Source organism: Sus scrofa, chromosome 14 (genome assembly GCF_054392235.1).
Source record: "Sus scrofa isolate SSC_HxYL_T2T_F1_AM1 chromosome 14, Sscrofa_HxYL_maternal_Yorkshire_Landrace_v2.0, whole genome shotgun sequence".
Classification (NCBI taxonomy): domain Eukaryota; kingdom Metazoa; phylum Chordata; class Mammalia; order Artiodactyla; family Suidae; genus Sus; species Sus scrofa.
In genome coordinates this window covers 112075185-112145890 of record NC_139396.1, presented here as the reverse complement: position 1 = coordinate 112145890, position 70706 = coordinate 112075185, and the positions used below count along the sequence as shown (strand labels likewise).

The 70706-nt window shown below is 49.5% G+C and overlaps 1 protein-coding gene and 1 long non-coding RNA gene across 6 annotated transcripts; one reads left to right on the top strand and one right to left on the bottom strand.

The window, feature by feature from the left end:
* Positions 1–16716: 16716 nt before the first annotated feature.
* On the bottom strand, positions 16717–44869 carry C14H10orf71 (chromosome 14 C10orf71 homolog). 5 transcript variants are annotated; one of them, XM_013983450.3, is made up of 4 exons: positions 42448–42729; positions 31193–31285; positions 25201–25303; positions 16717–21826 (listed from the first exon to the last, which is right to left on the bottom strand). In XM_013983450.3, exon 4 carries the CDS (start codon positions 21677–21679, stop codon positions 17393–17395), a length of 4287 nt encoding a protein of 1428 aa, XP_013838904.3. In that variant the 5' UTR covers positions 21680–21826; positions 25201–25303; positions 31193–31285; positions 42448–42729; the 3' UTR covers positions 16717–17392. The 5 variants fall into 5 exon arrangements, with proteins under 5 accessions (XP_013838904.3, XP_084852627.1, XP_084852628.1 ...); XM_084996501.1 differs by having other exon boundaries at positions 42666–42729; XM_084996502.1 differs by lacking the exons at positions 31193–31285; positions 42448–42729 and adding an exon at positions 44751–44869.
* On the top strand, positions 43080–45452 carry LOC110256648 (uncharacterized). The gene is made up of 2 exons (XR_002338483.2): positions 43080–43218; positions 45292–45452. It is a non-coding gene; the product is annotated as an uncharacterized LOC110256648 (long non-coding RNA).
* The last annotated feature ends 25254 nt before the right edge of the window (positions 45453–70706 follow it).

The following is a 70706-nucleotide window of genomic DNA, read 5'->3' as shown; positions in this document are numbered from 1 at the left end:
TTCTGCGCCATAGGAAAACTCCTATCTTATTTTTTACTGTGGTTAAGTGCATATAAAGTATATCATTTTAACTGTTTTTAAGTGTGAAGTTCAGGGGTGTTAAGTATATTCACATATTCTTAAAATATACTTATGCCAACAAGCTTCAGAAGTTTTTCACTTTGCACGACTGAAATTCTGTACTCATTCAGACAACTCCCCATTTCTCCCTCCACCCAGCCCCTAGCAACCACCATTTTACTTTCTGTTTCTGTGAGTTTGACTAACCTAAGTATCTCATAATTGTGGAATCATGCAGTATTTATCCTTTTGTGACTGGCTTATTTCCCTTGCATGATTTCTTCAAGCTGCATCCATGTTGTAGTGCATGTCAGAATTTCTTTCCTTTTTAAGGGAGAATACTATTCTGTTGTATGTATGTAGCACAGCTTCTTTATCCACTCACCCACGAATGGAGACTTGGGTTTCCTCCATTTTTTTTGTTTTTGTTTTTGTTTTTTGGTCTCTTGTCTTTCTAAGGCCGCCCATGCGGCATATGGAGGCTCCCAGGGTAGGTGCTGACGGAGCTGTAGCCACCGACCTACACCACAGCCACAGCAACTCCAGATCCAAGCCATGTCTGTGACTTACACCACAGCTCACTGCAATGCTGGATTCTTAACCCACTGATCAGGGTTAGTGATTGAACCCGAAACCTCATGGTTCCTAGTCGGTTTCGTTTCTGACTCCAGGTTTCCTCCATTTTTAGGCTATTGTGAATATTGCTGCTATCAACACAGGCATTCAAATGTCTCTTCAAGACCTTGCTTTTAATTCTTTTGAGTCCATACCCAGAAGTAGGGTTTTGGTCTCATGTGGTAGTTTTAGTTTTAATATTTTAAAGAGTCACTGAATTGTTTCCCACAGCAGCTGCACCATTTTACCTTTCCACCAACAGTGCACAGGGGTTCCAGTCTCTCCATATCCTCATCAACATTTGTTATTTTTTTAATTGATTGTGGCCACCCTAATGGGTGTGAGGTGGTTTTGAGTTACATCTCCCTGATGATTAGTGGTGTTGATCCTCTTTTCAGGTGCCTGATGGAGGAAATTATCTTCAATGTGAAAAAGGCTTGCTGATGGGGATTTTGGAAAGGATTGAGTCGGAGACTGTGCAGTTGACTTTGATGATGTCTTATTCACTTTTTGGGATAACTTGTTAAGAAGAGATGGAATGCCAGCTTGCTTGTCTTGGCCAGGGGATCTGTGGCAGGCTACAAGCAGAACATGTGGAGGCATGGATTTTCTCTGCATTTGGATCATTGTACTACAGCCTGCAATTACATGGCAAGAAAAAAAGGAAATGGGGTAAATTATATATTTTCCCCATTGCAGACCTTCTCTTCTCTCATTTCTTTCTGTAGCGATGCCCACGGCTATCCAGTTCTGCATATCCGTCCAGAGATATTCATAAGCACAAATCCCTCTTGTCATATAAATAGCGGCATATCATACACATTGTTTGGTCTTTGCTTTTTTCCCTTAAATACCTATTTTGGGGAGCATTCCATACTAGTTTGTATGGCTCTGCTTCTGGAATGTTCTTCTGAAGCTAATTCTCAAGCCATATGCCTGCATTCCCTCCACCGATGCACTGAGCCTCTGGAAGTTTCCCTCCATGTTTCCTCCCAGCATTTAGCCAGTGCTCTTCAACTGGTTTATTCCTGACACACTTGAACACTCAGACCCGGACTGGCCTAAGGAACGTCAGGGTGAAAGGAGAGCATTGTTGGTGGCAGTGTGCCTAATGATTTTAATTGTCTCCCGCTTTAATTCTACTTAGCAACTTGATTTCCTCATTACACTTAAAAAAAAAAGCCAATAGTCTGTATAACAAAACACTGCTGTATTGATAAGTATGCAGATACTAAACTGTTGACTATTTAGCTTAAACTGCCTGTTTATCAGCTGATGCCCCAAAGTCTCAGTGTGGGCACAAGAAATTTGATTTAGAGGTTGCAGTGTAATGGATGGAAATTCTGCCTATAGGGAAGTTGATGTGTCCATGTTAAGAATCAGTGTAGGAGAGATCCTGTCGTGGCTCAGTGGTTAAAGAACCTGACTAGGATCCATGAGGATGTGAGTTTGATCCCTGGGTTAAGGCTCAGGCATTGCTGGGAGCTGTGGTGCAGGTCACAGACATGGCTTGGATCACGTGTTGCTGTGGCTGTGGTGTAGGCCAGCAGCTGTAGCTCCGATTTGACCCCTGGCCTGGGAACCTCCATATGCCGCAGGTGTGGCCCTAAAAAGCAGACAAAACAAAACAAAAACAAAAAAACAAAAATAAACAGTCAATGTAGGAGTGCCCACTATGCCATCACGGCTCAATAGGTTAAGAACCCCACAAGGTGTCCATGAGGGTGTGGGTTCAATCCCTGGCCTCCATCAGTGGGTTAAGGATCTGGTGTTGCCACAAGCAGCAGCATAGGTTGAAGATGTGGCTTGAATCTTGTGTTGCTGTGGCTACAGCTCTGATTCAACCCCTAGCTCAGGAACTTCCATTTGCCACAGGTATAGCAAAAAGAAGAAAAATAAAATAAAAAAAAGTCAGTGCAGTCCTAAGTGAGAAGAGAAAAGCCAGGGAGGACTTTGGTGGAGGGAGAAGAGTGGGGAGCACAGGCTGGGGCAGGCGGGAGGGGCCTGGTGGGCCAGAGCAAGCTCTACCTGTCGGTGATGCCAGGCAGTATTGGAGTATGAAGGGTTGCTGGGGTGACCTTGTCTTTTCTTATGAAAATAATGATCATTTATGGACACTCTCCATGTACCAGGCATTCTGATGCTTTTCACATATTATTTCTGATGTTCACATACATTTACTATTTTTCCCCCTCAATTTACATCTGAAAAAGGTGAAGCTCAGAGGGCTTAAGTAACTTATGCGGAGTTGGATAGTGATGGACAGGGCCAGAATTTTCATTTGGGGTCATCTGACGGCAAAACCTTGGCTCTTTGCATTTTGCTGTACTCCCTTCCCTACTGTTGCTTATCTCCCAGGAGAGGTGTGTTCTCTGCTGAATGCCAGTGTTGGAGGGAGAAGAGCATCCTGCTGTGTCCTGCGACAAGGAGGTTGGATGGTGTGCCTTCCCTGGGCTTCCTAGCGGAGGCAGCCCTTCAGCCCCGCCCACTCCATGTCTCAGGGCTTGATTCCCTGTCTGCTGACATCGTGAGCCAAGCATCCCACTTCCCATCTCTCCAAGGCCCCTGCAGGGATCGTGCCCCTTCCTGTGAGCAGACTGGGTGTCCCAAGCAAGGAGCCACAGAGATCTCCTGGAATGTTCATTGCACACTGACCTCAGTCTGTTGAGGTGGCTGGACAGCTCTGCACAGCCACCAAATGTGCCTGGGTGGCTCAGCCAATGGTCACCAGCGCCTTCTTCCTTTTCTGTCTATGTATCACCCCAGCCCAATTTCCACCAGCTCCCAGATCCTGGCTAATTCCAGCCCATCTCCATCAGTCAGGGTCCAGCTGGCACCCTCCCATGGATGTTGGAGGAGAGCATACAAGAGGGACTGTTTTTAACAGGTGGGTAAAGGGAAGCCAACAAGAGGTGGTAAAACACCCGGGGTTGGCATCGTGGGCAGCCATTCCCACCCCTGGGCCTGATGGGAGGGCACTGGAGCTAGTGGGCCCTGTCCCTTGGAGAGGGCTGGACAAGAGTGCTGGTCCTAAGAAGAGGAATCCAGTCCACAGTTTTCCTGTGGGGGAGCCAGGGGAGTCAATATTCCTGCCTACCTCTTCCTACTTTGATTCCTTGTTGGTTCTCCAGTGTCTGAATGAAAGCCAGAGGGCAAGGGAGCCCATTGCTGCAGAGTGGCCTGGAACACCTGGAGAGGGATGCTGGAGGCCAGTTGGCTCTGCCCTTCCTTCACAGTTTTGGTGGTCTTCAATTAACCCATGGGAGTGGACAGTGTGTCTACCTTGTTGCTTTCAATAAGGTTCATATCTCCTCCAGATGTCTGTTCAGAGCTAGTTCCCCAGTGCTGGTCCTTCTGAGCGCCTTCCTCCCAAGAACCAGGCAGAGCCACTGTGAGAGGATGGGGCCCAGCGAGGTGGAACTTCGAGGGCAGAGGGGCCTCATTACCATCCACTTTGGGCTGGCCTGTTCCTAGCTGAAAAGATGGTCTGTTGCTGGGTTCCTGCTTCCCCGTGGGCCACCCCTTCCTGTGGGGCAGGGGTGGTGGGCATGGGCAGAGGAGCTATGGGAGAGAAGAGGGTGGGCTCCTGACAGCCAGGACAGGGCTGCTGACCCCACTGTCACTGCTCTCTCTTTCTCCAAGTATCTTCTGCACATTCCCTATTTTTCTATAGCTGCATCACCATGTTTATGGGGGAATTAAGGATTAGATGTGGGTCTGACACAAATCCCCCAATTCCTTGTCACTTTCTCAGCATTTTGTACTGCCTAAGGAAATGCACACACAGCTTGGGAGAAAATATTTCCTCTTAGAAATAAATTCCTCCCCTGCTTCCTTCCTCCTTCCCTCCTCCCCCCTCCTTCCCTTCCTTCCTCCCCTTTCCCTCTCTTTCACCTTCTTTGGCTCTGTTACTCTCTCTGAGCCAGCAGGCCCTCTTGCCTCTCAGCCCCACTCATCCACATGTAGTGGGTGTAGCAGGCAGCTTTGGAATGACCCCCGTGATCCCTGCCTCCTGTGTAATCCCCCTCCCTTGAGTGTGAACTGTATTTACTAACTCATTTCTAATGAACAGAAGAAGTTATGGGATGTGGCTTCCCAGATTAGGCTGTGAAAAGATGATGACTTCCATCCCGGTGGCGGGGGCGGGGGGGGGGCGGAGAGGAGGGGGCTGCTTACTCTGGGGCGGGGGGTTGCTTGTTACTGAATCATGAGCCCACCCTGTGAAGAGGACCATGTGATGAGGAACCAAGGAGGCTCAGACCAAGAGCTGAGAGGACCAGAGACCCACCTTGGAGGAGCTTGGAAGAACCCTTCCCCAGCAGTCATCAGATGAGACCACAGCCCAGGCCAAATTTTGACGGCAACCTTGACCACAAGCCAAGCCATGCCAATTCCTGACTCATGGAACTTCAAGGTAGGAAATGATTGCTGTTTGAAGCTGCTAGACTTTGGGATAATTTGCTATGTAACAATAGGAGGAGAGGATTATTTAAACATGGAATGGAGGGGGTGGACCCGGGCATAAGGTGGCAGTAGGAATCAAGGAGGTGCACTGTCTTTGGGGAGTGGGAGAAAGCGAGAGTGTGCCTTCCCCTGCATCCTCTGACAGCCCCTCCAGTTTCAGGGAGCTGATAGCAGTTTGAGCTCCATGCCAAGGTTGAGGGAGGGTGGGAGAGTTTATTGAGGTTGGGGAAACTAGGGTCCCCTTTTCTTTCATTAATTACTGAGCTCAATGTCTATTTTATTAATAATACATGCTCTGGTGGTGATGTCGGTGAATGAATGTTTGTCTCTCAAGTCTAATTGTTCTGTTGGGCAGCCCTCCTGTAGATTTATCATTCTGTCTCTTTTCTTTCTTTAGTAGTTTTATTACCAGTGATTAGTAATGGCATCAGTAATGGCATCAGAGGAGTCTCTCTTTATGGGGAAGATTCATCTCTGCTTGCAGTGGGATGAATTGGAATTAGGGGGTTTATGGGTGCAGGACTCTGTCCTCCCGCTGGCCTCCCTCACTCAGCAGCCTCGGTTTCCTGGTACCTCCACCACCTTGGGCTGCCTCCCCTCCTGGCTGGACCTTAGGCTCCCCTGCAGGCTAGGCTCTGCCTCGTCCTCCTCCATAGGGTCCTAGGGAAGGGAGCTGTGAACTACTTCGTGCTTCACTCTCCCCCTACGCCCACTTAGGGAAATTTAGAAGCATGTCACCCTCTAAGCATCCCTTCCCACTCTTCTCCCAGCACTATCTCCTAACCTCACACTCAGGAGACTTGAAGCTTGGAGGTGCCCTGTAGCAAACCTGGAGGTGAGGTCATTTGCTGCTGAAGCCAGAGTCTAAGATTACTCATTGCCCGACCTGGTATTGCTGCCCACCCAACCATGTCACAGGGATGGAGCTTTCCAACTTCGGGTGAATCTGACTTTCTGTTGCAGATAACAGCTCTGGCTCTGGGCATTGCCCAAATCCTACAGAACCCAAGGCTAAGGCCCAAGGTGGGAGGCTCTCATCCTCGGTATAACCTGCCTGGGCAAGGTGCATCTTTCCAGATGTACCTGTTCCCTGTGTGACTGCTAAGAGCTATGTGGGCCATAAAGTGAGTGCCTCCTGTTCTTATGAAGATGTGTGAGAGCTGCGGGGGGAGGCAGGTTAGCAACCAGGGGTTTGTAGGGAGAAGAGTATTTCTGCGGATGGATGGAGTTATGTCCACTTGTGGAGGAGGGAGTGGAGGAGCCAGGCACGGGTGCTCCAGGTTGGCTCCCATGCTGGCCTCAAGTGGTCTTTTCAGGACCTCCCCCCGGCCCCGCCCCACTGCCCCACACCTATGCAGGCTGCATGGCATGGCTGGGTCCTCCCTTGAGGATCCATGGTATGGCGAAGTAGCTCTTTGCAGTGGGCTTTGCAGGTGGATCCCAGCTCCCCTCCAAGTGTGCCCTGAGCTGTTTGGCCTCGGGTTTTCTTCAGCACAACAGAGATGACAATAGTGTACCTGAAAGGGGCTCTCCAGACTCCTAAAAATTGAGCCCAGCCCTTTGGAGTAAGGAGGGCTGGCTGGCCAGAGCTTGATGCTGCGAAGGTGCCCTTGCTGCTCTTGCTGACCAGCTGCCTCCTCTGTGCTGGGTCCATGGGCTCCTTTTCCTTTAACTCAAGCACCGACACGCCATCTTTCTCTGTATTCTCTAGCACAATGGGGCACAGAGGAGACCAGCTGGAAGTTTCCAATGTTTTGGCGAGCTTTTGCTAAGTGACAAATTACCTTAAAATTAATGGCTTATGACACTGATGCTTGACTCTGTCTCTTGGGTTCAGTGGGTTGGGAAGTGAAGAGCAGCTTGGCTGGTGGCTCTTGCTTTGGCTTTTTCGTGTGGTTGCCTTGGAATGGGGGCTGGGTCTGGGTCTGGAAGGACCCACCTCCTTCCCCATGATTGACACCAAGAAAGCCTTTCTGCTTAGGAAGACCAGCTCTCACCCCAGGCATTTGGCCTGTCTCTGTGGACTCCACTGGTCAGCCAGGGGTTGTGGTCCAACAGACACACATCTTCCTCCGGGGGCCCTAGAGAGGATGCTGAAACTTCTGTCTGACTGGTCCATGGCATGAGCAAGGATGAGAGCTCTGGTTCCTCTGTCCTTCTGAAAGTTCCCCCGACTGAAGTCCCAGGCTTCCATCTTCCACCAGACCCTGACAGTGACCTCCCCACCTTGCCCAGACCTGGGTGGCTGCAGGTCCTGCTGACCTGTTAAGTTGCCCCTTGGTCTCTTCTTGGGCTGTAAGGGGTCTTGGACCTTGTTTTGTGGTTGGAGATTACCTCCTGATGCTGATCCACTCTCCCATCTATTAATTCCTGTGTGCATTTGGGAGCCTTGTCGCTTTCCTCAGCCTCGTCCCTCCTGGTGTAAGGGCTTGAGACAGCTCTCTCCTCTCAGGGAGGAGGTTGTCCTGACTGTGCCCATGAGGGTCAGGCCAGGACTCCAAGCATCCATGCCTGCTGGTCCTCCCTCCTTCCCTCCCTCCCCTCTTTCCCTTCCTTCCTTCCTTCCTTCCTTCCTTCCTTCCTTCCTTCCTCCCTCCCTTCCTTTCTTTAACACATGTTCACTGAGCACCTACTATATTCTAGGTGCTTTGAATACAGCAGAGATGAAAGGAGTTCCATGGCCGACTGGATCCCTAGCCTGGGTACCTCCATATGCCAAGGGCATGGCCCTAAAAAAAAAAGACAAAAAAGGAGTTCCCTGATGGCTCAGTGGGTTAAGGACTCAGCATTGTCACTGCTGTGGCTCTTAGTCAGTACCGTTGCTTACGTCTAATCCCTGGTCCAGGAACTTCCTCATGCCACAGGCGTGGCCAAAAATAAACAAATAAATAAAATAGAGATCCTTACCCTGTGGCTTGTATTATGATAGGAGAAAGAGACACTCAATAATTGACATGATTTAATCCTAAGTTACATAATGGGTTAACAGGTGACAAACACTGTGGAGAAAGTAACAAAGAACAGAAGAGGGGGCTGGCCTGGGTTGGGCATTGGGCACCTCTCAGCATTAAGCAGAGTAATCAGAGTAGGCTTGATCCAGAAGGAGGGAGGTGAGCAAAGAAGCCAGGTGGATGTCCGATGAAAGACATTCTCAGCAAAAGAAAGAGCCAGTGCAGCCGGGGCAAATGTCCTGAGGACCCGCAAGAGGCCAGAGAGGTCAGGTAGGATGTGGGAGAAGTGGAGACCAAGATGGAGACAGTGAGAGCTGGGAGCCTTCATGGATAGGTTAGGGGGCTGGCTGGGAGCCTGGATCCCTCTGGTACCTGGCTCTTCTCACATCTTCGGTTCTGCTTCAGGAGCAAGGCCACTCTGGGAGGCCACGGCCACTCCTACCAGGCTTGCTTCCAGGATTCTGGCCTTGGACTTGGCACAAGAAGAGAGGGAGCAAGTTTTTTCCAATTAAGCTGCATTCGCTTTGTCATCCGAATCCAATTCCCCTTCAGTCCCTCAGTCTAGGAATTATCCTTTATTAAACTTGGGCTTTCCCTGCGCGCCTGAGGCTTGAACTGCAGCTACAGCAGAATCAGAAGCCGTCCCCCAGGTGCAGTGAAGGCCTGCGTTCCTGGAGGTTTTCCTTCGCAGCTTTTTCAGGCTTGCTTTGTGGGAGGAAGCCCACGAACAGTGTCATCCTTAGCATTCAGGAATAGAAGGTGCGGATGTGGTGAGTAGGACTCCTGGTCCAGCCCGGAGCCATCTGCTGCCAAACTCTCTGAGTCTGCGACAAGGCCACCCCCAGACCTCTGTCAAGCAGTATGGGGCTGTGGTCTGAGATTAGAATGACCTCTGTTTTACAGATGAAGATGCTGAGGGTCAGAGTGGCCTGCTCATTCCTTAAATGTGAAACAGCATATTTGGCAGCATATCTAAGAAACGGCAGGTGAGGAAGCAGCCTGCTAACAATTTTCTTCTAGCCCGCACACGTGGATGCTTTGAGGGGCTAGAGTAACCCAGCAGTGAACTTCAGATATCACAGGTCAAAATTCCACTGCATGTGACAACAGAACTCTCTCAAATGTGTACATGTGACCCAGAAGAGACCTGAAAGACAGTCACACCTGCACAGAGGACTCTTGAAACTTCCCTTTACCCCTCTGCCCCTCATGTCTTAGCTCCAACACCCTCCTGTTCCCTACTCCTGCAATAAATCCCCAACTCAAAAAGCCGATCGGAGAGACAGATCTGAGCTTCACCTCCTGTCTCCTTGCTTGGCCTCCCTGCCATAAAACCTGTTCTCTCTGCAAAATACCATTGCCTCGTGGCTTGGTCTTCTGTGTACTGTGGGCAACAAGCCCTCTTGCTTGGTTCAGTGGGCACGTGAACCCAGGCAGCCTGATTCCAGGCCTGAGCCATGGCTCTGTGCAGGTGGGGGCCTCTTCTCAGCAGTGCCTAAGAATGAGATGCCTCTATGGGCTTGGGGGCAGGTGGTGGTTTACAGCTCTAGCATGCCTCAGTGGCAGGTCTTTTGGGCTCCCTTTCCTGGGAAGAGGGTGGGAATCAGTGGCCTCTACCTTCTCTCAGACCCCTTGACTGACGAAGGCCAGGTAAATACAGCCCTTGACCACATCTTGACTGAGTCTCATGAGAGACAATAAGCCACTCCTGTGATGTCATGAGAAAATGAAGGTTTGTTGTTTTAAGCTGAGAAGTTATGTGGAATTTTGTTATGCAATAATAGATAACTAATACAGAGTTTGTACCAAGTTATATTCTCACAAGCAGTGTATAAGAATCCCCATTGCTCTGTAGCCTTGTCAACACTTGGGATTGTCAGAATTTACAATTTGGTCAATCTACCTAGAACCCATTTCATGGTGACTTTATATTTGTCTCCTATACTTTAGAGCTCTATTATTAGTTACATACATACATACAATTGTTATGTTTTCTTGATTGATTTGCTCCTTCATCATTATGAAATGTTTCTACTTATTTCTTGTTCTAATTTGATTGATATCCATTTCAATTAAACTTTTTTTATTCTTCTGTAACTTAATTTTATTCCTGTGAACATTAAACCAGTAAGAGTCATCTGTGTTTCTATGCATAGTTTAATTTTATTCATGCTTCTTGCTGTATGTTATTTAATTATAAGACTATTCCATATTTTATATTTCAATTAAGTTATTGATTTATAATTTATTTTGTTTTACCTTAATTTTTGCAATTATGATCAACTTCAGAAAATATTTTTTTTATATTAAGAGAATATAATGTTTTCTAGTGGTGTCCTTGGAGAGACTGTTTTGTTTTGCTGGAATCTGTGCTTAAGCAGCAGAGAGAAAGGAGTTGCACTTAGAATTATTTTATCTTGTCTTTTTACTTTACTTTATCTATTTATTTTTTTGTCTTTTGAGGGCTGCACCTGTGGCATATAGAGGATCCCAGGCTAGGGGTTGAATTAGAGCTGTAGCCAACCAAACCATGCCACAGACACAGCAATGCCAGATCCGAGCCATGTCTCTGACTTACAGTGCAGCTCATGGCAATGTCAGATCCTTAACCCACTGAGTGAGGCTAGGGTTCAAACCCACATCCTCATGGATACTAGTGGGATTCATTACTGGTGAGCCACAACGAAACTTCCCTGAGAGTTATTTTAGACCAGGGCCATCAACATGAGCTCAGGCTTACTTAGAAAAACCCTTTCTCTTACCATCTTCTGCCAATAGTCTGGAGGATTAAGACTAGATATAAGAAGGGTGTAGACATTTTTGGAGGGGATCGCATATGGCTTCTTCCTTTCTCCCTCCTGGCATCTGGTGGCTTCTGCCCTGTCTCCTTCCCTGCTGTGCAGACAGAGTACAAAAGGGTAAGCTGGGCTCCCCATCAACAAAGACACATACTCTGGGAAGGCAGTATGATAGGGTTCCTTTAACAAACTTGCTAGCTGGGGTCAACTAGTCTTAAATTTTTGAAGCCTCAAGAATATACTTAAAGGAAGCTGTTGAAACTTTGGGGAGCAAGATAAGTCTCAGATGCTGATTTGAATTCCCAAAAAACTTCAGACTTACACTCTTTCAAAAAATTAATTGAGATGTGACAATGTCCAACAATATCTTCTCTAGAATTTTCTGAAGCTTTCCATGCTTGATAATACACAAACCCTACTTACAGAGTTGAACCTGGATGTGTGGTGTCTTAGGTAGTGATGCTATTTATCTTTTAGAGCCGTTTTTTTTTTTTTCTTGTAATAATATTTATTTCTCCATTTGTGGAACTATAATCAGACAGTTTCATTGTATCAAGGGGAAATGAGAAGACTGATAATCAGCTTAATTTCTCCTTCTTGTCCTGAAGAAGAGCACCCTTGACTTCTTTTAGGTGACTCAAGAGTTAAAAATCCCATCCATGGTAACCTGGCCTTACCCTTTGGCAGCCAAGTACTATGAAATACTTCCGAAAACTGCGATCTGATGCCAAATCCTCCTTGTGTCAATAAATGGAATTCAGGTCCACTCACCACCTTCACGTAACACAATTTGTCTAATGTCCTCATCATTTTATCATCACCAGATCAAATAATAATTTGGTTCTAACTCGGGTTTTGGATGTTATTGCGAGGGCTGGGCCAGACTTTTTGGCCTCCTTTTGTTGGCAGGGGTGGAATTTCTCATCAAGGAACATTAGTTAAATGTGAATGCTGGCTTATGGGCTACATTGTGGGACATCTGTTCTGGAGTCCCCCTTTGGAGGGCCACAGCCTACTTGGCTGCCCCTCACACAGGGTCAGGGGAGCAGAGCACCTGCTCTGGCACCGGACTAGGCTCATTCTTCCAGTTGGGGTCAACAACTAGTTTGGAAAGGGAGAAAATTGGGTCAAATGGCATCAACTGCTTCTCCCCAAAGACTCTTTGTAGAATTTAGACCAAGAATTCCATTGAATTCAGTGATGTTTCCCCATTGCCTACTGTGGACCTGGCGCTGTGTCAGCAGCTGGGGATGCAGTGATGATGCGGACAGGCAAGGCTTCCCCCCCTGCAAAACTGACCAATGAGCAGGCGTGAAAGACAAGCAGGTCAGCAGACAACTACACCGTGGGCTGTGGTGGGAGAAGCACAGCAATGTTGGAGGACCTGGAAAGTGAGGTGCAAGGTCAGGAGTTAGGGCACCAGAGGTGTCCTTCTAGAGAAGGTGGTGTCCAAGGTGGAGCACCTAGGGCACCCAGAGATGGAAAGAGTAGTCTAGGGGGAGGGGCTGAGGATCCAGAAGGTACAAGGAAATAGTGAGAGTGGAGAGAGAAGGGAGCCTGAGAGAGAGGGAGGCCTCTGGTCATCTGTCATACACTACTTTTTAACTTAGTGGCTTAAAACAACAGCAATCACTTATTATCTCTCCTGGTTTTGTGGGTTGGGAATCAGAGAGTGTCTTGGTGAGGTGGTTCCAGCTCGAGCAGCCAGAGGCTGGAACTGGAACAGGAGGGCAGGGGCCTCTCCCTCTTTTTCCACATGGTCTAGGCCTCTCCAGGCCATCTCCTTGTGGGCGAGTGTGCGCTTCTTGACAGCAGAGCAACCCAGGGTACGTGAACTGCTCTGTGGCAGCTGGGGACTTGCAGGGTGCTTGTTCCAGAGGACCAGCAGAAGTGGCATGGGGCTTTTTTTTTCTTTCCTTTTTAGGGCTGTATCTGTGGCACATGGACATTCCCAATCTAGGGGTCAAATCGGAGCTGTAGCTGCCAGCCACAGCCACAGCCGCAGCAACATGGGGCTGAGCCTTATTGGTAACCTACACCACAGCTCATGGCAAAGCTGGATCCTTAACTCACTGAGCAGGGCCAGGGATCAAACCCGAGTCCTCATGGATACTAGTCAGGTTTGTTACCACTGGGCCATGACAGGAACTCTTGGCATGATGCTTTCTGACTTGAAATTGGACTTGCACACAGACTCTACTCTGCTTGGCATAGGCCTTGCCTCTTGTGAAGGGGTCAGAGAGGGTGCAGGGGGGCTGGAAATGGCTCATTTGATCAACTCAAAGAAGCTCGAAGTGGTTGGAATCCAAGGGAGCTATAGAATCAGGCAGGAGATGAGACCGGAGAGGATGGCAGTCCCCAGCATTTGGCAGCCCTTCAGACTCTTCTCTGGTGCCTGACTCTTTGCTGGGATGAGCAGGGAGCCCTGGGGTATTAGTTGGGCTACCCTAAGAGAAGTCGTGGTTTGGAAGGGAGTCCTGCTGGGAGTAGGGGTGGCGAGGGGGCTCTGACAGCTGGGGATGAGGGGTATTTAGCAGATGGTTGGTGCATTGATAGATGGCTGGAGGTAGAATTGACAGATTTGGGATCTGATTGAATTGGGAGCAAGAGATGGGGAGCAGTAGGGATGGTTTCAGGACTGTGGCTGGGCCACCAGAGGATGGGCATGGGCTGCTGAGCCTGGGAGCCAGGAAGAGGAAGATCTGGTTTTGGGGGTGGGGCAGAACCCTGGAACTTCCTCTTCCTCCGCCTTTCTCTGTGGCTTCAGGTGTAATTACTCTGCCCTAAAGAAGGTGTGGATCTGAGCAGCGCCCTCTCCCCCATCTCATTTGGCCCACAATCCTGACTCCTGCCCTACACTGGCCTCTGTGCCTTTGTCTTCAGGAGAAGGTGGAGCCCAGCCTGCACTTGGCCCTTCAAGGGGCAGTGTTTCCTTTAAACTCCGGCCCTGTGCTGTGGCCTCAGGGTGAATGGAATGTTCATGCTGGACAAGGGGCTTTATTTGTCCTGTATTTTAAATTGTGGCAAAATTCATGTACCATAAGATTTACCATTTTAACCATTTTTTTTTCTTTTGCGGTATTAGGGCTGCAACCAGAGCATATGGAAGTTCCCAGGCTAGGGGGTCTCATCAGAGCTGTAGCCGCCAGCCCACACCACAGCCACAGCCATGCCAGATCCGAGTCACATCTGCGACCTGCAACACAGCTCACAGAAGTGCCAGATCCCTAACCCACTGAGCAAGGCCCGGGATCGAACCCACGTCCTCAAGGATACTAGTTGGGTTTGTTAACCACTGAGCCACAATAGGAACTCCATTTTTAACCATTTTAAGGTGTACATTAAGTGCATTCACCACCCTCCACCTCCAGACAGTTTGATCTTCCCCAGCTGGAACTCTGTACGCACTTAACCTCAGCCGCCTACCTCCTCCCACCTCAGTCCCTGGCAACAAGCATCCTACTTCCCGTCGCTATGGGAACTCGCTACACGAGTACCTCCTAAAAGTGGGATCATACAGTCTTTGTCCTTTTGTGACTGGCTTGTTGCCCTAAGCCTAATGTCCTTAAGATTCATCCACACTGTAGCCTGTGTCCTTCATTTTTAGGGCTGAATACTATTCAATTGTATTTACATACCACAGTTTGTTCAGTTGTTGTCTGACATTTAGATTGCTTCCACCTTTTGGATATTGTGAATAATGCTGCTATGAATAAGGGTATGCAAATATCTCTTTGAGCTCTGGCTTTTAATTCCTTTGTATATTTACCCGGAACGGAATTTTCAGATCACATGGTACGTCTCTGTTTAACTTTTTGAGGACCTGCCCTACTGTTTTTCATAGCAGCTCCACTTTATATTCCTCACCCATGGTGACACTGAGAGACAGGAAGACATCAACTTGTTGCCCCTAAATCTTCTCTTTTCCGGGCCAATCAGGGGCAACTAGCACTTTTCAAAGTTTAAAGTGGAAGCAAATCGCGGGGCAATCTTTTGGAAAGGCAGATTGAGATTCTGGATTTCTAGCAAGCCCCCTGGTGACAGGGAGGTTGCTGGTCCACAGACCACACTTCGAGACACGTGATTAGGGTTTTGAAGGCCCACCTGGGAGTGAGAGACACCTGAGTTCCTGGCTGAGCCTCTCCCTCAGTGACTGTGGGAAGTTACTCCATGTCTCAGTGCCTTTGCTGCATTTACAGTAACGGGAAGCTAATGAGGGTGCCTCTCATAGATTTGTGGTGAAGTCTGAGGCCAGGCTCAAATCGCCTTTTCAGGGGCTGGCACAGCCTGTGTGATCGACAATGTGAGCTCTTGGTATTGTCCACGGAACAGCCCCAGGACCTTTGATCATTCCCTTGAGGTGCTTTGCTTTATGTCCCCTCCTCAGGAGACACTTGGAAGGGCTGTAAATCACAGTAAAGGAACTGAGGTGCTTTGCTCCCTTCTGGCTGACTTGCTGAGGAGCCCACTAGCCAAGGAATTCTTCCTCCAGATGTGTGGGTGGCTGCTGTTTTCCACTGGATGCCCGTTGCTCTTTTGTGCCCACAGGGGCAAAGAGGACTGGGGAGTTGACCTGGATCCCCAAATATCTACTTTTACATTCTTAGCTCCATCGACAGCCCCACCCATATTGCTTCTAAGAGAGAAGATGACTGGTGTCCTTATGTAGAGTATATTTTTCCTTGTGGGGACATGGTTACCATAACTACCTGTTATTTTTTAACAGAGAGACTCTATTTTTGTTAGGTAATTCTCTTCCTGAGTCATGAGAATTTTGAAATGCGATATTATTTTTCCTATCTGAGTAAGATAAAAATGGATGAGAGGATGCTTGGCCAGTTGGTGGCAGAGCCAAGATCACAACTCTGTTCACTTCACTGGGACCCCAGAGAGTGATGCCTGGGGACCCGATTTCTCAGACAAGAGCCTGCCTGAGTTCCTGGTTACCCATCTAGTGGACTTAGCAGGTGTAGACAAATCTATGGGCATGGGGCTGGGGGACTTGTGTGCATTTTCACGATGAAATTAAAGGGCAGCTGCACATCTGGGGAAAACAAAGGAATATAAAATCTTGAATCCAAATCACGACCGAGTATGTTCAAAGGCTCCATATTTGTGTGAGTCTGGGCCTTGGTGAGCTGGGTGCCTCCCCATCTTCCCAGCCTGGAAACAGCATCTTTGTCAAAAGAACCAGGGCGGGGTGTTTTGGGTGGTCCCCAGGGCCCAGAGCAGGGCAGTCCTGACAGCTGCCTTGACAGCTGCCCTTTCTAAACAAGAAGGAGGCACTCTATGCCCCACTTTCCCACAGCCCAGGAATTAGGAATTCCGCTTCAGAGGAAGGAAGCCCCAGGTGGAGGCCTGTGTGGACCAGCCTGTTTCCTGCCTAGGATGTTGCCCCAGGGGGCACCTGCTCACAGATCTTCACTGCTCTCAGAGGTGTGGGGGTGTGGGGGTGGGGAGTGGGGGGGCTGGGGGGTGGTCGCTGAGCTGATTTAGATACTTCCCTGCAACTCCCCAAAGGGACTTGGGGGAAACACAGTTTTTCCCTCAGAGCCCAGGTGCCGGTCATTTAATGGGGAGCCTCAGAGCCTGACTCAGGCCCCAGGTCATCCTCGATGACTGGCATGGGTACCCGTCATCACTGCCTCCTCAGCGTAGGAGAGAGCCTGGCCTGAGAAGGCTTGAACAGTGGATGTCAAGGCTATTGTCCACTGTGCAGAGTGGAGATCCTGGGTGGCCACCCAGCCGTGATGGGAGACCTGGAGGCCGTGACCCTTTGCTCAACAGCCCACACCTGCCACTGCCCACAGAAGAAGGACAGAGTCCAGTGACAGAACCGCATCTGCAAACTTGTTTCCCTTTTTACAAGGTGATCAGAAAATAGCCTTTGGAGGAAAGTTTCCTCAGTAAAGAAAACCCATTCTATTCAAATAAACATTTCTGCAAGATTGCCTGGGGTCGGTCCTCAGCCATTTCCCCCTGAGATGAGCTGGAAAGGGCCGCTGTCTGGGGGAGGGTGGGGTGGCCACGGTGTGCCCCTCGCGACCTAGAAGGATGGTCTGCTTTCAGGGCGGGGCTCAGCAGGGCACAGCCTTTCTGGGGGCCTTGCGGTTTGCTCACTGTGCCAGCCGACCCTTGAGGAGTGGGTGGGATGCTGGGGGAGTAGCTTGTTAGGAATCAGGCTGGGCCCACCCTGGGAGAGGGCCTGGGGAGAAGGACAAAAAGGAAGGGAAGGGAGGAGAAAAGAAGTGGAGTGGATCTTGGGTCCAGGAAGGGGCTCAGAAGGGACCCGGTCATGTGAGCAGAGCAGTGCCCTCCCAGGGAAGGGAGCCCCAGAGTTTAGGGACCTCAAATGGCTGAGTGTAAGTTGAGGTGAGTGTGAGTGTGAGTGTGAGTGAGTGTGTGTGTGTGTGTGTGTGTGTGTGTGTGTGTGATTGTTCTAGGGGAGGGGATGTAAGCTTTTCTGAGTATATGGTGGGGGGGTTGTTTAGTCTGCTGTAATTCTCAAGAAATGCCTTCCATGGCAAAGTCCTCTAGGTCATTGGTGGAGATGATGCTCAGGCTTGGGGTATCTCCCGCTTCCTCCCCTGGGCTCTGGGGAAGCCCCAAGGGGCCCGGGCCTGCAGAGTGTGGGGTGAAGTCTTCGGGAGGCCCAGAGGCCAGCTGCAGGCCAGCATTGTGGATGCTGCGGGGCCTGGGGCCGGCGGCCTCTGCGGTGTGAGGGCACTGCCTTAGGAAGGTGGGGGCGGACAGCTGAGAGGAGCAGCGCAGGGGCATCAGGGCCGTCACGGGCAGGGGCTGGAAGCCGGGGTACAGCATGTAGGGGGCAGCAAGGGCGTCCGGCGGGGTTGGCTCAGGGGAACCCCCCTCAGAGGATGGGATGGAGACCTTGACATATTTGCCCGTCTCTGGGTCATAGAAGGTCTTGATCTTTACCTGGAGTGGCAGGTCGAAGACAAAGTACTCTCCAGACTGGGGGTCTTGGAGGACCTTCTGGGTGGCGGGGTAAGGGGGCAGGGGGGTCAGGGACTGGGACCCCCCGGGTCGTCTAGGGACGGGCTCTGAGAAGGCAGACACTGAGTGGCGGTGCACAGGATGGGGGAGGGACCGGACCGCAGGGAACCTGGGTCGGGGCCTCTCTCTGGGGGATGCTGGCCTATGCTCTGAGTCCTCGGGACACAGCTTTTCCTCCCGGCGTTCGCCGTGCTTTTCCTGCGGCTGGTCGGTCTTTCTCCTCCTGCTTGCCAGCTTCTTGGCCCGCCGCAGGGCCTTCTCTGTTTTGGGCGGGACTGCAGGTGGCTTGCCGGCCGCCCTCTCCAGCAGAGTGGGAGGCTCTGGCTTCTCCGGGAGGCCTGCTGAGCTGGTGGCCATGTCCAGCATTGAGCCTCTTGGAGAAAGCGTCCTGAGTTCTTCTGCTGACGGCTCCAGCTGGGGGTCGGAGCTGGGCTCCCATGTGAGGGCATGTGTCAAGTCCTCCCTCCGGGCCACCCGGCCAGGGCTGGGGCTGGCCCAAGGGCTGCCATGGGGAGGCTCCCCTGGCAGCAGGCCTGGCTCGCTGGGGGCCTGGGAAGCATCTTCCCAGAAGCTGCTGGCAGCCGGAGAGCATGCGCTGCCCTCTTCCAGGGAGTTGGCATTGGGAGAAGCTGCCAGCTCGCTGGGAACCAATCTTCTCCCCGGAGGAGACAAAAAGTGACTTTTGAAGCTTTGCGTCTGCTCTTCCCAACAGGTTCCAAGCTGCTGTGGGGGTGGTTCATCTTCTAGGTCACCTTCCGGCAAAGTGATCACGGGGATGCTCCTTGGAGCTTCCAGCTTCCCCTGGTCTGTGGAACCGCTCTTGCCATTGTTCATCACAAACTTATGTGTGGCCTCTGGGGGTGGCTTCAGCCTTTGGCCCTCTCCTGTGAGTGAGGGAGATGCGACATATCCCTTTGGGGCTGGCTGGGAAGTCTCCGACCTGGCTGTGCTAGGCCCCCGCCCACGGCTCTCCACACCCTCGCAGGCTGCACCCTTCAAGTGTGTGCCCCGCACGCTGGCAGGTGTTGGAGTGCTGGGTAGTTCCTGGCTTGTGGGGACGCCAAGACTAGCATCTCCACTGCAGCCTGGCCTTGGTAATTCCTCTTCTTTGTGGCCACTGCCCAGTGGGGACTCAGAGGACATGGACCTTAGAAGGGGCAGCATGATGGGTTTTATCACAGGTGTGGCCCTGAGGGTATTGTCTTTAATTGCAAACAGTATGTGCTTATTTGAAGTGGAAGATGGTGAAGGGGTTAGGTCTTTGGCAGGTGAAAGAGCCGGATCCTTACCTCCCTCGATCCAAGTGCCTCTGAAATTAGCTTCCTCCCTTGATGCCATCTTGGGGCTACCTCCCGGCAAACTTTCCTCTTCTCCTTGCAAGGATTCCTCCTTGCTGTGCTCCTCCATGCATGCATGCCCATTACTTAAGGCTCTGTACTGTAGCTCACTCTCCTCCATCACTTTCTCCTGCTCATCCTTCTGACTGTCACCTGCACTCACGTCATTCCTCTTGTCTTCCCTCTGGCTCTCAGTGAACCATGCCTTCTGCTGATCCTCAAACGAGGCAAAGGACTGATCTGAAGAGCTGGTGCTGAATTTGGCCTTACTTTTGAGGGGTGGCATAAAATCAGACTGGCTGTCACTATAAAACACATCTTCCTCCTCCGGAGAAAGGGGCCCTGGGGAGAATTTCTGATTAAAGTTTGGATTCTGAGGTCCTGCCTCTCTCTCAGGTTCTGTCTCTTGAGAGATGGATCTCAAGAACCCATTCTCCAGGCTGGGAGTCTTGAGGTTCTCTGAAGGCTCCCCCACCTCAGAGTTGCCACTGCAAAACTTCAAGGACAGGTGTCTCCTGGGACAGTGTTCCCTGGAGTCTGGACACCAGCCGGGCCTGGTGGCACCCATCTCCAATTCTCCATCAGCGTCATTCTTCTCATAGCTGATCTTGTCAGGAGCCTTGCCATTGACACAGAAGGGGGCTTTGGGGATGGTTGATGGCGACGCAAGATTTTGGTAGTTGTCAGCAGAGGCTGCACTGGGATCGGCTTTGGGGTCCTTCTGGGTACTGACGAGCGACACACAAGGGGTGTCAGCTGGTCTTTCCTTAGAAAGCTCTTCTGGAGGGTTATCCTCGAGCCCATTGGGAAGGAGGCTACCGTTGCTCAGGGATTCTTGCTTGCCTCTGGTTTTCTCATCAAAGCCTTTCAAGAGAGGCGAGGGACTGTACGTGCTCTTCACACGTTTGCGCACATCTTTGAGGTTGAAGAGCAGGCTGGGGGCTTTGGATTTGTAGCTGTCCCGGGACTGACATTCACTGGGCTCCTTCTCTTGGTACCCGTTTAACTGTCCTGGGGGCGATGGGGTTACCTCTGTCGGCTGGCTGTCGGATGACTCCAGGACATGCTTGGTGGGTATGACGGGGGTCAGAAGCTTACTGATGTTGAAAGGAGGGTCATAATGCTCATGGGGGTCCACAGGCAGATCGAGAGCATCATTTTCTGAAAACTGCCCCTGGGGATTGTGCTTCATATACAAGGAGGGGCCTCTCCGGTTACTCTGCTTCTTTTCTTCTGAAGCATCTTGGAGACTTTCTTTCCCACTTTTGGCAGCCTTTGGTTTCCTCCAGGGGACCTGAGCTGGCTTCATCTGCTGTTCAGGCTGTGAGCTGGGAGCTTTTCCCTCCATAGCAGAAACCTGGGCTCCCAGATCCCTAGATCCCCACGGTCCAGATGTGGACAGAGACCCTGCAGCCAGCCTGTTCTCTTCCTGACCGCAGCTGGCCCGGACGTGGCAGGGGGAGACTTTACGCTCAGGGGCCGGGGGTTCTCTTAACAAGGGTGGGTCCTCGTAATGCCTGGGGGCCTTGCTTTCTGGGACAGCATCAGCAGCATCCTTCCTCTCCGGCAGCCTGGGCTGGTGGGCGTTCCACGACTCGAAAGCACTATTTTCGCTGTGAAGAAAGGTCCCTTTTCGAGCCCACTCCTTGCTTCTTCCAGGCTCACCTGTGGCTGCCTTGTGGGCTGGAGATGGGAACTTTGGCTCCAAGGAGTTGGCCGAATTTTCGGGTGTTGGGAGGAAGCTGCCGGGGCCGGGACAGGACATTTCAGGATTCTTGGGGGACTCCTGCTCTCCGTGCTTCCTGCCAGGCTGGTGGCCAGTCTGATGGGCGCTGGAGACTTCAGCGGGCACCCTCCTGACGGTTAGAAAGGCAGAATCAAAGCAGAAGTTGACACCACTTTCCGGAAGAGGAGCAAATTTGGGGGGGTTTTTGAGAGCCGGAGGCTTGCTGGGAGGAGGCCTGCTGTCACAATGTTGGCTCTCAGTCCTGTCGAAGGATTTAATCAGTGATGACACTTTGGAAACGGGCTTGCTGCTGCTCCTCAGGCCAGAAACTGGCACTTCCAGTCTCCTCTGGGCTGGCGTCAGTGGGGGGCTGCTCTTGGGGTACTTCTCCTCCCCTTGAACGTACTTGGGGAGCTGTTGGAACGTGGCTGCCCAGCCGGCATGCTCAGTGCCTTGTGATGGTAACTGGCTCCAAAGGCCGCTTTTCCTGTGGGTGTGGCTCACCGTTCCTTGGTGGAAATTCCCGAACACTTGGCGGGTGACATCTGGGGACAGGGCCAGGTCGGAGTCATGGAAGGATGCGTCCTCTGAGATGCACAAGCTCCGGAACGCCCGGTCTGTGAGGCTGCTCACCTCCCTGTCTGCATCGTCCAGCACACTGCCGATACTCGAGGAGTCGCTGAAGCCGTCTGTGCCCTTCTTACTCCCCTGCATCGTCTGCCAGCCGGGAAGACGGACCCCGTCAGCCAGTGGGCGCTTCTGGGTGATGATTCCAGAAGGGTTCGTTCAGTACAGCCCTCTTCCCACAAAATAAGAGCTTCCTGGCAATCAGATGCAATGGCAAAGTGGGAGTTGTTTTCTCTGCAAAAGGAAGAAGTGCGGGGTGTGAATACAATATCCAATTTAGTGGCTCTGTAGAAGGACAGGCTGGTCTGGGTAGACAAGGGTGCCTGTGATGGTTGATTTTAGGTGTCAACCTGGCTGGGCAATGGTGCCCAGTTTTTGGTTAAATGCCAGTCTAGATGTTGCTGTGAAGGTACTTTTTTTTTAAATGGCCAAATCTGCGGCATATGGAAGTTCCCAGAGCAGGGATTGAATCTGAGCTACCGCTATGACCTAGGCCAAAGCTGTGACCTAGGCTGCAGCTGTGGCAATGCCGAATCCTTTAACCCACTGAGCCGGGCTGAGGATCAAACCCGTGCTTCTGCAGTGACCCGAGCTGCTGCTGTCAGACTCTTAACCTGTGGTGCCACAGTGGGAACTCCAAAGGTATTTTCCTTCCTTTAAAGATGTAATTACATTTAAACTAAAGACTTTGTGTAAACTGGATCACTCTCAACAAGGGGGTGAGCAAATGAATACATGAAAAGTTAGATAAAATAGCAAGTATAGACTCTAGAGTGGGCTCCAGTGGGGGGCATTTGGGACAGTGAACATTCTAGCAGGGTGCTGTGACAGATGAAACACTGTCACACAGTAGCCCCATTCACATCTGCGGCCGGAGCTGGCAAGGCTGCAGGCTCCCCTCCTTGCCTGACCAGCCTGAGAGCAACTGTGGGGGCCTGAGCAGGGTTGTAGGAATGGAAGATGAAGGTTCTACCAGGGTGGAGGGGTTGGAATCTCTGGAGTCCTAGACCCCACCCTGGCTCCATGTCCAGAAGGGCCCACCTGGTGTTCCACAGGGACTGACAGTGGGGCTGGCAGCACTGTGTTTGAGTCCTGGAGGCCAGCCTTCCTGGGGGGTTTTTTGGTTTCCTGTATCTCTCTTTCTTCTATTTTTTTATTTTTTATTTTGTTTTTAGGGTTGCACCCCTAGCATATAGAAGTTCCCAGGCTAGGGGCTGAATCAGAGCCACAGCTGCCGGCCTATACCACAGCCAGAGCAACTCGGGATCTGAGCCAGGTCTGTGACCTACACCACAGCTCAAAGAAATGCCGGATCTTTAACCCACTGATCGAGGCCAGGGATTGAACCTGCATCCTCATGGATACTAGTTGGGTTCATTAACCACTCCTGTTTCCTGTCTCTTGACCACAGTCCTTGGGTGAGTTTCTGATGCTGATTCATTAGCAGGCAGATTTGTTTTAAAGAAAGAACTGAGCTGGGGCTGCTGGAGAAAGCAAAGAACCCCCTTTTTTAGCAAACTGGATCAGCTGATGAGGAACGACTGACTGGCCCTAGGAAAGCCTGTATTTATGAGCTCCTCAGCTCTGCCTTGAAAATCAGGGCCACTTGCTCCCCAGAAAGCACAATAGGTACTTCTTAGAAGGCATTTGAAAGGGGTGAGCATCAGCCCCAGCCCCCAAACTGGCCAACCTCACTCCCGTCCCCACCCTGTTCTCCCCCTCCCACTTCCTCTCTAAAAGCTGTGGAGGCGAAAGTCACCTGGTCTCAGATGCCCATGCAGCAAGTTCTGGCCACAGAGGTGGGTGCATTTGGAAGCCTGGGAAAACTCTTGCCTTTTTTTTTTGGTCTTTTCTAGGGCCGCACCTGTGGCATATGGAGGTTCCCAGGCTAGGGGTCCAATCAGAGCTGTAGCCACCGGCCTACGCCAGAGCCACAGCACCACGGGATCTGAGCCACATCTGCAACCTACATCACAGCTCACGGCAATGCTGGATCCTTAACCCACTGAGCAAGGCCATGGATCAAACCCGCAACCTCATGGTTCCTAGTCAGTTTCGTTAACACTGAGCCAGGACAGGAACTCCATTGCCTTTCTGATCAAAGGAACCATCCTTGTCAACTCCACTGTGTTGGTGCCCTTTCTTCTGCTTTGATGCAGACAAGAAGCCTGAGATAGTCTGTATTTGTTTGCTAGGGCTGCTGAAAAAAAGTACCACAAACTACAGAAATTCTTTATCATCTCACAGTTCTGGGGGCGGGGGGTCCCAAATCAAGGTTGGGTAGGCTTGGATCTGTCCGAGACTGTGAAGGAAGGATCTGTTCTGGGCCTTATCGCTTGGCTTGCGGATGGCTACCCTCTTTTTGTGTCTCTTCCTGTTGCCTTTTCTTTGTGCGTAAGGATGCTAGTCCTGTTGGATTAGAACTCACCCTAATGATGTCATTTTAACTAACTACTTCTGTAATGACTCTGTTTCCAAATAAATCCCATTCTGAGGTCCTGGAGGGTTATGACTTGAACATATGAATTTGGGGGGCGGGATACAATTCAACTCAAAACACTGAGGGACAAGCAATGATAACTCAGGGCCAATTTGTTGAGGATGGCTGAGGGGATAGAAGAACATTTCTGGGTTCTCAATGGCCTGGCTGGACTGTGAGCCTGTGCCAGACCTACTTTCTCAGGAATCTGTGTTGTTGGGGTGAGTTGGGGGACCTCCATGGCTTTGGCCACTGTAAGTCAAGTTTTCTGTATCTTGAGGTCTTACTGATAAAGTCAGGGAATCTCCTGGTGTCTCGAATGCTGGAGTTTTAACCTCGGCAATGGCCAAACTCAATAATACTGGTGTTTCTCTACTTCCATATTAAGATGGAAACAGAATAGCTGGAGATCTAAATTAGAATCTCAGAGTTAAATAAACACTCCCCAGCCAATTAAATACCGCCTACTCTTAGCAGATGTTTATTTTGTAAACACTCAACTTCTATTCCCTCCTCTGAGTAAGAACACTTGATACCTTTTGGGAAATTTTCTCTCCCCTTGGTGCTCAGTCTTGGTGGGGTTGAAAGTCAAGGAGTCTGTGGATACTCTGGGGGCCAAGTGCAGACAGGAGACATGGGCCAGCCCATTGCACTGTTTTTCCTGGAGTTGATGCAAGGATGGAGCCTGCCTTCTAATGGCAGCGCCCTCTCTTTGTCCTTTCACAGCCTGGAATGTCAGTCTTCACCTTGAGTCTATAAGAGCTCCCATTTCTTCTCGATACTTACTCCTTTTTGCTATTTCTGTTGCACATGGCCAAAAAACTGAAATTGATCTTGGGTTTGCATTGTAATTCCAAACAGTAATGAGAGCTGGTCATTGATATTTATAGTATTCAGAAAATAACCACATTCCTTTTGCTTCAGGAAATAGAGAGCCCTCCCTCTTGTTAGTTTCATTCGGATGGTTTCCTCAATTCTGATTTGATTTATGGGGTTCAGATAGGACCATCATAAAGTTGACTTCACCCCCTCACTCCCACCCCAAACTCCCAATACCTAGCGGAACCTTCGGTAGAGTAGCTCAAACCGAAGGTGTTTCAAGGTGCCACCTCTTGAATTGGTTCCATACCTGTTACAGGAGTGGGGGCTGGGGGTGCCTGCCTTGCTGGGTCTTAGGAACTGTAGTTTTAAAACTTCTGCTCTTGCTTATGTTTGCTGTCATTGCTGCCCATCTAGAAAGAAGAAGAAAAATCATTTCATTGGAACCCACGGAACCAAAAAGTCAAGCCCATGTTCTGTGAAAAAGATACCTTTAAATGTCAGTAATACAATTGTCTTCCAGTTTTTTTTGTTTGTTTGGTTGTTTTTTGTTTTTGTTTTTGTTTTGGCTTTCACTTTGAACTCAACAAAATTCGAAATGCAGGCAATTTTTGGGGGAAAACCGAGATAGGTTTACATCCCTTCAAAGATTCATTAATTTGTTGCTGGTCCAAGAAATCTTTAGGAACCTGTTTCTTTTTCTTTTTCTTTTTTTTGGCCACCCTGTGACATATTGAGTTTCCAGGCCAGGGATCAGATCTGAGCGTGGTTGCTACCTATACAGAGATGCTGCTGGTCCCGATGCACCACAGCAAGATCTCTAGGAACCTGTTTTAAGCCTTTGGGATTTCTAATATGACTGGCCCAGTTGTGAATCATTTTTTTTGCTAACCACATCTGACCAAAGGCCCTTTTCCCACGTGAATTCATAACAGGTTTGCAGTAAAGAGAAGTAGAGTGACTGAACTTGAATCCACTCGGCAGGCAGTAGAGTTCGATTTACTGTTGGCAGGAGGTGTGTATCTATTTTGACAGCTAAAAGAACCAAAAAGCTGCCCAGGAGAATTTTAAGAGTGCTCGGAGTGAAGTGCGAACTAATTAAAATAAATCCACTATGCAAATTGTAAATGCAGACCACTGGGGCTTCCAGAAGCCTGTCCTCATCTTGCAGCTCTTGGATATTAATCTAGTCCAGGGTAGTTTATTAATGATATTAATAGTCATAATAATAATAATAACAACAAACTTGTGGAGTACATTTCTTTGAAAATGCACAGAGGCAGTTTGTGGCACCCACTATCTGGTTGGCTCTGTCCCTGATCCCCCATGCTGACTTTTGTGTCCCCATAGCATGCTGGCTTCACATTTTCCATAACTCATGCTGTACTGTTGCACATTTTGTATCATAACCCATACGTCTTAGGAATGGATGATTGCTCCACTCTCTCTGCAACTAGAAAGAAAATTCCTGGAATCCAGGCACAGAGTCCTCTTTGCCTTTATGTGCTGAACAAAGAAGCTGAATAAATGTTGGTGGCAATGCTCTGCATTGGGTATCTTCACCCCGAATTTTACCAGAGGGCAACAGAGGCACAGAAAGAAAGACTCAGAAAGCTGGAGAAGACTTATTGAGAAAGAGCCCTGGCTTGCTGGGGCTTAAAGTCATCTGGAAAATTCCTATTCGTGTCACTAAGAGTCTACTCCACCATCTGTAGCTCCTCCGAGGTACAACTTAAAGATGAGGATGAAATCAGTCCATGTTGCACATGGACGAGACAGAGGTGCAGAAGGAGAGGGTGTCACTTATTTTGCCAACGTTTAGGGAAGCCATCCCTCTGGGCTGGGGTTCAAGGGCTCACTAGCGTTGCTGCTGGAATGCATTTTCCAGAGGCCAGTGCAAAACTGTCCACTCACTGCTTTGGGTAATTTGAAAGGAAGCCAACCTGAATTGCTGTAAAGTCTGGCTCATAGAGCACTTTGCATGGGAGAGGGTGCACGTCCCCCCAGGTACCGTGAAGGAGGGAAAGCTACATCTTGTCAAATTGTACTATCCGCAAGGCCTGGGAATCGGCTCCAATGACTACATGGAAATAATGAATATTTCCTCATGGCAGGGTGAAGTTCCTATGTATGCTTATGGCCTTCCAAAACAGTCTGTTCTCTTAAATTCTCTCTGGCTCCTCACTCCCCCATGATTTCCTGAACTCATTTACTCTGCCCTGAGTCTCCCCTCCCTGGGTGGATCATCTAACGGGGAACTTTGCTCCTTGTCTGACTTAACTTCTAGGTTGCAGTCAGGACCACTGGCCACTGTCTTCCTGGGAAGCCCTCCCACTTCCATGTGCGGAATGCACACAGCTTCCTCCTCCCTGCCCTGCCTACTGGTACCTGTCTTGTCTCCAGGATGGTGAGACTTCCTCTGGGTCCAGCCCTGGGGCCCCTCCTCCTCCCTTGCTGGCTCATTGGGTAATTTTACCCACAGCCGTGTTCGCCATGAGCAGCCACCCACTGACAGCATGTCCGGCCCAGGCCACTTGTCTGGGCTCCAGCCTCTGTCTCCATCTGCCCCCTGCAGGGCTCCCCAAACTCACACATTTAAGACAGAACCCATGACCTTTCCACAAGCCAGGCATTCCTCTGAGGATCCCAGAAATCTGAGTCACTGTGACTGCTCCCTCTTCCTCCTCCATCCCATCCATTTCCAGGTCCCACGAGTCTCCTCTCTGAAAGGTCTCTTGCCGCCCGCACACTGGTCTCCATCTCCACTGTCACTGTGTGGCCCCAGCTGCTGGCCCGGCTCTCCTGGGCTACTGTAGGAGCCCATAGTCATTCTCTGCCCTGCACCCAGAAGCAGCTTTTAAAAACTGAATCTGTTCATGTCAACCTCCTGTTTAGAATCCCTCAATGGCTTCCCAGGTTTTGTTTTTTGTTTTTGTCTTTAGAGGGCTGCACCCGCGGCATATGGAGGTTTCCAGGCTACGGGTCTAATCTGAGCTGCAGCCACCAGTCTATGCCAGAGTCACAGGAACACCAGGTCTGAGCCGTGTCTGCGACCCATACCACAGCTCACGGCAACTGAGCGAAGCCAGGGATCAAACCCGCAACCTCATGGTTCCTAGTGGGATTCATTTCCACTGTACCACAACAGGAACTCTGGCTTCCTAGTTTTAAAGAATGAAAACCAAGCTCCTTAACAAAGGTTCCCATTCCATGCCCATCTGGACTATTTTCCCCCTCATGCTTGGCTTTCCCACCACCCTGGATTTTTACCAGCTTCTTCAATATGCCATGCTGAATCTCCTGCCTCAGAGCCTTTACTACACATGCTGTTCCTACTGCCTGGAGTTCTCTACCTATACCTTTCTCCTGTTACCTGCTTAACTCCTATGTATACTTCAGAACCCAGTTCACAGGTCCCCTCAATAAGGCAGCTTCCCCAGGCCATTCTCTCTCTGCTCTCTGCTTTTCCAGCAGGCTATACTCCACTCCTTTGAAGTACTTTTTATAATTGTAATTAAGAATTTAACTGGGTGATAATTGGCCAATGTTGGTCTCTCCTGCTAGCCTGGACACTTTACTGTGGCAGGATCCCAATCCCTGCACCCCCGCATCAGTGGCTCTCCAGGCTATCTCCTCTTGTAGCTTAATGTGCAGCATAAGACATATCTTTTCAGCACATGAGCAGATCGCTTCACCTCTGTCATATGATTCATACTGTTGACTGACTTAGCGGGACTTATTTTTTTGAAAGTCAGTTGTAATCCAGTAGTTTCCAGAATTATCGCAAATTTTAAATTAGTCCATTTGAATCCAAGCGGATTTAATTTCTTTTTTTGATTCCAGGCCCTAATCTGTCTGTGGTGGGAGGTGGAAACAGGTGGAGCAGATTGTCATGGGCTGGCTGGCGGGAGGTGCTCGCTTGCACCACGTTGTGTGCCTCCCATTTAAGTAGAGATGAGTTTCAAGGTGAATATGGGCCAGCATTTACATCAGGGAGAAATATGCGACTTCACGACTTTGCCATTTTCCTGTTTGTCTCTCTAATGGCACTTATTGCTCCAAACTGGGGGATGGTTTTGAATCCCTTAGAAGGGCCAGTGTCCAGCAAACATTTTGTTGCAAACACTAACTGGAGTGTTGATTACAGCCACATTGCAAATGGTCATTAACTGCCATGACACCTAAGTTATGGGTGTCAGCAGGTGAAATACTGGCATCTGCCCTGAGTTGTAGAGGAAACCCTGGAGACTTGACAGCACCCTGGGAACTGGTCTTCCAACACTCCATCCACAGATGCTGAATGCTGAGCCAGCAGATCTTGCAAAGCATCAGAGAGTGCAAGAGGAAGCAGGGTTCCCAGAAGGAATGAATGGATAGGGCTTTCTGGTTCAGCCGCTAGGGAGGGGCAAAGGTGTTGGCGACACACCCATCATGAAGACATGCTTGGGGCAAACTGAGGCCATGCAGGCGCCCCTGTAGCTGTGCTGGGAGAATTATGCTTGAGAATGTGTTCTGTCTTCTCTTCATTGCCAGGATCATCTATTTGAATCAGAAAATGTCCAACAAACCAAATCTGAGTGAGCCTCCCCATGAATCAGCTTCTTCTCGCCAGGAGCAATGAAATATCTTTTGCACGGTCATCAGTAAATTCTGACTCTTCCAAAATATGTTCTCACATGATCCTTTTTTTCCATCATGCATGAGACTGGTGAACTATCATGGACCAGAATAGGCTGTCTTGTGCTGATGCAATTTTTTCTCTCTTTGGATCCACGGCGAACGTCTCTGCATGACACTAAGGCTCTCTTGGTGGGGGACTTGGAGCTCCCCTGCATGCTGTCTTCCGCCAGGCCTGTGGTGCCCTGGACAAGGGAGCTGCAGGCCCAGGTGGGTCCTGGCTTGCCCCTTTGGAGTGGCAGGCTCTCTCCCCGGAATGTCTCTTTCTGTTCCCCGGTCACCAACTGATGACCATTTTCTCTTCTGTTGTCTTATTCCTTACAGAATTCCAAAAAAATCACTCTCACTGCATCACTCCACTTTATCTGCTGTGACCCCAGCTTTCTAACAAGGCTTTGAGCTCCTTGGGAGTGAGGACTGCAGCCTGGGATCCTCTTTGACTGACAAGCGGCTTGGGGCACGGTGGCCACTCGTCAGCTGCCATTGCTGAGTATGCTTCTTGGGCCACAAGGATGTGATGACAGAGGTTTGCTGCGAGTGTGCGGTGTGGAAACGGAGGTCGAAAGCTCTGCTGCCTCATGTTCTCCTTGTCTCCCGTGGGACCCCTTGCCAGCAGCCAGCTCGGGGCCTGAGTGGTCACGCAGCCCATCCTCTGCTGGCCTGCCCCAGCCTGTGAGGACAGGAAGTGGCCAGGGGAAGGGACTCCTACTGGCACTCCCTACAGACCCTGATCCGGATCGCCACACACAGCTGAGGAAGTGTGGTGGGCCCACAGCACAGGGGCCCTGGCCGGTGCCCCTGGGAGGCCCCAGCTCCAGCACCGTACTCCTCCGTGTAGCTGCGCACCATCAGCTTCCTTTCTGAGATGAGATAACAGAGCCTCAGAATATCCATGTCACACAGCTGCTGAGTGACAGAGCCGGGCTTGGGACCCCAGCCTGGGTGGTCCTGGTGTCAGGACACAGCCAGAGAGGCAGCAGTTGGAGATCTGGCATGACTAGGTTGCCAGACTGAACAAATTAAAAATATGGGACACCTGGGGACATCCCAATTTCAGGTAAACAAGGAACATTTTTTAGTATAAGTATGTCCCCTGCAATATTTGGGATATATTTTGTATTAGTCAAATTTCTCCGTAAAATTAATCATCCTCTACTTATACTAAAACAAAATATGACTATTTAAAAATAAGTAGCCATTGTTTATCTGAAATTCAAATTGCACAGGACTTCTTGTTTTATTTTATTTTTATTTATTTTATTTATTTTTGTCTTTTTAGGGCCTCACCCGAGGCATATGGAAGTTCCCAGGCTAGGGGTCAAATCGGAGCTGTAGCTGCAGGCCTACACCACAGCCATAGCAGCTTGGGGTCTAAGCCGAGCCTGAGACCTACACCACAGCTCATGGCAACACTGGATCCTTAACCCACAGAGTGGCGTTGGGGATTGAACCTGCATCCTCATGGATACCAGTCAGGTTTGTTACTGCTGAGGCACGATGGGAACTCCAAGGACATCCTGTTTTTTTATCTGGCAACCTGAGGTCCTTGGGACGCAGCATGGATCACAGGCAGAGGAGGCCAATCCAGCGAGTCAGTACTGGGATGACTCAGATTTTCACGTTACCCTGAAGTTGGGGACACACTCTGGGCTCCATTATCTTGTTTGATTCTCATGACTCCTCTGGGTGGGTTCCACAGGTCTTATGATTGCCATTTTCTAGGTGGAGGGGAAAAAAAGGCACAGAGAGGTGCAGAGTATTGCTCAGTGTCACATAGCATGTAAAGGAGAGACCTGGAGCTGGGATTCAGTTCGGGTTCACCACTTGACCACCCCACACTTTGGGATGAAACCCTGACCCCTCTGGTCCTTGAGCTTAGGCACAGAGGGTGTGTCCTGGGCTTCTGGGCTGAAGCTCAAGGGAGACTTGAGGATAGATGAAGAAAATGAGGGTTTATATTTTTATTTGCCTCCCAAGCATCTTCTCAGTTCAGTTTTTCACGATGACCATGGGCATGGAGCTCATGATTCAGACTGTCAGCACGGTGGGGGGCGGGTGGTCCCCTCCTGTTGGGGGAGGCTCAGATGGTCCTTGCAGAGCTGGGAAGGAAGCTCTCCAGCTGCTAAGCAGGTCCTTCCTGTCGTCCCTGCCTGTCTTTGCACAGGAAGCCATTGGGGTTTGCTTTGCTGCTGGGTTTGACCACTTGCCTGTAGTGTGGTTTTTGAGCTTGAGCTCTTTGGGTGGATTTAATTATCTTAATTGAATGGTGTTTTTGCTTCTCAGGAAAGGGGAAGCAGGAAGCCAGTGGAGATGACAGGGGTTGGCTTTATCACACCCAGAAGGCCCTAACAAATTAGATTGATTCTTCTTATTTCTCTTTCTGGGTGGTTTTTTGAGACATTGACTCGAGGTTGTCTTGAGGAGCAGTTCGGTGTAGTGAACTGTGACAGCCAGCCAGTTCCAGCCTGTGAATGCACAGACGTTGTGTGTGCAGCCTGGGCATATGCCTTGCTCTGGATCTGTGCCCTGCTGGTCAGTTTTGGGCCAAGCTCTTGGCCTCTCTGTGCAATTTCCAGCTGCCTTCCTGCTCGAAGTTTTGGAGGGAATGTCCTTGTCGATGTCTGACAAGTCACATGGAAAAGTCCACTTCCTCAGTTGGAGAGGGGTCACGTGGCCACAGGGGTGGCAGGCCCCAGGCCCCCTGCTGCATGCTCCTGCCCTCACTCTTTCCTTGCTGACACTCAGCAGGGGCCCGTGATGATTCGCCCCAGCCCCCTCCCAATGCGGTGACTGCTCTGTGCATGTTACTCCTTTGGACTTTCAGAACCCAGAAATTTCAAGTTCATGTATATTCTACTAGAGGTTAACCTGGGCTCTCATAAGCCGCAGTGGAAGTTCTTTCACACATCCCTCCACTCAGTAACTATTCCCTGCTCTGTGCTGCCCCTGTTCTAGCATTGGAGATACAGCTGACCTGAGCCTTTGCCTTGGGGAGCTGGGATGAATTGAAGGGCAGTGTTAGGCTGTGCTGATCTTGGGTTGCCTAGGTTGCCTTAGGTTGGTTTCCACTGGGTGGTGCCTCTTATCCCTATAAAATGCAACTCTGATTTGCACACAGGTTTGCACACCTGGTTTGGCCAATTGGGCTCCACTGATCTGGTACTGGTACCCCAGGGTGGGGAGTTCTGCCAGCATCCTGGCCTGGCCTGGCTTAAATGGCTCCAACCCAGGGACTAGATAGTCCTGAGATGCTGGGGCTTCCATGTGCTGGGAGAGGACAAGGCTGGATTCATCCAAACCCAGGAACATAGTTGCAGCAGTGCTGGCCTGGCAGGTGTCTGAATCCTCCCTGAATCACATCACATGTGCAGGGGGCCTCAAAGCCCTGTAGCATGGCGGAGTCCAGGACATCCTGAGGCGGTGGCTGAAGAAACAGCTTGCCTGGGGTTGTGAGGCTCATGGGGCTAGCTGTGAGCTGTGGTCCCAGCTGCTGTGGGTGCTCTGCTGCCTTTGGGAGAGAGCTTGGGAGCAAAGATTATGTCTCCCTGGAGCTCAGCCCAACTTGACTCCCTCTTCCAGCCTGGGTCCCTGATCTACTGTGTCTGGATGAGATGTTTCCTCGGGAGCCCCTGAGCATGGCCCAGAGCTGGGGCTATGTCTGGAGTTGGAGGCCAGGGAGGCTGTCACAAGGAAGTTTGGGTCTGATTCAGCCAGTGCTCCCCAAAACTGGAGGACGCCAGCACCTAGCATCATGTGCCTGGGGGGGGGGACCCAGTCTCAGGATAAAAGGGGAAAAGCAGGGCATGGAGTCAGGAAGAGGGAAGAATAAGATGAAGAGACAGTCTGAGTCCTTGGACCCAGCAACCTGCCCCTTCTGGCTCCTTTTCCTGTTCCCTTATTGTGTGACCTTGGGGACTGAGCAATATTTTACACCCTGGGGCAAAACCCTGCTTTGTAGCACTGACTGATTTCCACAGCTGATTTCTGTTATGACCCAGTGTCCAAGGCAGGGTTGGGACAAGGTGTGTGCAGGGGCTCCGGGAGCCTCTGAATCCTGCAGGCTCCCATTGTATTTGTGGTTGCTTTGACAAGGATCCTTGGGGAGGGGTCTCACTCCTCAAAGGCTAACAGCAGCACTCTTCCTGACCATCCCCGATGGCTGGGCATTGCTCTTGGCCTGATGGGCTGGACTTGGCCAAGGCCATCTCTGCACACTCTCTTCCACTGGAAGGAGCTCAGGCCTGGCAGTGCCTGGCTTCTCAGTCCTGCGCCTCTGGGAGCCCTCTGCAGATGCTGAGGGACCAGCCTTGGTGGCCAGATCACCCTGGACAAGGGGCCCTTGGTCTTGCTTGAGGGCTTAGAGGGGCCCCAATTTATCTTTATAAGAGCAACTATGCTGCCATCAAAGGTAAAAGTAAGAGCAGAAGAGATCTGACTCCAAACAACCCTGCCCTCGCCTTCCTCATGCCCACTCAGAGCTGGAGTGAGTGCCAGTCATGCTCTCCTGCCCAGGGAGGCCATGGGGGAATGACAGAGAGGTGAAGAGCTGGGAAGCTGGCAGACATGGTTTTGTTGCTCAGCCCTGTGACACTTTGCCTCCTTGTCAGACCCAACCAAAGTCCAGGGGCCACACCCCTGCCAGGGCAGGGCAGGGCAGGGCAGGGCAGGGCACCTGCCAGAAGGGGGATGCACAGCTCTTTCAGAAACACAGGAGCCACTGAAATGGTGAGTCTACCTGGGATCTGGGCCAGGTCTCAGTGCTACTCTACATTCGCTGAGTACAACCGTGGCTAAATGCCAGCAAGACTGTGAGCCTTAGGCTTCCCATCTATAAAACGGGGCTAATAATCTACTCTGTATATTAATAACAGAGCTTCTCAGCCTCAGCTTCACAGACTTTGCCAAGGCCCCTGAGAACTTTACAGAAGCAAGGAGAGAGCATTAGCATCTTCCTTTGTTCATTCATTCACTCTTTCATTCATTCATCCCTTCCACTTTTCCCAGAAACATCCTGCCCTGGATTTTGTAAACAGTAGGAACTGACATGAGATAGGAATCAACTAGGCACTCCTGGGCAGTAGGAAGAGCTGGAGACCTGGGTGAAGTCCTGGTTCAAGGTAGTGTCCTTTTGGACAAGTCACTTCACCTCTACCTATACCTGTGAAACTGGCACACTAAAAAAAACACCTCCAGTTTTTCCCCCCTCCCTCCTTCCACGCTGGGGCTGCTCCCCAAGCTAGAGAGGGCTGAGGAAAGTAATGGTCATGAAATTGTTCCCGAGGCAGCTACTCCTGAGAGTCTCCAGATGCTCAAAGCCACTGCACCCACAAAGTCCTGAGTCCTCCCGAGCCAGGGGGACAACTGCACCAGAAGGAGGCCCAGTGAGCCCTGGCCATCCCAACCCTGAACTTGACCTACAAGGGAATTATGTGTGCACTCATATGTCCCAGGAGCAGAGGTCCACATTTGTTTGTTTCTCCCTCAACACAGAGTAATAAATACATTTATATCACAGCATACAAGTTCAAGGATATATAGATACATATACACACATATTTAAAACAAGAAGAATTCATGAAACAAAGCTCACCCCGCTTATATGTACCACTCTGATATTTTCATCCTATTCTATTGTATTTTTTCATTTAAAAAAAACTACTTGCAATGTCGTAAGTGATGTCAGACCTGAAAATGAATTACAATCTCCTGTTATTTATTTTAAACTCTCCTAGATCAGAATCTCCAGGCATTCCCAATCAGGCTTTGTTTACTGAATCCCTGTTTATAGTGATGCTAGGTCCTCATCTGGATGGAGAAATGGAGACCCAAGGCCCAAACGCAATGACTGGCAGAGTCTGACCAGATTCGTGTGGGGGAAGGGAGGAGACCACCCAGGTGGTGGGTCCATGGGCCAGGCCTTGCCTCTCTGCTTCAGTGCTGCATCTCCAGGCTCTGCACAGTGCCTGGACCTAACAGAGGGTCATTCCTCTGCTAAACAATTGAATGAATGAAGGAGTGAGAGAAATTCTCATTTACAGAGTACTCAGCATACGATAGGCACTTCATGCGCTCCAATATCACTGATTCATTTTTATTATTATGTTATTAAGACTTAAAACCATCTTGCGAGGTAGAAATTACTCTTGTTCTTTACAGCGGAAGACCTTGAGTCTAGAGATGCTTAATCCCTGGTGATGGAGGGCTTGAACCTGTGTTGCTGGAGAGGGAGCTGGTCCCTGCAACCTGCATTGAAAGGGGTGCCTCCAGGAGCTTCTGAAATGCCTGCTGCAGGCTGAGAACCTCTGCTCAGCACTGTCTACCCCGGTCAACCTGCAGCCACCACACTCTGGGTTCTCACCCTCAGGACGTAGGGTATCTTCCATCCCCTGTATTCAGGTCCACCTGGGAGTCCACCTTGGGCAGGCAAAGACCTTGAAAGCCTGCCCGGCCCCTTACTGATGGGCAAAGCCTGCCCGGCCCCTTACTGATGGGCAAACGCCTCTCCAGCTAAGGGCTGTGGAATCCCTTAGACTTGAGAGGAGTCACTCAATTGGTCTGACTCTTTTGTTTTTGTAACTGGGGTGGGGACTGATGCACACCAGCAGCCCAGCCCTTGAGGAAATGCCTCTGCATTAGGAAGATGTTGCAGGGATGATTATAACCGATGGCCCAGACACCACTTTGGAGCCTTGTCTGGAGAGGAGGCTGCTTCAGAAGCTCCTGGAAGAAGAGGAACTTGGGTTTTTCTGGGAGTGGGGTTCAACTCAGCAACCATCCTCTGTCTAGCCCCTGGGAGGAGAGTCAGGCATATGGAGAGGGGCACCTCTGGAAAGTAGCCCTGGGGTACCCTGGGCTTGGGCAGAGAACCATGGCGGGGGCTGGGGGCAGAGGGGCCCCAGAGCTCTCCCTGCCATCTGAAGACCCCATTTCCCTAAACGGGCACCACAGAGCTGGGTGGTAAAGGTGGAAAAGAAGAGTGAGAAGAGCCACCTCTGTTTCCCTAGCTCCTGCCACCTGCCACGAATGTTACATCCACCATCTAGCTCACTGGACATGACAAATGGGCAAATTAGATAGGGCCTGTGCTAAAGGAATCTGAGGTCCTGAGAAATTGATGGTCACAGAGGTTGAGGAACTTGATCAAGGTCACACAGCCAGGGAGTGGCAGGTTTTGCCCTCCTTGTGTAGCCACAGTAGAGAGAGTTATGGGGTAGGCATCTCCTCTGCCATGGTGTCCCCACATTGGAAGGAGGGGTTGAGGCCTCTGTTATAGCATCTTCTCTTCCATCTCCCATGCCCTCCTCTTCCTTCTAGGGAGCATCTGCTTTAGTAAAGCTAGAGAAGGCACCTGCTGTGTATGGCCGTCCTGCGGGAGCAACCAGGAGGGTCCCATCTTCCCTGTCCCTGGACTGTCAGGAAGGCATGAGCATTTAGGGCACAGGAGGGGCCTCCCGTGGAGTCAGAAACTCCTGACTCCACACCCACCCCAGCCCCTGCAACACGTACATCAGAGCCCTGCACCCCTGGCCTTCTCTTCACTTCCTGCCGGAGGCTAGGACATAGAAGGGAGATGGATGATTGGTAGGTGGCAGTTGTTCTTTCTCCAATAATATGGCAGCAGTAAGACTGGCTCTTCCAGGGAAGGAAAGGGAGAGAATCTTCCTGAAGAGGGGGACACAGCCATGGAACCCAAAAACATCCCTTTTGCGTGGGTTCCTCATGGAATGCTTACAGTGGCAAGAAAAAGAATTCAGATATGGCAATCCAGACTATCCTTCTAAAAATTAAAACTGAAAAATGCTCTTTCAACAGGCGAGTTTATTTAAAACAATGGCTCGAGATGAAGTGGAAAAAAAAAAAAATCGGCTTCTCAGAGCATCTCCTACTGTGTTTGAGAATGACAAGGAATCTTGTCTGCTTTCCTTTCCTAGAGCGGACTCACTTCTCACACTGCCTGGGGGGCTTGTTGAACAGAGTGCTGGGCCCCATCCCAGAGATGCTCACTCGGATGTCAAGGTGGGCATCTGGTTGTGCTGAGGTGGGCATTTAGGGATGCTGGTGCTGCTGGTCTTGGGGCCACACTTGGAGCACCACTGCCCTAGGCCTTGAGCTATTGGAGATTGGAACCCTTTCTGGGGAGCTGTCTTGATAAGTCACAGGCTCCTGGGGCACCTGGGGCTCATGGTTGTCAATGACTGGGGTTTGGGCTATGTCTGCCTGGCTCTAGGCCTGGCTCTGGGCAGGCTGTGTGTGTGTGTGCAGGGAATAGAGATGAATCAGAAAAGGCCACCCTCTCCAAGGGGCCGTGACCTGTGAGGGGAGAAGAGGCAGAGATCAGAGCAGGCTGCAGGGTCCGGGAGGTGCAAAGATGTTGGTCTCACTGGGCAGGGCTTGCTTGAAAGCATCTGAGGAGCTGGGTGCAGAGGCTGCACAGGCACCCAGCTGGGTCCAGCCTGGACACCAAGCAGAGGCAGTGGAAAGGTTAGAGTCAGACTGTGCTCTCATTTCCTAGCCCTGCGTGACCTCAGCAAGTTCCATCACCTCTCTGAGCCTTCCTTCCTTCATCTGTGACTATCTCCCTACCTCCCAGAGTGGTTGTGAAGGGTAGAGGTAGAAAGCCTAAAAAAGAACCCAGAAGAGACTTACAAAGAGTAAGGCCTCTATAAATGGAAGCTTCCACTGCTAGAGATCTTGGGGGGGGGGGGTTTGTCTTTTCTTTTTTTTCTTTTTTTTGTCTTTTGCCTTTTTAGGGCTGCACCCACAGCAAATGGAGGTTCCAATCTGAGCTGCAGCCACCGGCCTACACCACAGCCACATGGGACTGAGCCACATCTGCAACCTATACCACAGCTCATGGCAATGCCAGATCCTTAACCCACTGAGCAAGGCCAGGGATCGAACCTGTGTCCTCATGGATACTAGTCAGATTTGTTTCTGCTGAGCCACAACGGGAACTCCAGAGACCTTGGGTTTTTGAAGCAGACTAAGCATGGAAGGGATCCCACATGTACGACTACCACACCCACCCACAGGATTGCAAACTGCCTTCAATGAGCTCCTTCGTGTAAAACACATAGTAAGTGCTCTCTAAATGCCGCTTGCCTCATTTCTAACCTCCAGAGGGGGGCGCTATAACGTAGTGGGAAGGGCTTGGACTGAGGCCAGACACCCCCTACCGTGTGTTTCTTGCCTTTTCCGGCTGCGAGTGGCCCTGGGCAAATTACAAATCCTCTCTTAGTGCTTTGGTTTCCTCATCTGTAAAATGAAACTAAAGTGGTACCTGCCTCATGGGGTTCTTTTGAGGAGTTGAGTCTGTGAGGTGGCTGACACCTAGTAATGTCCACGTGTCATTACTGTCCCCACTGCACAATCTGCTCAACCCAGGGCCAGGAGCACAGGGTCATGAAGACGACTGCCCTTCCCCAACATGAAAGGAGAGAGAAGCTAGGCAGCGGCTGCCCAGAGCCCCCTGTCCTTGGAGCCACTTCCCACCTTGGCCCTCTCTGTTCTGTTCTCTGCTGAATAAACCACTGGACCCCTTATTTGAATGGATATCAGCTGACCTTTAACAGCATCGGTGCTGATACGGCCGGTGGTCCCCTTTCAAACTGTGCCCGCATCTCCTAAGCCATCATCAGAACCAGTCTGAGGAAAGCTTGCATGCTGGAGGAGTGAGAATAAAACCAGACAATCTACGTAAGCATTTTGCTTACGCTTTGTGGGAGGAAGGCAGCCAGATTGCCGAGATGAACTAGGTGGGACACCATGGGTGAGAAATGGATCTGACCTCATGGGTTTAGCCCAGTCTGACCCCTTGATCATTGTGGCCTGTGGGCCTGACTTGCTTCAGAGGAGCAGACAGGGCCAGGCCAGGGGATGAGCTTGTGGTGCTGAAGGTGGCCAGGCTGTCCCAGGCCAGAGCAAGCCAAGGGGCAACTCCGGCATGACCTGGCCATCAGAGGCAGGGCTCAGGAGCATGAGGCCTGAAACCAGCCTCTAGACTGGGTATGGAGCGGGAAAAGCATTGGGTTGTTCAAACAAATCTCAGAGTTTCCCCTCTCCCCTGGCCTTCCTTCAGCTTTGGGTGATGGCTTTAAGGTGGGACTCGGCTGAGATGAAATCCCTCCCTTAGCTGGGTCTGGAAGTCCCTCAGCAGCTCAAGCCCATCTGGGAAGAAGGGACCCTAGGGACAGAAGGGACCCACTGAAGCCAGGGAACAGTGCCCAGGGAGCAGAGGCCCAAAGGAGTGGGCGTCTCCATGGGTTACGAAGCGCTTTGCCGTGCAACGTGCTCTCTGGACCAGAGCCTTCAGGGCAGGCACAGCATAGAAGGGAGGGTGGGGGGAAAGCCTTTGCCCCACCTTCACGGCTGTGATCCCCAAGAGTCCCTTTCCCCTTCCTATGAGAAAGGTTGGCTGAGTCCTGGGGAGAAGCTATTCATGGTCTGTTGGCTCTTTGGACTCTCTTGCTTTCAGAGTCCCAAACACTCTGACTGCCGCAGTTGGGAAGGAAATGCACTTGACCTCAAGCCTTCTCGGCCCTCAGCCTGGAGACCGAGGCTAGCTGGGCACCCACTCTCTCAACCTTGACCTCAGCAGCCACATATTATTCACACATACCCCCCTCCAGGGGATGTTCCGGAATGATACTGATGACTTACGTTGGGGGTGACACATCTCAGCAGCGCTCCACATGCTCCATTTGGGGGCCTTGGTTTGTGTGCCTCAAATGATCCCTTGTCCTCTGCCCTCTATCTATGCCTAGGATTAAGTAGAAACTAAGGAGTTTCAGGTTTTCCCAACTAATGAAATGAAGAATAAGATTGAGTTATAGGGCTAAGGATTGGCTGGACCTGGTGAAATATGGTTTAAATTCTCAGATGGAAATAAAACCAAGACCCACTGCAGCCTGCTGGCAAGCGTCAGTGCTGTGTGTCTCCGTGAGTGCTGCCTTCTCTGAAAGCCTTTCTGCCTGTCCAGCAGCCCTGGGTGGATGGCGTGAAGGCTGGAGAGCCAGTGAGGAAGATGGTCCAGCCTTGGCTCTGCCAGCCGGCAGGCTTCGGTGGCTGAGAGTGCTGGCATGGGCTGGAGGAATAGGGCTATTTCCAGACGTGGGGCTCTCCCTTTCTGTAAGGGTCGCCTGGGCTTCCTCAGGGTCAGGAGCAAAAAGCAGAAAACACCAAGTCACTGGCTGGAGTCCTGGTGAAAAGATCTCAGGGTGGAAACCTTCTTTCTCCAGGACTGGGGGCCGGCTCTGGCCTCCCCTGTCTCCTCTACTCGCCTCTGTCTCCTGGGATCCTAGGGGATCCACACCCCTCTGTCTCCAGGACCCGGGGCCCTTTCAGCCCCTTTCCTCCCAGCGGGCACAGCTCTCCCATCCCAATGAGCTTCTGGTCACCATCGAGCAGGCACATTGTTCTCCTCCCAAAGACCAAGGGACAGACGCATGCTGGACTTGGGTCACCCAGAGACATCTATTTATAAACCATCCCGATAAGCACAATCTGCCCTGCGCGGCCCAGACCTCACTCCACAGCAAAGCTAACCCTCCCAGGGCCAAACCGAATGTTTCTAGTACCAGCTAAACTGGAAGAAGCGGCCCAGCGGAGGGGCAGGGGGGGCTCCAGAACTGGCCACTGATCCCGAATGGTCCCGTTTACAGGCTGTTGTAACAGCTACAACATTCTCTGCTGTTTGTGTGTGTACCAAACAGACCCATCTCAAGGAGGGTTTGTGCGAAACAGGTCAGCAAACGTTTTCTGTAAAAGGCTGCATAGTAAATGTTTTGTTTTTACCGGTCACACGGCCCGGGCAGTTGTGTGAAAGCAGCCATAAACAGTATGTAAATGAACGAGCATGGCTATGCGCCAATAAAACTTTATTTACAAAACCAGGTGCCCAGTCCATGGCCCTGGTTTACCACCCACCGTAGTAAAGAGAAAACCAGTGCTGCAAAATTCGACTTCATTTAACATGAATGTTTGTTTAATCTACTCTCCAGGACTCCGACACTTAAGAGTTTTTAAAAATATTACTTCAAATATTGTTTGTTAGAACTGGGTTAGATATGCTGAAAGAAATGATCCATAATTTAGTTTTTTTAAAAAATTTTTTAAAATAGCCTTTATTTTTAGAGCTAGTTTAGGTTTGCAGCACAATTGAGCAACTGAGTGAAAGGTACAGAGATTTTCCATACGGTCCCTGCCGCCACCACATGCATAGCTTCCTCCGTTATCAGTATCCACGGGGTTTATAAAGTCCTAAATAATCACTTTTTAGAGGCTATTTAGATTTCCATATATATTCAGGATTGCTCTTCTCAATGATCCGTGCTTCTCCATGAAGATTTAAGATTTTAGACTCTGCCAAGCCCACCCTGGCGAGTCTGGTGGGAGACCCCCCGGGCGTGGGAGAATACAGTCTTTAGGGGGCTTCCCCATGGAGGCCACACCCTCTCTCGGAGTCCACGGGCCAGAATGTCCCAGGGACCAATTGTCCTCTTTGTTACAGCTGGTGGGATCCTGCCTGGCCCAGCACTGGGGGACATAAGACAGCCAGTCTCCTGCCATAGAACCTGTGACCGTGGGGTTGCCCCTGTTTGGCAATGCAGTGTCCCGGGCACCTCCAAGGCTTGTGGCCTCTGAGCTACGTGGGCGTAGGGAGCCCTCATGGATGCACAGAAGGACAAAGTCACACACGTCTCTACATGTACTCTGTACCCTCATGGTCCACACAGCAATCCAGCACCACCCAGTACACAGAGAACACAGCCCCCGAGGAGCCCCTGGCTGCTCACACCGCCCTGCGTGGCGCCCTGGCCCAGAGCGACACCCAGACACGGCAGGCCCAGCGTGACATCCCTGTGGAGGAATCTGGCCCTACCTTCCGCTCTCCCGGCTGCTGGCTCTCCAGGCCTCCCAGGAACAGAACAGAACCCTGCCTCTTCCAGCAGCCCAAATTTCTTCCTTCGTTAGCCGGACGGCCCACAGCTCGAGGGCAACAGATTCCAGACCCAGATCTCTTGTTGTTCACAAACCTGCCCACCTGAGGAAAATCAGGGACCAGGAGCTGGCCAGACACTGGAAGTTGGGGAGGCGTACCTAAATAGAGACCCAGTCGGGGGAAACCAAATGGTGTTCTTGGTGGGGAAGAGGCAAACAGTCCCCACTGCAACACCCGCGTGGTGTCAAGTAACAGTCAGATTAAACAAACAGCCTCAGCAGCTATTTTTACATCCAGATCGGCCACGGGTAATAGATAACTTGGGGAGTGAGAAATTGTTTGCCTCTTAGGCGGACCCTAACCACGATTCCAACTTCCATCCAGGATGATTTTTAAAACGATTCCAGCACCGAGATTCAAATAAAAGTATCCCCGGGTGCGAAGGAAAACATTTGTTTAGGGAAGCATTACAAACACGATAGTGTGTGCCTTGGAGCCAGCGCCCAGAGGCCTGCTGATGTCCTGGGGCAGAAATAGCCTGTTTCATCATCAGCTCGGAGGACCGCAGCCTGCATTCCTCGAGTAAGGAGCCGTACTCGGCTGTGCTTTTGGAGCAAAATAACATGGCCAGCTGCAGGCTGGGGGAAGGCCAGGCTGAGGTTTCAGAGGGAGAGTTGCAGAAGGATATGAAATAATCAGGGAAGAGGCAAGGTAAGTGCCCCTTGGTGAGCCCGGCCATGGCAGGTCTGGTTGTTTGCAAGGTGCAAGTGCCAGGGGCCAGGTTCCGTTTTGCCAGGTTCGAGCTTCCCTCTCCATCTCTGGGAGGGGCCGGCCCCTCCTCAACTCCCAGATGGGCTTCCGTCTGCCTTTCCAATGGCTGCTTCCTGTCTTGGCCTGGGGTCACCGGCTCGCCAGACTGTTGCAGACCCCAAGACATCTTCCAACCCCTCTGCCTTTGCTCACATGGTCCCAGCTCCTGGGTGGCCTCTTTACCCTCCCCACGTGGGCCCCGAGAGAGTCAGCTCACTACCAGGAACACAAGAGATGAGATGCATGAGGTTTTTTTTTTTTTTTTCTTTCTTTTCAAGACCTTTTCTCAAGTCCCCCTGCCCCACGGCCTGGGGAAGCAGAGGTGTCCAGTCCCAGACAGGTGTCCTGCTCTGAGATGCCCAAAGCCCTTGGAAGTCTTACTGCACTGTACCTCTGTATCTATTTGTGGACTGGCCTCCCCCACCCCACCCCCCCGGCTCCTCATCGCCAGCAACCTCAGTCCCAGCCTCAACTCACGGCCTGACTCCAGCCTTGAACCCACTGGCGGCCAGGGTGCAGGGAACCGGGTCTAGGCGCTTCAATTCAAACAAATCAGAAAGAACCACTCCTCACTGCCCTATAGATGGAAGGGTCAGACCCCCAGCCAGCAGGCACATCTAGCCTCTCCTCCTGGGAGCCTCAAAACTTACCCATGTGCCAAGTACTTAGGACCTAGCTGTGGGGACACCTGCTCACTGACCAGCACTCAGAGGTGGTTTGAGGGAGACCCAAAGTGAACCCCTTGATTCTACCCACCCCACCTATCTCCCCTACTTGTCAAAACCAACACCAGTCAACCTGGCAGATAAAAAGAATCAACTTGAGATACGAGCCAGCATTAGAACAAAACACAACATAGGATTCGGAGCCCTGGCCCCTTGTATTTCCTAGTTACTTGACACCAGCCACATCTCTGAACTTCTCTGTGCCTCAGTTTATTCGTCTCTAAGATGGGCAGATGGCCTGTGCTCTGCGGGGTTGAAGGTCAAATGATACCCATGCACTTGGATATGTTTATATGTTGCAAAAATTTTCAAACATTCATCACTTTTCCCCCCATGATTTTGCTCCATCTTTAACCATCTGGACCATCATTTACTTTTTTTCTATAAAGAGAATTTAAATTGATTTACTTGAAAAAAATGAGAGCCTTTTAGTCGACAACAATACCTGAGAAATCATGGATTTGATGCTCTTGTTAATTTTTTTCTGATTACATGTTGGAACAAATTTATAGCTGGTTCATACACTATCTGCCTTTGACCCAAATTATTTTGTTCCAGATTTTAGGAAAGATTGCATTACTAAATCCCCCTTTATGGAGGAGTTTTCTTTGGGGCGGGAGTAACCTGAGCTAAAATGATTCAGCAGGACCCCTGATTTCCCTCACTTGCCTGCCTCCCCCTCCTCAGTATGCTTCTTTCCCAGCTTACTTTTAATTCTTCATAAGTGGAGAACATGACCTCATGTCTGGTTTAGGATCCTAGAGGCGGTGAGCTTTGCTGTGTGGCAGGCGCTGATGGTGTTTGCTTGAAGGGACTGATTGAGAAAAGAAAACCATAAGGATGGCCCAGGAAACATTCGGGGGGCAGGGCAGTGGCGAGAAGTTTTGTCAGTGATGTCAGCAGGAGGGGTTGGGGGAGGAGAGACAATAAGACACAGTTGACCCGGCAAGAGCCTGTCCTGGGAGCGGGAGCCCTCAGAGCTTGGCCTGGGACCCCATCCAGCTAGCCTGACCACAGCTGACCGCGGCAGAATCCGATTTCTCCCAGAATGTGTCTCCACCTGCCCTGTGCCAGGGACCCCATGTCTGGCTCGCTCATGGGGGTGGGGGCAGTGGCATGGACCATCCCAGGCACAAAACACAGCCTGAAAACTCAGCCCCAGCTCCACCAGGAGCTCAGGGTCTGCAGGAGTCGGAGCTGGCAACTTTCCGGGGAGACGGGCCCAGGCAAAGTGACCACTCTCTTCCAGTCCAGGAGCTGTGAGCTGCGTGGAAAGAATGTGAATGAAGACACAATTCTAAATGTAGAATCGCGGACGCTATGTGAGCTGGCTCCCTCATCGTCCAGAAAAACAAGACCCGCTTGTACGTTCTGCAAGAGCATAAATAAAGCTGTCCTCAGGTGGCGTGCTACGGTGTCCCCTCCTTGCGGTGACTTCACTGGCCCCGACTCTCCACAGAACCTCTGGAAAGTTGTGGGAGCAGCCCAGCTGCCTGACAGCGTGGGTGAAAATGGTCTTGCTCTTGTCTGGACAAGCGCGATGCTCGCTAACTTAATTTTGCAGCAGATCTGCTCTGTTTTGCATCCATATTAATTAGAAACATTCCAAAGCTGATAAGGAGGGCAAGGTAGAATAGGTCATTCAGGCCAGTTTCCAGTTCTGTTTGAAGTTCACTTCCCTGCAAATAACATGAGGCAACTCCCTTGATTCTTTCACTCTTGCAACATTGTTATATTGAAATGCTTGTCAGAGGTCCCTTCACTAGTGCTTGACCTTTAGAAGTCGCTTCCATAAGGGTCTTCAGGAGATTGGTGCATTTCCCAGGCTTAATAATACCAATAACAATAAAATAGTAATGCTGGTGGACAGCATTACTTTATTTCATGCCCCGCCCTGTTCTGGGTCCTTATACAAATTAACCTACACACTGTACACTATCTCAGGGCCCAGCACCTGTTTTGTTCTATCCCTAAGAACTGCTACTTGTCAGGGAGCTAGAGTAAGATGAGATGGGGAACGGATTTTTCCTGAGCACCCATGATGGGCCAGGCAGTGTCTACCTTCTTTGACTGAATCATCTCTATGTGTGATGACCGTTCAGGAGCCCACTTTCCAGATGAGGAAACTGAGGCTTGCAGAGGCCCTGGAAGTCATGCAGTTAGTGGTGGCAGATGCAGATATGGGCTGGTCCTCCAGCCTGTCTGGCCTGTACGTTTCTGTTGCACCCTCCCTAGCGAACGGCTCTCCCAGCCCAAGTCCCCGGAACACGGCCTCCTTCCATCCACCTGTTCTCCCTGCCTCTCTCTGGGGAGAGAGTGGAGTCTGGCCAGGATACCTCCTTAGCTACTGATTTGTTATGGAAACCGAGGGGTTTCTGCACCTGAGCGTGAGCACTGTGGACGTGTGTCCTCGGGGGTGACGGAAGATGGCACTTCTCCACCTGCTGAGGAGCCTGATTAATCAGACCCCCTCTTCAGATGATTTCCTTACCAGAAACTCTGAGTTGGTGCCTTTGTGAAGAGATGTTACATGGTTATGCACATCCAGCACCAAGCTCAGAGGGCCTGGATTTATTTAGGGGGCCCTGTTTTCAGCTCATGGCTGGGAAACAGCCCACTGGCCCAGGTCACTGAGGCCCCTTCCCTAGGGCTGCTCCTTGCCCAGTCTGATCAAGCTAGTGCCAGACTGGTGGCTGTCAAAGTCAGTTGAGGGCTAGCAGGGCCGAGGACTCTTCTTAAGGCCTTTCCCTCAGGGCTCTTGGTTTAGGGCTTTATAATGAAAGATTTAAATGAAAGAAACAGAAACTGTGCTGTGAAGTAAAGAAAATTCTCTTAATTCAAATTCTACCAAACACCAACAAAGTCATAGCGACCAGCTGGTAGCTTGGCCACCAGTGCCTCTGAAGTCTTCATAAGTCCTCTCTCTACATGGAAGGATCTGGAAATCCAGAGTCTGGAGGAGCTGGGGAGGCTGTGCTCTCTCGGCTGCAGGACCGGCTGACAAACTTTTGCTGTAAAATTCTAGAGAGTAAGCGTTTTCAGCTTTGTGGGTCAGGTCCTCTTTGTCATTGTCATGATTGCTCCACTTGGTCATGGAAAGCTGTCAGTGACGCTCTGTAGATGAAGAGACAGGGCTGCGTTTCCTATCAAATCCATCAAATATTATTTACTTGTTTACATATATTTGATTTTTTTTTTTTGTCTTTTTAGGGCTGCGCCCACAGCATAGGGAGGTTCTCAGGCTAGGAGTTAAATAAGAGCTGCAGATGCTGGCCTATGCCACAGTCACAGCAACACAGGATCTGAGCCGCATCTGTGACCTGCACCACAGCTCACGGCAACGCCGGATCCTTAACCCACTGAGCGAGGCCAGGGGTCGAACCTGCATCCTCATGGATACTAGTCCATTTCATTAACCACTGAACCACAATGGGAACTCCAAGGACACAGATATTTGAATTTCACATCATTTTCACATATCACAAAATACCCTAGTTTTGCCCCCTTGGACTATTTAAATATGCGAAAACCATGCTTAGTTTACGCAGTTATACAAAAACAGGGAAGGGATGGGTTTGGTTCACAGGCCATAGTATGCCCACCTAGAGCCCCTCCATTCACTTCAGCCACCTCCAAGCCCATGTGGCTAATGAGTGCTTGACACCTAGCTGGTCTGAATTGAGACCAGCTGTAAATGTAAAATACCCACTGGGTTTCCTTAGTACAAAAGGAAAAGAACACAAAATATCTGCTTAGTGATATTCTGTGTTGAATATTGTATTGAATCTGTGTTGAAATGATAACACTTTGACTATTTTTGGCTTGCATAAAAAATGTACTATTAAGATTGTTACGTTTTTCTTCTTGTTACTTTTTTCATGCCGTACTGGCAAATTTAAAATGACACAGGTACTTCTCTTGGACAGCGCTGGGCTGGCTCTTTTCGTCACAAACCCTCTCCGTCATTGCTCAGTGTCCATGAGGCCAGTCTGTTCCTGGGATCGCGGCTGATGTGCTCATGGTGGAAATGCCTCAGCTTCTCCATCGTCATCCGCCCTGAGTTCAGATGGGAGTTTTGTCTTCTTAGAACCCTAGGATTGTTATACCTATTTGCTTCTAGCATTATCCGTAAAAAATTGGATTAAGAAGTTAAAATATCCACTAAGGAAAAAAGCTCCTTTTAGCTACCTTTTTTTTTTTTCAAGCACCTACGTGAAACGCTGGGTTGGCTGTCTTGTATGCGGTGTGTATTTTGATCCTCACAACCACCCTGGGAGGAAGCCATGCCGATCTCTATTTCCAGATTCAGAAAAAGGTCAAAGAGGTGAAAACTCTTGCCCCAAATTATGTAATTGGCCGCAGAGCTTGTCTCAAAGTCAGCTTTTTAAATTTTTTTTTCTTTCCCGGTGTCGTAATCATTAAAAAGCCATGGAAGCAGAGCCTTCTGAAAGGATTGCCTCTCCCTACAGCACAGAGAGGCGCTGGAGGGATCACACAGAGCAGCCCGGCTGTGCGGGAAGAGGAACTCAAGGCAGGCCTGGAGTGCAAAGCCCATGTGAGCTCTCTTGCTATTCTGCACCCCTAGCATTGCCTGCTCCCATCCCCCTGCAGCACCAGGAAAATAAGGCTTTGATTTGTCTTACATCCACTTCTGGCACAGTGGTAGTATGATCGTTTTGACCACAGAGAAGGAGCAAGGTAAGAATCGCTACTTAGACACTGGCTCCAGCCACACTTGTCTCCTTTCTCCTTTTCGTGCATGTACCTCTGTCCTGCCCCAGGGCCTTTGCAGCTGCTGGCCCTCTGCCTCTATATTTACATGGCTGCTTCCTTCTCCCCACTCAAAAGTCAGCTCAAGGGTCACTTCCTCAGAGAGAACATTCCTGATTGTTCCATCTCAAGACTCTTGGCCTCTATCATGCCACCTTATTTCTATCTTTCGTGGCACTGATCACTAAGAGGCATCCTCTCACTTCTTTGGTCCTGGGTTTATGCTCTGTCTGCATCCTCCCCAGAATGCAAGCTCCAAGAAAGCGTTCACTTTGCCTTGCTCCCCTCCTCACGACTATGTGCTAATGAGCGAAGGTGGCAGCTCTGGAGGTGAGGGGGCTTTTGACTGACTCACACCTCTCCCCACCATTCTGGACTCAGGGTGCTGGGATTTTCTCCCAGCAATGGTTCTCCAATACCCTGGAGGTCAGGTGGCAACACAGATTTCTGGGGCCCTCCCTCACAATGCGCATTTCTAACAAGTTTCTGGGTGATGCTTACACTGTTGGTCCAGGACTGCGCTTGGAGAGGAAAGCACTCCGGGTGTGGATGAGCAGGGCTGGCTTCTCCCTTTCCCTATTGTTACAGGTGATTCCCTGGGAGCTGCTGCTCAAGAGCTGCTTTCTATTCACATGGATTCAATAAATGTCTACTAAGTACTCTCTGTGTATCAGGCACTCCTGGGTGGCATCTCCCTCATCCTCTCCCTTCATCCTCACTGCATCTCCGAGCCAGCTTTATAGGTAAGACAATGGAGGCAGATGAAGTTAAATACATGGCCAAGGTCACAGAACCAGGAGAAGGTGAGGCTGGTGCTTGGGTTCAGGGATTCACTCAGCCCAGGGAAGTCACCCATCATCCTGCCCTGCTGCCTCTCCAAGGTCTTGCCTCCTTGAAGGCTTTGGTGTGGCTCACAGGTGCCAGGTAGATCCACTTCTACTTCTTATCTGCGGGATGCTTGGCAGAGCCACACAGAACTTCTGGAGGCACAGCCAGGAGAGTCTGATTAGCGGAGCAGCCAAGATAGTAGATTTTGGCTTCAGGGAGGTAAGCGTTCTGTTCCTGGGTCAGCAGTTGTGTGACTTTATGCATGTGATTTGATTCCTTCAAACTTTCATTTGCTACTCACTTCACATGACTGTTGTAAATGTTAAAGGCATTGAGACAAGTGTTTAGTCCATGGAGCTGCACATGGAGGGGTTCAGCAGGTCACTGAAGCTGTTCTAATTTAATTGCCTGGGATCTATCCTACTCCTGGGTTGGGTAGGAGGGCTAGTGCAGGTCTGCAATGATTGAAAAACCTTGGAGCTTAGAGCTAATGAGGTGGTGAGAGGTGGAGCAGGAAACTGGGTTCCTTCCCTCTGGTGGGGTACCACGTGGCTGTAGAAAGGGACAAAGGACATCTCTCCAGCCTTGTAAGGGGCAATTCCCAGGGCAAAGGTGAGGAACACAGTATCTCATGTTATGTTACCATTGTATTAGGCAGGAGAGGACAGAAATTTGTGGGCGCTGAGATTTTTTTTCTTCTTTTTTTGTGGCCGCACCCATGGCCTATGAAAGTTCCCCGGCTAGAGATTGAATTGGAGCTGCAGCTGCTGGCCTACACCACAGCCACAGCAACATCAGACTTGTGCTGCATCTGTGATCTACACCACAGGTCACGGCATTACCGGATTCTTAACCCACTAAGTGAAGCCAGGGATTGAACCTGCATCCTCATAGACACTACATTGGGTTCTTAACCTGGTGAGCCACAGTGGGAACTCCTATGTATTTGCTTATATTAAAAACAAAACCTTAAATAAATAAAGCCCAAACTGAAATGGGGACCTCTGGGGACGGGAGGGCACAGGTGTAGGAATGGGACTAGGAGCTAGACCTCCCTGAGCCTGCCTTGTTTGGTAGATTTGAGGTGGAGCCATGCAAAGACCTTATAGAACTAGCAAACTAAATCAAATCAAAACTTAAAAAAAGGCAGTCTCAGAGTTCCCATAGTGTGCAGTGGAAACAGATCTGACTAGGAACCATGAGGTTTCAGGTTCGATCTCTGGCCTCGCTCAGTAGGTTAAGGATCCCTTGTTGCCCGGAGCTGTGGTGTAGGTTGCAGACATGGCTTGGATCTGATGTTGCTGTGGCTGTGATGTAGGCTGGCAGCTGTAGCTTCCATTTGACCCCTAGTCTGGGAACTTCCACATCCTGCAAGTGCAGCCCTAAAAAGACAAAAAAAAAAAAAAAAAAAAAGGCATTCCCTAAAAACTGACAAAATGAAACAACTGAACTGTATAGGTAAAGGCATGATTCCACAAAGGGGAGTTATTTCAAATGATTTAAAAATACATGTTTGTTTTAACATCCACAGGGCGGATATACCCTAAAATAACAGTCAATGTAAAGCAAAATTTTAAAGTGTTCTCAGAAATATAGACAGATATAGATAAAGCAAATTAGGAAGCATGCTAATACCATTAGAAAACCATTAGAAAGCAATATTTTTTGTGTGTTAGAGAAAAGATATGCAAATATAAAATCAAAATGGTAAGTAAAACTCAGTACCTATATATTTGATGTCATTACAAAGAGATTATATCAAAACAAATATACAAAAATATAATATCAACATATACTTTCTCTTAAGAAAAGTATTTTCTACTGAAAAGGCCTGAAAACAATAACCAGCATTATAGCAATGAATCTCCTTTGTATCAAGATTTTTGTCTCTGAATATGATCTCTTGTTAAGCAAACAAACAAACAAACAAACAAAAACCAAACAAACGAAAAACAAGCATGTCCTGATCTGGAGCAGAAAAGTGTAAGAAGAGTCTGGAATCCCTTGTTACACCAAAGATGGGCAGCCTAAGAAAGGCTGTTGGGATGACATCAAAACAACAAAGGAGCCAACTTGGATGAGGTTCTCGCCAGCAAAAGATGGAGGTTCTCGCCACATCAGTGTGGACGCAAGGCTCTGTGGGTTGAAACACTGAATCTGTTTGAACTCCTGAGTGCATAATGGTACAGAAAACAACACAAACCTCTCCATGGTCCCCTTGGAGGATGTAGCTTCTGGAAAGTTGAACAGGATGAAGTACCTCCCCTGACTATCCTGAATTATACGAAAGAGTCCCAAGAGCCAAGTGATGAATGAAGGAGAGTTTCTCTAATAAGTAAAAAAGGGGAGAATGAAAATAATATCATCTGTTAATGCCCTGACAAATAATGACCAAGACAATGATCCCCAAGGGGTCCCCTGTGAAAAGTGTTCTTGCTGAAAAACCAAACCTAAATCAGAACAAGCCCCTGACTCCGGATTTTATGACCAGATTATAGGAATACCAGGGACAGAGGAAACTGTTAAATGACACCATGAGGAAGTGATCAGCAAAATCGGGGAAAACTCTACTGGGCAAGCGACCAATCTCTTTAACAGAGAAGCCGATGACATCAAAGTCAGTGGGATCTACTGATTAAAAGACACTAAAGAGACACAGCAATTGAATGCCATCTATAGACCCTCTTTAGATCTTGATTCCAACAAACCATCCATTGCAAACGCTTAAAAGACAGCTTGGGCAATTTGAACACTCCATGAGTATTTGATGCTATTCAAGAGTTCCTATTAACATTTTAGACGTGACGATAGCATGTTGAATAAAGCAGCTTTATTATTTAGCAAGACCTACACTAATATTTATGAATGAAATGATCGGATATCTCTGAGTAGAGCAGTGTATGGGGAAATGGGTTGGAGTGCACAAAACGAAGTTTTTGAAGTTGGGAATTTGCTGTTTCCAACTTCTTCTGGACTTTTGTATACATTTGAAATATTTCATAAAAAAAGAATTCCCTGGGGCAGGAAGGAAAGAGAGGGTCAGAGCCGGCTGAGGGAGTCCCTGGCAGCGGGGGCGGGGGGGGGAAAGATACTCAGCAAGGAGTCAAGAACAGTGACAGACCTAGTAGGAGCCAGGGCAAGATCTGAGGACTGTCCCTAGGGCCATGTGGCCAAAAAGGTGGCACCTGGGCCTGCCTGGCCCATCCCTTAGACTCCGTTCTGTCTGGTAACCCTCACTTAGGGTTATTTGATATAAAGTGGCTTCAGGAAGGCCAACAGCTCTACAAATATTGGCAGGTACATGGAACATCAGAAGCAATTAAATGTCCAATTTTAAAGTTTGGTTGACTAAGGCTACTCTTAAAAAATTATGACATTAAAATGGAAGAAAATATTTATGGAAAGTTGTGAAGTAACCAAGTAAAAATGGAGTTTATATATTGATGTAAAAAAAGTGTATATATGCATGGAAAATTTTTAAATCCTGTAAAAATGTAGTTATGGGGAAAAAAGTCCTCAAATTATATATTGCCAAGCCTTAGGTAAAAAGATACCTAAAACTAACAGATATTGTTTCCTATGCAGACTTTGTGCATGTGTTGATTTTCCCTTTGATTTTTTTTTTTTTAAATGATAGTGCATCTTTCATTGAGATGATTTGCAGCAGGGTGAAGAAAACCTGCTTCTACTTTTGACAAGAGATTATGGTTGGACCAACTTGCAAAGAAACCTGAGTCCAGAGTTTTAGCGAGGCACTTTCCGTTCCCCGCCCCGCGCCACACGCCCTGCTGGAGCCACCTTCACCCGGCCAAGGTGGGTGGCTAATTTCACCAGTGACATTAACACCCCTGGAATGGATAGATGCGATGGTGCAGCTAAAAATAGCCCAGTGTAGGGGGAGTTTCTCTAGAAAGCCTGGAGCTGTCTACTTTCTTTCTTTCTTTTTTTTTTTTTTTTAGGGCCACACCCACGGCATATGGAGGTTCCCAGGCCAGGGGTCTAATCAAAGCTGCAGCTGCCAGCCTACACCACAGCTCATGGCAATGCAGGATCCTTAACCCACTGAGCGATGCCAGGGATCGAACCTGTGTCCTTGTGGATGCTAGTCAGATTTGTTTCCACTGAGCTATGATGGGAACACCTGGAGCTGTCTATTTTCTCCCAAGGGCTGGGGAGGTCACTCTCCACTGGCCAGTACTACGATGTGGTGACTGTATCTGGGGCAAAAGCTGCTTTTTGGGCACTTGCGTATTTGAAAGTCCCTCTACAGGTGTTGCCTTTGCTGCAGAGGGTCACCTGGGGCTTGCTCACAGCCCTGCAGTGGGCAGTGCGCTACTCCAGCTCCCGTGGAGCTTCAATCTCATCAGAGCTCTTGCTTCCTCTTGGGGGATAAAGTGTGTGAAGATCCCTCCCCATCCCTTGGCTCCATCACAAGAGGTTCTTTTGCATTCTCCTGTCCAGTTTTAGAGCACAGAGCAGGAAGCAGATACCCACAGTGGGACCGGGACTGGCTCAGCGGGCTTGCGAGGCTGGGACAGAGTCAGACTGTACATTCTCAGATGATCAGCTTTGCAAATCACCATCTCTCCTCCAGGTTTGCTATTTGACATTTGGGTTCCAGCTCCTCAAGGTTAGCCCTGCTTCTAGAAGCTTACAGAGGCTTCCAGAGGCCCAGATTCAGAGAGCTGTGAGGCTTTTGCACAACTTTGTGGGCATCCACTACTTGGGGTTCCATTGGTACAAATGGTGCTGTCTGGCATGCAGAGAGCTCCTCATCCCTTTATGGGGCATTGGCACTCCACGCAGCTCTTGGAAGAGGGCTCAGTGACCTCATCACCCCCTACTTTCCTGCAGAAGGGGCAGATCTTGAGGACTTATGGTAGGGACATGCCCAGCAGATAACAGAGCTGGTGTCAGACCTGGAGCACCCAACAATTCAGCCAGGGGCTTTGTGGCTCTTTCCCGGCCTTCTTGGAGGAACCAGACCCCTTTCCTTGCACTTCCTCTCCTCCTAGTGCCAGACCCCAGAGTTGCCTAGTGCCGTCTGAGGCCAGAAGGGACTCAAAAGGCTGCTGGAGCCTTTTGTTGTAAACTGATTCGGATTGGTTAGTAGCCCTTATAAGTTGGGAGACTCAGGGGGACAGCAGCCTTTCCGGCTCTTTTGAATGGAAAGTCAGGCACCACTGGGTGTCATTCCAGCACGATAGTAGGAGCTGGGGCTGTGCAGGGACGCCCCTTCAGACAGGGCGCGAGCCCTCCTGCTGGCCATCAGCTAACGTTATCATTTACATAACCTGCCAGGACTGTTTGCAACTCCATTCTGGGCAGCTGAGGCTGTGTTGGAGAGAACTAGCTGATCACATCAGAGCTAACCCATCTCAGTGTCTCCCTTAAAGCCAACTGGGGTGGGGGGATGGACCCCAAACACCCACCCTCCTTTCCATAGGACACCCTCATGTACTCAGAGAACTGGGTGCCACGGTGAATTGAATTAAACCTTGAAGAGCGCATAAACCGGGGGACCAGGAGGAGTTCTGCCGGCATTAATACTAAATAAGGCTTATCTTCAGAAGCCTTTACCTGCTGTGAGCAGATATGTCTTCATGAAATATGAAATCCACCCAAATTTATTAAAACCACCCGCGTAGAAGAGGGAACTCAAACTGAGCAGCCCTCCGTTAGAGCCTTGTTATTATTATGGCATTATTTATTTATATCCTACCCTAAGACAGACATGATGTAATCCAGTAATTAAGATTGTTATGATTGAATATTTATTAAGCACCTACAATAAGCCAGTCACTGATCCACATAAAATGAGTCTCTACTCTCCAGAGCTGCCATCTTGCCGCCACGGGGAGCTCAGTGCCTCTCATAGGGGAGCAGGGGGGAGTTTAATGGATTTTGTCTTCCCTGAGCAAGCCTAAGAGAAATGACACTGATCAGAAATTGGACCCAGTTTAGTCTCGCTGTTCAATCGGGATGAAATGAAAACAATCCATCCCTGGCCTAGAAAAGAGATGGGCGTGAAGAGGGGCTGGCCACCCCAAATGCTTCTTCCAAGGAGTGAGTGGTGGGTAGGGCTGTGGCCATCCCTATGTCCCCTCCCTCTTCCCCAGGGGCAATAGGCCTGGGCAGCTTTGTCTGCATTGGTAACTTACCCCCCAGCCCAGACTGTGTTGCTTTTTTGTACTTCTTGTAAAATTCCATTCTGATGTGCCACAAGCCAACTTAGGTTGGGTTTCTGTGCCAGGACGGGGGCTGCAGAAGGAAAGAGACAAAGCCTCAGGCCTCCCGGAAACCAATCCCCAGACAAGGTCCTGCAGGTAGCTGCCTCCATCTGCCCTGTCCCACTGCTCTGAAATAGCCCGTGAAAGGGCCTTTCCTCTCCCTCTTTCCCTCTTCTCGTCTCGTCTTCCCCCATAAGGGTCACTTCTCCCTAAAAAGACCTGCGGGATCACGAGCTTGCCAAATAGAGCCTGTTGGCTGGGCTCTCAGGCTTCTCCGTGCCCCACAGTGCCTGGGCACTGTGAAAGAATAAATGAAATGAAAGAGTAAATGAAATGAAAACGCTAAAGGGTCAATGAATGAAACCCCGCTGTAAACGTGTACCCCTCATTGATGCATGAACTTCCGTGACTGACATTCGGCACTTGTTTCTCCCTAGTGAATTTTATTTCTGTGTTTGGGAATAGAGCGGCATGGCTCTAGGGTTCCCTGGTGCCTTTGGTAGAAGATGTTTTGAAAACTGATACATGCTTGTCATGCTTCCCTTAGCACGAGCCCTGACTCTTACATTTTGGTTTAGAAAAAACATCCACTTTATTGTGGAGGAGACCTTACTTGTTTCCACAAAATGGCGGGGCTTTTTTTTGTTTTGTTTTTGTTTTTGTTTTTTAAATGTCATGATTTAAAAAAAATTGTGATGAAATATCTATAACATAAAATGTACCATCTTAACCCCACGGTTAAGTATGCAGCTTTGTGGCATTAAGTATATTCAGACTCTTGTCAACTATCACCGCTCTCCATCTGCAAATTTTTGTCATCATCCCAAACTGAAACTGCGCTTATTAAACAATTCCCACTCTCCACCCCCTGCCCCCAGCACCTGGCAACCACCATTCTACTTTCCGTCTCTATGAATTGGACTGCTCTAGGTAACTCATATAAGTGGAATCTTCGGGTCTTGTTGAGACTGGCTTCTTTCCATATCACATCATGTCCTCAAGGTTCATCCATGGTGGAGCAGAATTTCCTTCCTTTTAAGGCTGAATATCATTCCATTGTACGTGTGTATCACATTTTTTTATCCACTCTTCCCTCAGTGGACACTTGGGTGGCTTCTGCCCTTTGGCAATTGTAAAGAGTGCTGCTATGAATATGGATGTCCAAATATTTCTTCAGATCTTGCTCTCAATTCTTTGGGGTATATAGGCAGAAGTGGAATTGCGGGATCATGTGGTAGTCTTATTATTATTATTATTATTATTGTTATTTTTGAGGAACTTCCACACTGTTTTTCACAGCAGCTGTATCTTTTTACATTGCCATCAACACTTGTTGGGTTCCAGTTGCCCTGCACCCTCACCAACACTTTTTCTTTTCTTGTTTTTTATTTTATAGCCATTCTAATGGGTGTGAGGTGGTGTCTCCTTGTGGTTTTGATCTATATTTCTGTAATGATTCATGATGTTGAGCATCTCTTCAAAAATATCCGTTTTTATTTTTATTTTTTATTTTTTTGTCTTTTTGTCCTTTTTAGGGCTGCACCTGCAGCATATGGAAGTTCCCAGGCTAGGGGTTTAATCCGAGCTACATCTGCTGGCCTACACCACAGCTCACAGCAACGCTGGATCCTTAATCCACTGACCTGTGCCTGCCACTTACACCACAGTTCACAGCAACACTGGATCCTTAACCCACTGCATGAGGCCAGGGATCGAACTCACAACCTCATGGTTCCTAGTCGTATTCGTTTCCGCTGCGCATGACAGGAACTCCCAAAAATATCTGTTTTTTTAAAGAAGCATCCAATGTGACTGAGTGAGGTTTCATTTTAAATTAGAGTCTGCATGCTGGACAAGCTGAGTGGTTTGAATTTGCATCTCTGGATGGGCAAATAGAAATGAAGGTGAGACCCTGGGAAGGTGTACAAGCTGCAGGGGTGCCAGCTGTGCCCCCCTCCCCTTTAACACAGGGCCAGCTGTGCACTGCGACTATTAATCTGTGGAGCATCACACTTTGTGAGGTTGCATCCTACCCCTCACATTTCTGAGTTAATGGGTCAGGGGTGATGCTCAACCATACATAAGGGAGGATTGCAAAGCTTCCCATGTAACCCTGATGTGCTGTCGGCCTGGAACCACTGCTTCAAGTTGTACTCTTGCCTCCTTGGTGCAGGATCCTCTGGAGCCAGAGATGGGCCACAGCTGCCTGTGTGGAAGTGGCTGAATGCCTTGCTTGGGGAGGGTTTCTGGGTAGTGGTGATGGGGGCCACCTTCAGGGCTTCTTTGACACTTGCTCCCATGGGGAAGAATCCCTCAAAGTCTGGCTTCCAGGCCTTGCAGGGTCTGGAAGGATACCTCTTCCTTATGGAAAAGAAAGTGTCACTTATTCACATCTCCACTGGGAGGGGACATAGGCCATTTGCCTTCACCTATAATTTTGGCCACCTGGAACTAGTGGTTAAGCTGCAGTGTATCCCAACCACCTCTGACATGGTAAGACCAGTCTGGGGGCTTGTTCCAGTACAGATTATTAGGGCTCTCCCTTGGAACTTCTAATTTGGTAATAAGTCTGGGTTGGGGGCCAAAGAATCTGTTTTATTTTGAAACAAGTGCCTGGGTGATCTTTATCTGGAGTTAGGAAAAATACTGCCCTGCGGTGTGCGGGGTGTTGGTGTAGGAAGCTACTTCCCTTGGGTGTAGACTGCTGCCCTGCATCCTGATAAGATACCTCTCACTCATAACCAGATGTTCTTCAAACGGAGACCCTGGACCAGCAGCTTCAGCATCTTGGAACTGGTAGGAAATGCAGATTTTCAGGCTTCACTGAATCAGAGACTCTGGGCCCAGAGAGACCTGGCTTTTTGTTTTTTGTTTTTTTAATTTTCTTGGCGTATAGTTGATTTATGATGTTGTATTAGCTTCAGGTGTACAGCAAAGTGAGTCCGTCATACATATACATAGATCCATTCTTTTTTCCCATATAGGTTATTACAAACTATTGAGTAGATTTTCCTGTGCTATAAGTAGGTTCTTGCTAATCAAGCTCCCCCCTCAAGGATTCTCCCACAACTGCTGGTCTTCACAAAGCATTTTTATCTGTTACCCTGTCCAGCCCCATGTTTGACAGCTGGGAGAGCAGGGCCCCAGAGGGACAGCATAACTTGTTCAACATCAGCCAGTAAAAGAGGAGCAGAGGTGGAACTCAAGTTCAAGATTCCAGACTCTGGTTCCAGGGACCCCAGGAGCTCTTCCCTGGAGAGCACAGGGGTGTGTAAAGGCAGGGCTTGGCGCTGTGGGAGTTTAGAAGGTTCTTACCCCGACTCTCACTTCACTGCAGGGGCTGTGGAGACCTAAGAATGGAAGGGACGAGATATGAGCCATACCGACATGCCTTTCACCTAAATTAGGGTATATTTGGTCAATAATCACACAAACCATCCCTCATCTAAAGACAGCCCTGCCTGGCAAAGGGCCCCACCAATTAGGTTCTAGGATTCTGAATTTCACTAAAGAGGAAGAACTCTTTAAACAACAAAGGATTGCATAAGTAGGCAAGTCAGATATGAAAATGTTGTCACCCTGCCCCGCCCTGGGCATCAGAGAGAAACGTGAACACCAGAATATAGGATTGCATTGACCACGGCTTTCATTTGGAGCAAGATCAAACCACCAGATCTGGGCCACACCCTTCAGGAACTATTTTAAAAAAGAAATGCCAGGGCAGCCCAGAGTGAAAAGCAAAGCTCCAGAGCCACTGGGCTTGAAAGAGGAGCAAGACTTCAAGGTAGAGATGTGACCTCAGGGGATGACTCCCACCTCCTCTAAGGGATGTTGGCAATCTCTCCACACCCCTGCCAACCCTTCCAGGCAAAAGGGGACTGAGAGGCAGTCAGGAGAGGAAAGAGCTGGCATCTGGCTTTGGAGTTCAGTTTGGCCTCTTATGAACTCCATGGGTGTGGACCACATTATCAATCCACACTCTGCCTCAGGGTTCTCAGCTATCAAGTGGGCTAATGATAGCCAAATGGCAGTTTTTGTCCAGATTCAGTGAAATAGTGTATATTTAATCCTGGAGTTCCTGCCATGGTTCAGCGGTTAGCGAACCCGACTAGCATCCATGAGTATGTGGGTTCAATCCCTGGCCTCACTCAGTAGGTTAAGGATCCAGCATTGCCATGAGCTGTGGTGTAGATCACAGATGAGGCTGAGATCCTGCGTTACTGTGGCTGTGGTGTAGGCCAGCAGCTACAGCTCCAATTCAACCCCCTAGCCTGGGAATCTCCATGTGTCACGGGTACGGCCCTAAAAAAAAAAAAAAACAACAACCTTAGTCCCATACTTAACCCCAGGTTGGCACTGGGTGAGGAGTGCTATGTTATTTGAGGTCCTAGAAAGAGGCCCCCTGGGCAGACCCTGACTCTTTTGGGTGAGGTCACCACTTTAGGCCACAGAAATCAGTGGCGGGATATCTCTTTGCAAAAAGTCAGCACTGTTACCCCTCAGTTCTTCCCTCCCCAGAAAGACAAAAACAGCCCAATTTTTCACCTATTTTAAGTCCCAGTGGAGAGCCCGTTGCTTCCATTTCCCCAGTATCACTTCCTCCTAATTCACACCCAAGTTGTGTCTTTTCCTTTTGAAGTTCCATTGGGTAGTTTCATTCAAAAAAATTTTCTACGTGCATTTACCTTACAGTCATTTGGGGGCTGGTGGTGATGACGGGAAATGTGTATGAGTGTATGTGTCCATGTGTGAATGTGGGTGTGTTCGTGTGTATGTGGCTGCATGTGTGTATGTGTGGGAGGTGGGGACAGACAGTTTGTTGGGTCAGACTCTGTATTACCAACTTACCAAAAAGAGAACAAGAAACTGATTTCTACTATTTGGCGGGGGGGTGGGGGTTGCTAATTTTCCAAGAATCTTACCTTGTATTCTTTGTAGATGTTTTAATGCATGATATAAAAAATTAAAATGCATCCCCTAAGATTCCTCAAGTGTTGGGAATGCTTCAGGATGGACAGTCTGCTATATAGTCAAGTCATTCTTTTTTTTTTTTTTTTGTCTTTTTTGCTATTTCTTGGGCCGCTGCTGCGGCATATGGAGGTTCCCAGGCTAGGGGTCTAATCAGAGCTGTAGCTGCCAGCCTACGCCAGAGCCACAGCAACGCGGGATCCGAGCCACGTCTGCAGCCTACTCCACAGCTCACAGCAATGCCGGATCGTTAACCCACTGAGCAAGGGCAGGGACCGAACCCGCAACCTCATGGTTCCTAGTCGGATTCGTTAACCACTGCACCACAACGGGAACTCTGTCAAGTCATTCTTAGTGGGATCATAGAACAGTGTCCTGGGAAGGCCCTGGAGGACATCCCACATCTTCATCCTATAACTGGGGAACCAAGGCCCAAGGGGAAGGAGCCGGGTCAGGGTGGTGTATGGATGGCAACCCCCAGTGCTGGCTTCTTTCCTCTATAACACAATTAGGTGGAAACGAGCCTTAGAATGACCCGTTAGAGAACACAGTAGGTTAGAGTACCCTGTGGGGTAATTTAATGCATGTAAACTCTACCATCACTGCCCAGAAAAACCCATTCCCGATTTGAAGTTTCAAATAGTGCCAAAAATGGGCTTAGAGAGGCATCCACTTGTTCATTCAGCATGTGCTTCTCTGGTTCTGGCTACTGGAGACGCTGAGATGCTTGCACAGGCCTGGCTCCCACCTAGGCTCAGCACCGTGCCCCCTGCTGGCTGGAGGCCAGCATTGCGGGTCATATCCTCCCCAAACCTCCACTCTGCCCCTAACACCTGCACCAGTGTGTGTGTGTCTGTGTGTGTGTGTGTGTGTGTGTATGTCTTTGTGCATCTGTGTGTGTGTGTGTGTGCGTGTTGTAAAGCCAGAGAATCTCTGCCCAGGCTCCAAGGCTGTAGGTCAGGGGGCAGTCAGTGGTGGCCAGGAAAACTTGTCTAAAGTACAGTGAGCAAGCAGGTTTCCTGTGGAGGCTGGCTTGAATCTGGTCTTTGGGGGAGGGTTTGGGGTCGAGAAAGCATTAAAATGGTCTCCCTCCCTTCATCAACAAATTGGCAGGGGTTTTTTTTTGTGTGTGTGTGTTTGGGGGGGGGGAATAGGGAAAAACCCACCCAGGGAAGTTGATAGGGAGGAGACTATGCTTGAGTGGGGTAGGGCTACATGGGAAAGCTCTGTACCTTCTACTCAGTTTTGTTGTGAACCTAAAATTACTCTAAAAAATAAAGTTTGTTATTTAAAAACAAAACCAAAAGCAAACCTCCACCCATAAGTCCTGTGTGCCATCTATTAATTCACTTTAAAAAAAAACATAATTGAGATCACATCTGGACAATTTCATAACCTTCTTTTGACATTAAACTTTATAACAAAAGCATTTCCATGTTATTATGAATTCTTCTGAAACAATTTTAAAGGCTTAATATTTCCCACTATAGAATTTCAATGTATTTGGCTCTTGGGAAATGCTGTGATGAAGATGTTTGTTTGGACCTACTGACTTAAGATATTTTTGCAGATGTGTGATGGCTGAGATGCATATTATCAAGCCCTGTATGTAAACATCTTGCCAAATTGTTTTTCATAGCCACCCACAATGAGCAAGCCTGCCTGTTTGACCACATCTTTGGCAGCACTGAGTATTTCCCTTTTTTTTTTTTTTTTTGTCTTTTTGCCATTTCTTGGGCCGCTCCCGCAGCATATGGAGGTTTCCAGACTAGGGGTCTAATCGAAGCTGTTGCCGGCGGCCTACAGCAGAGCCACAGCAGTGCAGGATCCGAGCTGCGTCTGCGACCTACACCACAGCTCACGGCAACGCCAGATTCTTAACCCACTGAACAAGGCCATGGAGCAAACCCGCAACCTCATGGCTCCTAGTCGGATTCGTTAACCACTGCGCCGCGACGGGAACTCCCTGAGTATTTCCTTTTTATGGTTCCTTACTACTGTGGGTCATAGGAGTTCATCCTGGTTATGACTGAGACCAGGTGTGGAGTGCACTTGGGGTGGCACGATTACAGGACAAATGGGGATGGGTGTCTTCAGCCACACTTAGGGCTGGGCACCTTTCCTGTTACCCACTGTGGAACCAGAGGGAGCAAGGCCAGGTGAACAGACCACTCTTAAAGGTAACCCAGGGATGTTATGAGGCGTCATGGTGTAATGCAGGTGCAACCAGGAATGTTATGAGATGGCACGGTGTAACGCAGGTGTTTAGGGCAGAGCCCTATGTTTGAATCCTTTTCTGCTAAACTCCTGGCTGTGTGCCATTTGGAAAAAGGTTATCTCCTGAGTCTCTGTTTCCTTTAATATACCCCAAGGCTAAAATGCCGGTAGGCAGTGCTGTTTTGAAAAATGAAAGGGATGACCTTCCCACAAGAGAACTTCAAGTCAAGCTAGTTCTTTCTTCCTTGTGCTTCATCCTCAAATCCCCAAGGACCAGGTCACAGCTGGATGCAGAGCATATATAGGATCTCCATCGGAGCTGGAAAGGATACAGCTGACCCCCATGGCCAGGCCTGCTGGCTGCCCTGCAGCTCTGGCTGCTGCTGCCCAAGTCATTCAGTGTTTCTCGGGGTGAGCATCTGGAGGCCAGCCTTCCATCATTTTTCTTCCTCGTCTTTGGGATGAGATCATGAGAGGCAGGCTGGTAATTGCACAGGAAAATAAGGCTCCTTTTTAATCAGGTGCTAAAAGTGCTTTCAGCAGCCTTGTGCAGTGCTGCTGACGGGAGCAGTCTCCAGCCAATTTCGTGACACTTCAAAGAGCAGAGGTAAGATTGCTTCTGGGAAATTAGCACCATCACCCCAGCCCCCAACCTTGATTTTCTTGGACCATTGAACACACAGGTCAAACCCAGAGATGGAAATATCGATGTGTCTGCAACACGAATATTGCTGAGACCCCCGTTGAGAGTTTGGACAAATCACCTTCTCTGAGTGTTGCGTTCAGTTTCTTCATCTGTAGAATGGGAATAAATTGGCTAAATCCTACCTCATGGGTTATGAGGATTGAGAGAAGGGCCAAAACAGGCACAATGTTTATTGTGCTACATACTTTTTTAAAGAATTTTTGTCTTTTTAGGGCCACACCCGTGGCATATGGAAGTTCCCAGGCAGGGGTCGAATCGGAGCTGCAGCTGCCACCTACACCACAGCTCAGAGCAATGCCAGATCCTTAACCCACTGAGCGGGTCAGGGATCAAAGCCAAATCCTCATGGATACTAGTCAGGTTTGTTTCTGCTGAGCGACAAGGGAACTCCTGTGCTATATACTTTTCATGTTATGTTTCATCTGATCTTTTCAAAAACTCCATGAGGTGGGAAACATCATTATCTGGGATTCAGATTCCTGTTGCCAATGGCCCAGGTCCCCATGCATTGCTCGTACAGACCCCCTCCTACTGTTGTGAGCACCCAGGGGTGCAGGAGGAAAGCTTGGCTTGTGACTCATGGCCAACATGATTCTTAACTCCCTTGTGCTGAAATTCCTCCTGCTGCAAAGAAGCTGATGGCTTTCAGCCTCTACCTCCAGCTGAGAGCCCTGGGCAAATTGCAAAACTCCCTAACATTGGGAAAAAAGATGTGTTCAGAAAGTGGAAATTTCCTGAGCAGTTCATCAAGTCTGCACGTCTGGGGCAGCTAGGGTGGGGGTTCTTTCTGCCACCTCCCTCCCCCTCCCCAACCTTTTTGTCCTGCTCCTGATAACATCGTAGGTCAAGCATGTGGCTAAATATAACTGCCCTCCAACTGAGCTGTCATCAGGACTGTCAGCAGTGTGTCCCAGGTTTTCAGACTGGGACTTGACAGTTAAGTTCAGTTACAGGGCAGGGATTTTGTGTTCAGGAGTCCCACCCTCTTCCCCTTCAACTGCAGGCACAGGGACAGACCCGCCCAGAGCCAACTAGAAGGCAGGTGGGGAGAGGAGTGGGACAGGGAAGAGTCTGGACTTGCAGACCTGAGCATGACAGCCTCCGAGTCCTCACGATCTATGTGTTTGACTCCTATGTCTTATGGTCTTGAGAACACGGCTGCCTTGCAGGAACTGTAGGGCCCATCTGTACGGCCAGGGTAAGCCACTGTCTTACCACCAGCAGTGTGGGAACTTGGGCAGCCATTGAACCTTTGAGCCCCAAGTGGCCTCATGTGCAAGAAGGAGTCATGGTAACTTCATATGTGAGTAAAGGAAAGCAGGATGTAATGGCTCAAGTCACACTGAAGCTTCTCACACTGGTGGAAATGGCGTGTTTGAGTCTGTCATGTGGTATGGGCTTTGCCACTGCTCCATCAGCCCTGCCCTGCGGGTATCCAGTTCAGCCCAGGCAAAATGTTGTGAGCATCTCTATAGGCTGGGAGCTTGAGGCTCAGAAAAATGATGAGTTCAAGGGTGTGCAGACTGGAAGCCCCAGAGACTCCATCCTCCCTCGTCACCTGGCAATGATCGTTTGTATTGTTCTCAGGTTTATTGGTCTGAGAATTCTTTTTTTTTATTTCTTTCTCTTTTTTTTTTCACCTGTATTTTTAGGTCCACACCTGTGGCATATGGAGGTTCCCAGGCTAGGGGTCCAATAGGAGCTGTAGCCGCTGGCCTACACCACAGCCACAGCAACGCCAGATCCGAGCCGTGTCTGCGACCTGCACTACAGCTCATGGCAATGCTGGATCCTTAACCCACTGAGGGAGGCCAGAGATCGAACCTGTGTCCTCATGGATGCTAGTCAGGTTTGTTAACCGCTGAGCCACGACGGGAACTCCAGTCTGAGAATTCTTAAGGATAAAACCAAATGAGGACAAAGGGGCACAGCTGAGCCTGAGCAAAGCCGAGGGAGGGGACTTACTGGGGGCTCACCCCTGATAGAGCAGGTAGGAGGGTCCAAAGGTCACTGCACTGACCCATCTGAAAACCCTAGGAGCCTTGTTCTATGTCAGTGTTGTTCCTGGGTTTGTGCAGCCCATCGCCTTTGTAGCTGAATGCAGTGGTCCCTCTAGGGCCACCTCCCCTGAGGACATATTGGCCGCCTTAGGGATATAGGCTAGATGTGTACAAACTCTTTCTTTAGCCCTCTGAGCCTCACAGGTTCCCAATTTAGGAGGACGGATTGAAACTAGCTTAGCCTAAGGGTTTATTGTTATCAGTCTCTATTCTTCTGTCCAATGGTACAATGCAGTATGGTTAGTTTGCCTGGCTTTGAAGCCTTCATTTATTCTAGAAGCATTTGTTTTGTAACCACCACAGGCCAGGTGATGGGATACAGCAGTGAATAAGACAGAATCCCTGATTTCATGGAACTTATATTTAGGGCTTGGGAATGGGGTTTCAAGATGAGAGCAGAGAGCAGACAGGACCAGGCCATGTGGAGCCTTGATGTGTGGGGCTTGGAGTTTACATTTTATTCAGTGTTATAGGAATCCAGTGGTGGGTTTCATGATGGGGCCATGAAGAAATGATGAACGTTTAAAATCATGGCAGCACTGTTTACAGTTGCCAAGATAAGGAGGCAAGCTAAATGACCATTAACAGATGAATGGATAAAGAAGATGTGATACATACATATTGGAATATTACTCAACCATAAAAAAGAATGGAATTTGCAGCAACGTGGGTGGACTTGGAGGGTATAATGCTAAATGAAGTAAGACAGAGAAAGACACATACTGTATGATATCACTTATATGTAGAATCTAAAGAATACAACAAATAAGTGAACAAAAGAAGCAGACTCATAGATACAGAGAACAAACTAGTGGTTACCAGTGGGGAGAAGAAGGGGAGGAGGGGCAATTAAGGGTACGGGATTAAGAGGTACAAACTGTTAGGTATAAAATAAGCTACAAGTTGCATTGTACAACATGGAGAATACAGCCAGTATTTTATAATAACTGCAAATGGAATATGACTTTTAAAAATTGCATATTACTGTATTGTCTATCTATATTATATAATATATACATCAACTATACTTCAATAAAAATAAATTTAAAAATTTCTCTGGCTGCTGCATGGAAAATAGGATGTTGTAAGATGAGATGGGGGGCAGAGCCAGTCAGAAGGACGTGGTAGAGGTTCTGGGGAGAGAGATGGTGGCCTGGAGGCTCGGGGAGGGAGGGAAGAGGTCATTTGGGATAGAAATTTGGCTCTGGATGCTTGGACATGAGGGATGAGGAAGCGGAGATCCAAACAAGACTTCCAGTGCCAAGTACTTATATCCACATATGGGAAGCTTGAGTTTTAGGAAGCCACTGTGCAGTGGGCTGTTTCCACAGCTAACAGGTAGTGACTGCTTCTATATGACTGGTCGCCGTGCATTGATTCATTTTAATAATCACAACAATCTTATGGGATAGGTGCTATTATTATCTAAATAATTCGCTCAAGGCACTTGTCTCGGCTGCCCCAGCAGTCTGGCTCCCCAAGGAAATTAGTCTGAGCTGTAGCTGTCGCCTCTCCCTTGGGCCACCAGCTCGGATAATCAGAGGGAGTTTGGTGCATGCCCACTGCTAAAGGATCACCTTTGAGAAATTCATCTTTGCCTTTCCCTCCAAACATAGGCTTGCAATTATTCCCCTCATGAGTTTTCTGAAAGCTAAATGAATTATTCCAACTCCTTCTCACTGAAACAGATGAGACTCTGTCTGGAGAGGACATAGAGCTGCCTCGAACCTCTCAGGGGATTGGGCACCCCTGCTGAGGGTCCCAGGGAAGGATCTGAAGTCTCTGACCTCAGAGATCCTGGCAGTATATTTGAGCCTGTTTGGAAGTTTCTGCAGAACAAAGGGCTCTCATTCAAATGGCCTCACCCAGATGCTCACATCAGTGGCTCTTTCAATTGGAGCCAGCAGGGAGGGCTCAGGAGGTCAGCTGATGGTGGCCTCGCGTGTCCCCCGGGAAAGGAGCAAGGTGCAGGAGACGATGAACATGGGCCTAGAAGCCCCCAGGCCCCTGTCCTTTGTCTTACGTTGAAACCTCGCCCCAGTATATCTTTGCATGGATCATTGGGCAGTTCCCTGGTCATAAAGGCCTGCTTTTCAAAGTACGATGGATGGATGTGCCAGCTCAGAGCCTCGGGATGTCTCCCCCGCCCCCCGCCGCCCTGTGAGTGAGCACGCACACACGTTAAGCATTTGTATGCGTGTGGACACTCTCACAGCTCTCCTGTGGACCAGGAGAGAATCGAAAGAAAGAGAGTGGCATCTGAGGCATTCTTGGCAGGGAATGAGAGGGTGGTGCTGCTGGAGATCCAGGTACAGATCCGAACCTGGCTCCTTGCACCTGTGAATGAGGTACCACGGTCTCCAACTTCCAGGGGAAGAAATCGAGGCTCGGGTTCACAGAGGCGCTCCAAGGCAGGGCCAGCTGTGCCCCCAGGCCAAGGGGCCCACCTCTGGATATCACCTCTTTGGCTCCAGCATGGCCATCCGTTGTGTTAATCGAGCGGTTCAACAGTATTTGAAGGCCAGGTTTGGTTCATGAATATATTGCCACATTAATAACTTCAGAACATTTCAGGCAGCACTGAAATAGTAAATTAGGACACGACGGGCCATATATTCAGGGCAGAGAGCTGAAGTGCCATTTTATTACACGTGCCATGGAATTAAAGGCTTAATTTTCTTTTAAAAGATGGCGATGCATCATTTCCTGCAGCCAGGTAAAAACAGTTAGCCGAAATGATTTATCTTTCATTTCATTTAAACATAGGAAACTGGAATCCCAGGATCTCACTCTCTGTTATTTATCTCTGCCCAGAGGGCACTTGGGACTTTGATCAGTCACTCTGACTTGAAGGACAGGCCACGTCCTGGGTGTGGTCAGGAGAGGAAGGTGAAGACAGCCTGGTGGCTGTCTCTGTGGGTGAGGGGAGTGTGGCGTTCCACGCAAGGCTCAGAAGGCAGGCAGACTGTGTCCTTTCCCAGCCTTGGCCAGAGAATGGCTCTTTGGTTACCATTCACCTCTTGAAGCCTGGTTTTCTCACCTACGAAATGGAATCACAGCTGAGCTTCTCTTGGGGCTGTTGTAAGGATGAGTTTATAGATGGAAAGGAAGTGGGCCTCTGGTGACTCTTATTGAATAATGTGACAATTGCAGGAAGAAGATTTTTAGACCCGCTCTTTTATTTTCTGATAATAAAACTCGTACTCATTGAGAAGAAATGTGGAAAATACTGAAAACGGCAAAGAGGAAAATAAAGAACATGGCATCTTATGGCTCAGAGAGGGGCAATGTTATTATCCCCTGTTTTGGCATACTTTAAAAATCAAAATTAGATTCATATACATTTACAGTGTAGCATTCTGGGACTCTGTTTATTTCCAGCTTGATGTTATAATGTGAACACCTGCCTCCTTCTGAATGACTGTCCATAGGCTTCTTTGCATGGCTGCACACTATTCCTTTGTATAAATGCACATGACCTATGCTGATCCTCTCCTCTCTTGTTGGATCTTCTCATCCTTTCTTTTATGAATGCTTCCTGTGGCTGCTGTAACAAACCAACACTCATGGAGGGCTTTAAAGCCGCAGACATTTATTCTCTGTGAGTTCTGGAGCCTGGAAATCTGAGGTCAAGTTGTCGGCAGGACTGAGCTGTCCTCAAGTGCTGGGGCAGCTTCGGGTGGTTCCAGGTGTTTCTGGGCTCGTGGCCATATCATGCCAACCTCTGCTTTCATCTTCCCATAGCCTTCTCTTTTCTGTATGTCTCTCTCCTCCAAGGGCTTCTAAAAGGAGACTCTGTCACTGGGTTTCGGGCCCATCTGGCTAATCAGGATGACCTATTCATCTCTAGATCCTTAATTATATTTGCAGAGACTCCTTCCAAGTAAAGTCATATTCCCAAGTTCTTGGGGTTGGGATGCTGACATACATTTCTGGGGCCACCATTCAGCCTCCTGCAGCCAAGAAACCAGGGATGAGATAAGTCCAGCTCTTTGCCCACAGTCAGAGGGCTTCAGGAAGCAGAGCTGGGATTCTATCCAAGGTACTTGGCCTACACACATTTAATTTGTCTTGACATTTTTTTATGTACATGGGAGTTAGTTTTTAACTTTTTGTCCGAATCACCTCTTTGTCTGATGACAATGGCTCTCTCCTGCCTGTTTTTCCCAGGCCTGGTCACGCTTGGAGGCAGGCCCTGCCAACCTCATCCTCAGATCTGTCCCTACCAGCTGGATGGGGAGAAGGGACCCAACACTCACAGTGTGGCAGGTGAGAGGCCCCCCATCCTGGGGATTCCTGCTGTCTGAACCCATCATCTACTCTGTCAGATGCCTCAGGTATCACCAGTACCAGCTGGGTCCAGACCACTGGCCATAGCTTCTCCCCTTTCCCAAGGAGATCTCCCCTGCACCCCCACCATGTGGCATGGCAGGACTGTACTGTCCCTTCACTGGGGACTGTGGGACCTTCAGAACACCCTTGACCTCCCCTTGTGGCCAGAGCCGCTGAGAGGCTCAGGTGAGCTTCCTAAGTGTACTGTTGTCCCGGCTACTGTTCTGCAAATCTGATTAATGTATGAGGGCAATTAGTGGGATTTCTCCGGGGGCAGAAGGCATCTCTATGGGGGCCTGGTGAACTGACCCACCCCCGTTTCCCCGCTGTGGGCCCGAGTGTTTGCCCTTATAATCCTCCAGGCTATTCTCGGCTCACATGGATTTACAGCTGTCCGCACCTGGACCCAGGTCTGAGTTCAAATCGTGCCTCTACTCCTTCCTGGCAAGGCCTGTGTCATGGTCAGTAACACTAGAGGCCAGAGGGAATACAGCATGGCCCCAGGAGCTCGGCTGCCTGGGTGTCCGCTCCCCAGCAGCAGCAATGTGGGCAA

What these genes read in the sequence shown, in the direction of transcription:
- C14H10orf71 (XM_084996502.1), bottom strand. Translation starts at nt 21,679, where the DNA reads ATGCAGGGGAGTAAGAAGGGCACAGACGGCTTCAGCGACTCCTCGAGT.